We start from the raw sequence: 72,089 nt of genomic DNA on the forward strand, positions 1-72,089 counted from the left end.
AACACAGAGTATGATCCACCGTGTGATCAGGAAACGTGTTCAAATGTGTCTCAGTTTTCGTCCCCTGGTCCTCGGGTGCAACACTCCAGACGCTTTACTAACACTCTCTCCACTTGGAGAGTCAGTGCCTTTAACCTCCTGTATGGCCCAGTTTGCAATTTCTGCGGAAAATGTACAGGAATAGGGAGAACCAATGATAAACTAGCTGGAGGTGTCTGGACGGGCAAATTTAACTCTCATTTCCCACCAGGAAGAGGAATTAACCAAAGGCTCAGCGTGCTGTGCCGGATCCACACTAGGGCCTGAAGCAATCCTGCGGTGTTGCGGCCAGCTCACAAAAAAGCGAGTTGAAGAAAGGAGCTCAGGGGCACTGTAATTCACAAACCTGCAGAGTTATAAATGACAGCTATCGTCCAAAAATATATTGAAGTAAGGCTGCCAAGAGGACTTGAAAGTGGTGCAGAATTGCACGAAACCGATTTCAGGAGGTAGAATGGAATTGCATGTAAAGCATAGGAAAAGAGGCAGAACGTCCAAAACGATGCACTTGGCCAAAAAGGGCGTATGCGTTTTTTCCTGAATATATTCAGGAAAAAACGCATACGCCCTTTTTGGCCAACCAAGCAAGCTTGCAAAGGAAATCTGCACTACAATGAAGTCTCACTGCCGCCCAGTCAAAAGGGCCATCTGAAAAATGTGTAAAATCCAGAAAGGCAGGACAGGCCATGGAGAACTGGGAGCCTTGTTATGCTGATGGGCGGGATGTAAATTGCCAACAGCCACTCTGGAGAAATGTATGGTGTTTCCTGAAACATCTAAAAAACAAAGCAACAGAGCCTAGGGCACTTCCACTTATGGTCCTATAGCTTAGGGAAATTAAAATCAAAAAGACACAGCCACCCCAAAGTTTGGGAAGGCTCTGTTTACAAGAACCTCGTTTATGGTACAAGTTCAATATCACAGAAAGCGAAAAATGGATAAAGAAGTTGTGGTACTTACGTACAATGCAATATCACTCAGCAATGAAATCTATGTCATCAGGCCCGTACCAGCATAATGAGTGGATTCAGGTATGAAGATTCTAAGTGAAATAAGTCACACAGAAAAAGAAACATCATAAGATATCACCAATACACGGAATGTAAACTTGGCTACACAGGAACTGAATTACAAAACAGAACAGGGTCTCAAATGTAGAAAACCATCTTATGCTTGCTTAAGGGGAAAGGTGAGTTGGGGTGCTGCATGAAACCAGAGATTGAAATTAGCACAGATACCGTTCCATAAGCCAAATATGCAATAGACAAGAGCTACTCCTTGCTGAACGAAGTGGACTCAACACCCCATATTAAACGCCTAAGAATATACCTGACTAGAAATAATCTTAAAACCTACGGATTTATATGTCTCCGAAAGAGAATCAAGCGTGTGTACAGCGGCATAAACGCAGCAGTGATAGGATTTGTGAGGTTCGGTGAGCAAATGCAGACCCTTTGAAGTCATACTGCATGGTACCCATTCCATGGGTCTCAACTCTCCAGGTTTAAGGGATTCTTCCTTCAGCTGAAACATGCATGTGGAACACAGAGTATGATCCACCGTGTGATCAGGAAACGTGTTCAAATGTGTCTCAGTTTTCGTCCCCTGGTACTCGGGTGCAACATTCAAGACGCTTTACTAACACTCTCCCCACTTGGAGAGTCAGTGTCTTTAAACTCCTGTTTGGCCCAGTTTGCAATTTCTGCGGAAAATGTACAGGAATAGGGAGAACCAATGATAAACTAGCTGGAGGTGTCTGGACGGGCAAATTTAACTCTCATTTCCCACCAGGAAGAGGAATTAACCAAAGGCTCAGCGTGCCGTGCCGGATCCACACTAGGGCCTGAAGCAATCCTGCGGTGTTGCGGCCAGCTCACAAAAAAGCGAGTTGAAGAAAGGAGCTCAGGGGCACTGTAATTCACAAACCTGCAGAGTTATAAATGACAGCTATCGTCCAAAAATATATTGAAGTAAGGCTGCCAAGAGGACTTGAAAGCGGGGCAGAATTGCAGGAAACCGATTTCAGGAGGTAGACGGGAATTGCATGTAAAGCATAGGAAAAGAGGCAGAACGTCCACAATGATGCACTTGGCCAAAAAGGGCGTATGCGTTTTTTCCTGAATATATTCAGGAAAAAATGCATACGCCCTTTTTGGCCAACCAAGCAAGCTTGGAAAGGAAATCTGCACTACAATGAAGTCTCACTGCCCCCCGGTCAAAAGGGCCATCTGAAAAAAGTGTAAAATCCAGAAAGGCAGGACAGGCCATGGAGAACTGGGAGCCTTGTTATGCTGGTGGGCGTGATGTAAATTGCCAACAGCCACTCTGGAGAAGTGTATGGTGTTTCCTGAAACATCTAAAAAACAAAGCAACAGAGCCTAGGGCACTTCCACTTATGGTCCTATAGCTTAGGGAAATGAAAATCAAAAAGACACAGCCACCCCAAAGTTTGGGACGGCTCTGTTTACAAGAACCTCGTTTACGGTACAAGTTCAATATCACAGAAAGCAAAAAATGGATAAAGAAGTTGTGGTACTTATGTACAATGCAATATCACTCAGCAATGAAATCTATGTCATCAGGCCCGTAGCAGCATAATGAGTGGATGCAGGTATGATGAGTCTAAGTGAAATAAGTCACACAGAAAAAGAAACATCATAAGATATCACTACTACACGGAATGTAAACTTGGCTACACAGGAACTGAATTACAAAACAGAACAGGGTCTCAAATGTAGAAAACCAACTTATGCTTGCTTAAGGGGAAAGGTGAGTTGGGGTGCTGCATGAAACCAGAGATTGAAATTAGCACAGATACCATTCCATAAGCCAAATATGCAATAGACAAGAGCTACTCCTTGCTCAACGAAGTGGACTCAACACCCCATATTAAACGCCTAAGAATATACCTGACTAGAAATAATCTTAAAACCTACGGATTTATATGTCTCCGAAAGAGAATCAAGCGTGTGTACAGCGGCATAAACGCAGCAGTGATAGGATTGGTGAGGTTCGGTGAGCAAATGCAGACCCTTTGAAGTCATATTGCATGGTACCCATTCCATGGGTCTCAACTCTCCAGGTTTAAGGGATTCTTCCTTCAGCTGAAACATGCATGTGGAACCCAGAGTATGATCCACCGTGTGATCGGGAAACGTGTTCAAATGTGTTTCGTTTTCATCCCTGGTACTCGGGTGCAACATTCCAGATGCTTTACTAACACTCTCCCCACTTGGAGAGTCAGTGCCTTTAACCTCCTGTTTGGCCCAGTTTGTAATTTCTGTGGAAAATGAACAGGAATAGGGAGAACGAAAGAGAGACTAGCTAGAGGTGTCTGGACGGGCAAATTTAACTCTCGTTTCCCACCAGGAAGAGGAATTAACCAAAGGCTCAGCGTGCCGTGCCGGAACTACACTAGGGCCTGAAGCAATCCTGCGGTGTTGCGGCCAGCTCACAAGAAAGCGAGTTGAAGAAACGAGCTCTGGGGCACTGTAATTCACAAACCTGCAGAGTTATAAATGACAGCTATCGTCCAAAAATATATTGAAGTAAGGCTGCCAAGAGGACTTGAAAGCGGGGCAGAATTGCAGGAAATCGATTTCAGGAGGTACACTGGAATTGCATGTAAAGCATAGGAAAAGAGGCAGAACGTCCACAATGATGCACTTGGCCTAAAAGGGCATATGCTTTTTTTCCTGAATATATTCAGGAAAAAACGCATACGCCCTTTTTGGCCAACCAAGCAAGCTTGCAAAGGAAATCTGCACTACAATGAAGTCTCACTGCCCCCCGGTCAAAAGGGCCATCTGAAAAAAGTGTAAAATCCAGAAAGGCAGGACAGGCCATGGAGAACTGGGAGTTTTTTTATGCCGGTGGGCGGGATGTAAATTGCCAACAGCCACTCTGGAGAAGTGTATGGTGTTTCCTGAAACATCTAAAAAACAAAGCAACAGAGCCTAGGGCACTTCCACTTATGGTCCTATAACTTAGGGAAATTAAAATCAAAAAGACACGGTCACCCCAAAGTTTGGGACGGCTCTGTTTACAAGAACCTCGTTTACGGTACAAGTTCAATATCACAGAAAGGGAAAAATGGATAAAGAAGTTGTGGTACTTACGTACAATGCAATATCACTCAGCAATGAAATCTATGTCATCAGGCCCGTAGCAGCATAATGAGTGGATTCAGGTATGATGATTCTAAGTGAAATAAGTCACACAGAAAAAGAAACACCATAAGATATCACTACTACACAGAAGGTAAACTTGGCTACACAAGAACTGAATTACAAAACAGAACAGGGTCTCAAATGTAGAAAACCAACTTATGCTTGCTTAAGGGGAAAGGTGAGTTGGGGTGCTGCATGAAACCAGAGATTGAAATTAGCACAGATACCGTTCCATAAGCCAAATATGTAATAGACAAGAGCTACTCCTTGCTCAACGAAGTGGACTCAACACCCCATATTAAACGCCTAAGAATATACCTGACTAGTAAGAATATTAAAACCTACTGATTTATATGTCTCCGAAAGAGAATCAAGCGTGTGTACAGCGGCATAAACGCAGCAGTGATAGGATTGGTGAGGTTCGGTGAGCAAATGCAGACCCTTTGAAGTCATATTGCATGGTACCCATTCCATGGGTCTCAACTCTCCAAGTTTAAGGGATTCTTCCTTCAGCTAAAACATGCATGTGGAACACAGAGTATGATCCACCGTGTGATCAGGAAACGTGTTCAAATGTGTCTCAGTTTTCGTCCCCTGGTACTCGGGTGCAACACTCCAGACGCTTTACTAACACTTTCCCCACTTGGAGAGTCAGTGCCTTTAACCTCCTGTATGGCCCAGTTTGCAATTTCTGCGGAAAATGTACAGGAATAGGGAGAACCAATGAGAAACTAGCTGGAGGTGTCTGGACGGGCAAATTTAACTCTCATTTCCCACCAGGAAGAGGAATTAACCAAAGGCTCAGCATGCCGTGCCGGAACCACACTAGGGCCTGAAGCAATCCTACGGTGTTGCGGCCAGCTCACAAGAAAGCGAGTTGAAGAAAGGAGCTCAGGGGCACTGTAATTCACAAACCTGCAGAGTTATAAATGACAGCTATCGTCCAAAAATATATTGAAGTAAGGCTGCCAAGAGGACTTGAAAGTGGGGCAGAATTGCAGGAAACCGATTTCAGGAGGTAGACAGGAATTGCATGTAAAGCATAGGAAAAGAGGCAGAACGTCCACAATGATGCACTTGGCCAAAAAGGGCGTATGCGTTTTTTCCTGAATATATTCAGGAAAAAACGCATACGCCCTTTTTGGCCAACCAAGCAAGCTTGCAAAGGAAATCTGCACTACAATGAAGTCTCACTGCCCCCCGGTCAAAAGGGCCATCTGAAAAAAGTGTAAAATCCAGAAAGGCAGGACAGGCCATGGAGAACTGGGAGCCTTGTTATGCTGGTGGGCGGGATGTAAATTGCCAACAGCCACTCTGGAGAAGTGTATGGTGTTTCCTGAAACATCTAAAAAACAAAGCAACAGAGCCTAGGGCATTTCCACTTATGGTCCTATAGCTTAGGGAAATGAAAATCAAAAAGACACAGCCACCCCAAAGTTTGGGACGGCTCTGTTTAAAAGAACCTCGTTTACGGTACAAGTTCAATATCACAGAAAGTGAAAAATGGATAAAGAAGTTGTGGTACTTACGTACAATGCAATATCACTCAGCAATGAAATCTATGTCATCAGGCCCGTAGAAGCATAATGAGGGGATGCAGGTATGATGATTCTACGTGAAATAAGTCACACAGAAAAAGAAACATCATAAGATATCACTACTACACGGAATGTAAACTTGGCTACACAGGAACTGAATTACAAAACAGAACAGGGTGTCAAATGTAGAAAACCAACTTATGCTTGCTTAAGGGGAAAGGTGAGTTGGGGTGCTGCATAAAACCAGAGATTGAAATTAGCACAGATACCGTTCCATAAGCCAAATATGTAATAGACAAGAGCTACTCCTTGCTCAACGCAGTGGACTCAACACCCCATATTAAACGCCTAAGAATATACCTGACTAGAAATAATCTTAAAACCTACGCATTGATATGTCTCCGAAAGAGAATCAAGCGTGTGTACAGCGGCATAAACGCAGCAGTGATAGGATTGGTGAGGTTCGGTGAGCAAATGCAGACCCTTTGAAGTCATACTGCATGGTACCCATTCCATGGGTCTCAACTCTCCAGGTTTAAGGGATTCTTCCTTCAGCTGAAACATGCATGTGGAACACAGAGTATGATCCACCGTGTGATCAGGAAACGTGTTCAAATGTGTCTCAGTTTTCGTCCCCTGGTACTCGGGTGCAACATTCAAGACGCTTTACTAACACTCTCCCCACTTGGAGAGTCAGTGCCTTTAACCTCCTGTTTGACCCAGTTTGTAATTTCTGTGGAAAATGAACAGGAATAGGGAGAACGAAAGAGAGACTAGCTAGAGGTGTCTGGACGGGCAAATTTAACTCTCGTTTCCCACCAGGAAGAGGAATTAACCAAAGGCTCAGCGTGCCGTGCCGGAACTACACTAGGGCCTGAAGCAATCCTGCGGTGTTGCGGCCAGCTCACAAGAAAGCGAGTTGAAGAAACGAGCTCTGGGGCACTGTAATTCACAAACCTGCAGAGTTATAAATGACAGCTATCGTCCAAAAATATATTGAAGTAAGGCTGCCAAGAGGACTTGAAAGCGGGGCAGAATTGCAGGAAATCGATTTCAGGAGGTACACTGGAATTGCATGTAAAGCATAGGAAAAGAGGCAGAACGTCCACAATGATGCACTTGGCCTAAAAGGGCATATGCTTTTTTTCCTGAATATATTCAGGAAAAAACGCATACGCCCTTTTTGGCCAACCAAGCAAGCTTGCAAAGGAAATCTGCACTACAATGAAGTCTCACTGCCCCCCGGTCAAAAGGGCCATCTGAAAAAAGTGTAAAATCCAGAAAGGCAGGACAGGCCATGGAGAACTGGGAGTTTTTTTATGCCGGTGGGCGGGATGTAAATTGCCAACAGCCACTCTGGAGAAGTGTATGGTGTTTCCTGAAACATCTAAAAAACAAAGCAACAGAGCCTAGGGCACTTCCACTTATGGTCCTATAACTTAGGGAAATTAAAATCAAAAAGACACGGTCACCCCAAAGTTTGGGACGGCTCTGTTTACAAGAACCTCGTTTACGGTACAAGTTCAATATCACAGAAAGGGAAAAATGGATAAAGAAGTTGTGGTACTTACGTACAATGCAATATCACTCAGCAATGAAATCTATGTCATCAGGCCCGTAGCAGCATAATGAGTGGATTCAGGTATGATGATTCTAAGTGAAATAAGTCACACAGAAAAAGAAACACCATAAGATATCACTACTACACAGAAGGTAAACTTGGCTACACAAGAACTGAATTACAAAACAGAACAGGGTCTGAAATGTAGAAAACCAACTTATGCTTGCTTAAGGGGAAAGGTGAGTTGGGGTGCTGCATGAAACCAGAGATTGAAATTAGCACAGATACCGTTCCATAAGCCAAATATGTAATAGACAAGAGCTACTCCTTGCTCAACGAAGTGGACTCAACACCCCATATTAAACGCCTAAGAATATACCTGACTAGTAAGAATATTAAAACCTACTGATTTATATGTCTCCGAAAGAGAATCAAGCGTGTGTACAGCGGCATAAACGCAGCAGTGATAGGATTGGTGAGGTTCGGTGAGCAAATGCAGACCCTTTGAAGTCATATTGCATGGTACCCATTCCATGGGTCTCAACTCTCCAAGTTTAAGGGATTCTTCCTTCAGCTAAAACATGCATGTGGAACACAGAGTATGATCCACCGTGTGATCAGGAAACGTGTTCAAATGTGTCTCAGTTTTCATCCCCTGGTACTCGGGTGCAACACTCCAGACGCTTTACTAACACTTTCCCCACTTGGAGAGTCAGTGCCTTTAACCTCCTGTATGGCCCAGTTTGCAATTTCTGCGGAAAATGTACAGGAATAGGGAGAACCAATGAGAAACTAGCTGGAGGTGTCTGGACGGGCAAATTTAACTCTCATTTCCCACCAGAAAGAGGAATTAACCAAAGGCTCAGCATGCCGTGCCGGAACCACACTAGGGCCTGAAGCAATCCTACGGTGTTGCGGCCAGCTCACAAGAAAGCGAGTTGAAGAAAGGAGCTCAGGGGCACTGTAATTCACAAACCTGCAGAGTTATAAATGACAGCTATCGTCCAAAAATATATTGAAGTAAGGCTGCCAAGAGGACTTGAAAGTGGGGCAGAATTGCAGGAAACCGATTTCAGGAGGTAGACAGGAATTGCATGTAAAGCATAGGAAAAGAGGCAGAACGTCCACAATGATGCACTTGGCCAAAAAGGGCGTATGCGTTTTTTCCTGAATATATTCAGGAAAAAACGCATACGCCCTTTTTGGCCAACCAAGCAAGCTTGCAAAGGAAATCTGCACTACAATGAAGTCTCACTGCCCCCCGGTCAAAAGGGCCATCTGAAAAAAGTGTAAAATCCAGAAAGGCAGGACAGGCCATGGAGAACTGGGAGCCTTGTTATGCTGGTGGGCGGGATGTAAATTGCCAACAGCCACTCTGGAGAAGTGTATGGTGTTTCCTGAAACATCTAAAAAACAAAGCAACAGAGCCTAGGGCACTTCCACTTATGGTCCTATAGCTTAGGGAAATGAAAATCAAAAAGACACAGCCACCCCAAAGTTTGGGATGGCTCTGTTTAAAAGAACCTCGTTTACGGTACAAGTTCAATATCACAGAAAGCGAAAAATGGATAAAGAAGTTGTGGTACTTACGTACAATGCAATATCACTCAGCAATGAAATCTATGTCATCAGGCCCGTAGCAGCATAATGAGGGGATGCAGGTATGATGATTCTAAGTGAAATAAGTCACACAGAAAAAGAAACATCATAAGATATCACTACTACACGGAATGTAAACTTGGCTACACAGGAACTGAATTACAAAACAGAACAGGGTGTCAAATGTAGAAAACCAACTTATGCTTGCTTAAGGGGAAAGGTGAGTTGGGGTGCTGCATAAAACCAGAGATTGAAATTAGCACAGATACCGTTCCATAAGCCAAATATGTAATAGACAAGAGCTACTCCTTGCTCAACGCAGTGGACTCAACACCCCATATTAAACGCCTAAGAATATACCTGACTAGAAATAATCTTAAAACCTACGCATTGATATGTCTCCGAAAGAGAATCAAGCGTGTGTACAGCGGCATAAACGCAGCAGTGATAGGATTGGTGAGGTTCGGTGAGCAAATGCAGACCCTTTGAAGTCATACTGCATGGTACCCATTCCATGGGTCTCAACTCTCCAGGTTTAAGGGATTCTTCCTTCAGCTGAAACATGCATGTGGAACACAGAGTATGATCCACCGTGTGATCAGGAAACGTGTTCAAATGTGTCTCAGTTTTCGTCCCCTGGTACTCGGGTGCAACATTCAAGACGCTTTACTAACACTCTCCCCACTTGGAGAGTCAGTGTCTTTAAACTCCTGTTTGGCCCAGTTTGCAATTTCTGCTGAAAATGTACAGGAATAGGGAGAACCAATGAGAAACTAGCTGGAGGTGTCTGGACGGGCAAATTTAACTCTCATTTCCCACCAGAAAGAGGAATTAACCAAAGGCTCAGCATGCCGTGCCGGAACCACACTAGGGCCTGAAGCAATCCTGCGGTGTTGCGGCCAGCTCACAAGAAAGCGAGTTGAAGAAAGGAGCTCAGGGGCACTGTAATTCACAAACCTGCAGAGTTATAAATGACAGCTATCGTCCAAAAATATATTGAAGTAAGGCTGCCAAGAGGACTTGAAAGCGGGGCAGGATTGCAGGAAACCGATTTCAGGAGGTAGACAGTAATTGCATGTAAAGCATAGGAAAAGAGGCAGAACGTCCACAATGATGCACTTGGCCAAAAAGGGCGTATGCGTTTTTTCCTGAATATATTCAGGAAAAAACGCATACGCCCTTTTTCGCCAACCAAGCAAGCTTGCAAAGGAAATCTGCACTACAATGAAGTCTCACTGCCCCCCGGTCAAAAGGGCCATCTGAAAAAAGTGTAAAATCCAGAAAGGCAGGACAGGCCATGGAGAACTGGGAGCCTTGTTATGCTGATGGGCGGGATGTAAATTGCCAACAGCCACTCTGGAGAAGTGTATGGTGTTTCCTGAAACATCTAAAAAACAAAGCAACAGAGCCTAGGGTACTTCCACTTATGGTCCTATAGCTTAGGGAAATTAAAATCAAAAAGACACAGCCTCCCCAAACTTTGGGACGGCTCTGTTTACAAGAACCTCGTTTACAGTACAAGTTCAATATCACAGAAAGCGAAAAATGGATACAGAAGTTGTGGTACTTACGTACAATGCAATATCACTCAGCAATGAAATCTATGTCATCAGGCCCGTAGCAGCATAATGAGTGGATTCAGGTATGATGATTCTAAGTGAAATAAGTCACACAGAAAAAGAAACACCATAAGATATCACTACTACACGGAAGGTAAACTTGGCTACACAAGAACTGAATTACAAAACAGAACAGGGTCTCAAATGTAGAAAACCAACTTATGCTTGCTTGAGGGGAAAGGTGAGTTGGGGTGCTGCATGAAACCAGAGATTGAAATTAGCACAGATACCGTTCCATAAGACAAATATGCAATAGACAAGAGCTACTCCTTGCTGAACGAAGTAGACTCAACACCCCATATTAAACGCCTAAGAATATACCTGACTAGAAATAATCTTAAAACCTACGGATTTATATGTCTCCGAAAGAGAATCAAGCGTGTGTACAGCAGCATAAACGCAGCAGTGATAGGATTGGTGAGGTTCGGTGAGCAAACGCAGACCCTTTGAAGTCATATTGCATGGTACCCATTCCATGGGTCTCAACTCTCCAAGTTTAAGGGATTCTTCCTTCAGCTAAAACATGCATGTGGAACACAGAGTATGATCCACCGTGTGATCAGGAAACGTGTTCAAATGTGTCTCAGTTTTCGTCCCCTGGTCCTCGGGTGCAACACTCCAGACGCTTTACTAACACTCTCTCCACTTGGAGAGTCAGTGCCTTTAACCTCCTGTATGGCCCAGTTTGCAATTTCTGCGGAAAATGTACAGGAATAGGGAGAACCAATGATAAACTAGCTGGAGGTGTCTGGACGGGCAAATTTAACTCTCATTTCCCACCAGGAAGAGGAATTAACCAAAGGCTCAGCGTGCTGTGCCGGATCCACACTAGGGCCTGAAGCAATCCTGCGGTGTTGCGGCCAGCTCACAAAAAAGCGAGTTGAAGAAAGGAGCTCAGGGGCACTGTAATTCACAAACCTGCAGAGTTATAAATGACAGCTATCGTCCAAAAATATATTGAAGTAAGGCTGCCAAGAGGACTTGAAAGTGGTGCAGAATTGCACGAAACCGATTTCAGGAGGTAGAATGGAATTGCATGTAAAGCATAGGAAAAGAGGCAGAACGTCCACAACGATGCACTTGGCCAAAAAGGGCGTATGCGTTTTTTCCTGAATATATTCAGGAAAAAACGCATACGCCCTTTTTGGCCAACCAAGCAAGCTTGCAAAGGAAATCTGCACTACAATGAAGTCTCACTGCCGCCCAGTCAAAAGGGCCATCTGAAAAATGTGTAAAATCCAGAAAGGCAGGACAGGCCATGGAGAACTGGGAGCCTTGTTATGCTGATGGGCGGGATGTAAATTGCCAACAGCCACTCTGGAGAAATGTATGGTGTTTCCTGAAACATCTAAAAAACAAAGCAACAGAGCCTAGGGCACTTCCACTTATGGTCCTATAGCTTAGGGAAATTAAAATCAAAAAGACACAGCCACCCCAAAGTTTGGGAAGGCTCTGTTTACAAGAACCTCGTTTATGGTACAAGTTCAATATCACAGAAAGCGAAAAATGGATAAAGAAGTTGTGGTACTTACGTACAATGCAATATCACTCAGCAATGAAATCTATGTCATCAGGCCCGTACCAGCATAATGAGTGGATTCAGGTATGAAGATTCTAAGTGAAATAAGTCACACAGAAAAAGAAACATCATAAGATATCACCAATACACGGAATGTAAACTTGGCTACACAGGAACTGAATTACAAAACAGAACAGGGTCTCAAATGTAGAAAACCATCTTATGCTTGCTTAAGGGGAAAGGTGAGTTGGGGTGCTGCATGAAACCAGAGATTGAAATTAGCACAGATACCGTTCCATAAGCCAAATATGCAATAGACAAGAGCTACTCCTTGCTGAACGAAGTGGACTCAACACCCCATATTAAACGCCTAAGAATATACCTGACTAGAAATAATCTTAAAACCTACGGATTTATATGTCTCCGAAAGAGAATCAAGCGTGTGTACAGCGGCATAAACGCAGCAGTGATAGGATTTGTGAGGTTCGGTGAGCAAATGCAGACCCTTTGAAGTCATACTGCATGGTACCCATTCCATGGGTCTCAACTCTCCAGGTTTAAGGGATTCTTCCTTCAGCTGAAACATGCATGTGGAACACAGAGTATGATCCACCGTGTGATCAGGAAACGTGTTCAAATGTGTCTCAGTTTTCGTCCCCTGGTACTCGGGTGCAACATTCAAGACGCTTTACTAACACTCTCCCCACTTGGAGAGTCAGTGTCTTTAAACTCCTGTTTGGCCCAGTTTGCAATTTCTGCGGAAAATGTACAGGAATAGGGAGAACCAATGATAAACTAGCTGGAGGTGTCTGGACGGGCAAATTTAACTCTCATTTCCCACCAGGAAGAGGAATTAACCAAAGGCTCAGCGTGCCGTGCCGGATCCACACTAGGGCCTGAAGCAATCCTGCGGTGTTGCGGCCAGCTCACAAAAAAGCGAGTTGAAGAAAGGAGCTCAGGGGCACTGTAATTCACAAACCTGCAGAGTTATAAATGACAGCTATCGTCCAAAAATATATTGAAGTAAGGCTGCCAAGAGGACTTGAAAGCGGTGCAGAATTGCACGAAACCGATTTCAGGAGGTAGAATGGAATTGCATGTAAAGCATAGGAAAAGAGGCAGAACATCCACAACGATGCACTTGGCCAAAAAGGGCGTATGCGTTTTTTCCTGAATATATTCAGGAAAAAACGCATACGCCCTTTTTGGCCAACCAAGCAAGCTTGCAAAGGAAATCTGCACTACAATGAAGTCTCACTGCCGCCCAGTCAAAAGGGCCATCTGAAAAATGTGTAAAATCCAGAAAGGCAGGACAGGCCATGGAGAACTGGGAGCCTTGTTATGCTGATGGGCGGGATGTAAATTGCCAACAGCCACTCTGGAGAAATGTATGGTGTTTCCTGAAACATCTAAAAAACAAAGCAACAGAGCCTAGGGCACTTCCACTTATGGTCCTATAGCTTAGGGAAATTAAAATCAAAAAGACACAGCCACCCCAAAGTTTGGGAAGGCTCTGTTTACAAGAACCTCGTTTATGGTACAAGTTCAATATCACAGAAAGCGAAAACTGGATAAAGAAGTTGTGGTACTTACGTACAATGCAATATCACTCAGCAATGAAATCTATGTCATCAGGCCCGTACCAGCATAATGAGTGGATTCAGGTATGAAGATTCTAAGTGAAATAAGTCACACAGAAAAAGAAACATCATAAGATATCACCAATACACGGAATGTAAACTTGGCTACACAGGAACTGAATTACAAAACAGAACAGGGTCTCAAATGTAGAAAACCAACTTATGCTTGCTTAAGGGGAAAGGTGAGTTGGGGTGCTGCATGAAACCAGAGATTGAAATTAGCACAGATACCGTTCCATAAGCCAAATATGCAATAGACAAGAGCTACTCCTTGCTGAACGAAGTGGACTCAACACCCCATATTAAACGCCTAAGAATATACCTGACTAGAAATAATCTTAAAACCTACGGATTTATATGTCTCCGAAAGAGAATCAAGCGTGTGTACAGTGGCATAAACGCAGCAGTGATAGGATTGGTGAGGTTCGGTGAGCAAATGCAGACCCTTTAAAGTCATATTGCATGGTACCCATTCCATGGGTCTCAACTCTCCAGGTTTAAGGGATTCTTCCTTCAGCTAAAACATGCATGTGGAACCCAGAGTATGATCCACCGTGTGATCGGGAAACGTGTTCAAATGTGTCTCAGTTTTCGTCCCGTGGAACTCGGGTGCAACATTCCAGATGCTTTACTAACACTCTCCCCACTTGGAGAGTCAGTGCCTTTAACCTCCTGTTTGGCCCAGTTTGCAATTTCTGTGGAAAATGAACAGGAATAGGGAGAACGAAAGAGAGACTAGCTGGAGGTGTCTGGACGGGCAAATTTAACTCTCATTTCCCACCAGGAAGAGGAATTAACCAAAGGCTCAGCATGCCGTGCCGGAACTACACTAGGTCCTGAAGCAATCCTGTGGTGTTTCGGCCAGCTCACAAGAAAGCGAGTTGAAGAAAGGAGCTCAGGGGCACTGTAATTCACAAACCTGCAGAGTTATAAATGACAGCTATCGTCCAAAAATATATTGAAGTAAGGCTGCCAAGAGGACTTGAAAGCGGGGCAGAATTGCAGGAAATCGATTTCAGGAGGTACACTGGAATTGCATGTAAAGCATAGGAAAAGAGGCAGAACGTCCACAATGATGCACTTGGCCAAAAAGGGCGTATGCGTTTTTTCCTGAATATATTCAGGAAAAAACGCATACGCCCTTTTTGGCCAACCAAGCAAGCTTGCAAATGATATCTGCACTACAATGAAGTCTCACTGCCCCCCGGTCAAAAGGGCCATCTGAAAAAAGTGTAAAATCCAGAAAGGCAGGACAGGCCATGGAGAACTGGGAGCTTTGTTATGCTGGTGGGCGGGATGTAAATTGCCAACAGCCACTCTGGAGAAGTGTATGGTGTTTCCTGAAACATCTAAAAAACAAAGCAACAGAGCCTAGGGCACTTCCACTTATGGTCCTATAGCTTAGGGAAATTAAAATCAGAAAGACACAGCCACCCCAAAGTTTGGGCCGGCTCTGTTTACAAGAACCTCGTTTACGGTACAAGTTCAATATCACAGAAAGCGAAAAATGGATAAAGAAGTTGTGGTACTTACGTACAATGCAATATCACTCAGCAATGAAATCTATGTCATCAGGCCCGTCGCTGCATAATGAGTGGATTTAGGTACGATGATTCTAAGTGAAATAAGTCACACAGAAAAAGAAGATCATAAGATATCACTACTACACGGAATGTAAACTTGGCTACACAGGAACTGAATTACAAAACAGAACAGGGTCTCAAATGTAGAAAACCAACTTATGCTTGCTTAAGGGGAAAGGTGAGTTGGGGTGCTGCATGAAACCAGAGATTGAAATTAGCACAGATACCGTGCCATAAGCCAAATATGTAATAGACAAGAGCTACTCCTTGCTAAACGAAGTGTACTCAACACCCCATATTAAACGCCTAAGAATACACCTGACTAGTAAGAATCTTAAAACCTGTGGATTTATATGTCTCCGAAAGAGAATCAAACGTGTGTACGGCGGCATAAACGCAGCAGTGATAGGATTGGTGAGGTTCGGTGAGCAAATGCAGACCCTTTGAAGTCATATTGCATGGTACCCATTCCATGGGTCTCAACTCTCCAGGTTTAAGGGATTCTTCCTTCAGCTAAAACATGCATGTGGGACCCAGAGTATGATCCACCGTGTGATCGGGAAACGTGTTCAAATGTGTCTCAGTTTTCGTCCCCTGGTACTCGGGTGCAACATTCAAGACGCTTTACTAACACTCTCCCCACTTGGAGAGTCAGTGCCTTTAAACTCCTGTTTGGCCCAGTTTGCAATTTCTGCGGAAAATGTACAGGAATAGGGAGAACCAATGATAAACTAGCTGGAGGTGTCTGGACGGGCAAATTTAACTCTCATTTCCCACCAGGAAGAGGAATTAACCAAAGGCTCAGCGTGCCGTGCCGGATCCACACTAGGGCCTGAAGCAATCCTGCGGTGTTGCGGCCAGCTCACAAAAAAGCGAGTTGAAGAAAGGAGCTCAGGGGCACTGTAATTCACAAACCTGCAGAGTTATAAATGACAGCTATCGTCCAAAAATATATTGAAGTAAGGCTGCCAAGAGGACTTGAAAGCGGTGCAGAATTGCACGAAACCGATTTCAGGAGGTAGAATGGAATTGCATGTAAAGCATAGGAAAAGAGGCAGAACATCCACAACGATGCACTTGGCCAAAAAGGGCGTATGCGTTTTTTCCTGAATATATTCAGGAAAAAACGCATACGCCCTTTTTGGCCAACCAAGCAAGCTTGCAAAGGAAATCTGCACTACAATGAAGTCTCACTGCCGCCCAGTCAAAAGGGCCATCTGAAAAATGTGTAAAATCCAGAAAGGCAGGACAGGCCATGGAGAACTGGGAGCCTTGTTATGCTGATGGGCGGGATGTAAATTGCCAACAGCCACTCTGGAGAAATGTATGGTGTTTCCTGAAACATCTAAAAAACAAAGCAACAGAGCCTAGGGCACTTCCACTTATGGTCCTATAGCTTAGGGAAATTAAAATCAAAAAGACACAGCCACCCCAAAGTTTGGGAAGGCTCTGTTTACAAGAACCTCGTTTATGGTACAAGTTCAATATCACAGAAAGCGAAAACTGGATAAAGAAGTTGTGGTACTTACGTACAATGCAATATCACTCAGCAATGAAATCTATGTCATCAGGCCCGTACCAGCATAATGAGTGGATTCAGGTATGAAGATTCTAAGTGAAATAAGTCACACAGAAAAAGAAACATCATAAGATATCACCAATACACGGAATGTAAACTTGGCTACACAGGAACTGAATTACAAAACAGAACAGGGTCTCAAATGTAGAAAACCAACTTATGCTTGCTTAAGGGGAAAGGTGAGTTGGGGTGCTGCATGAAACCAGAGATTGAAATTAGCACAGATACCGTTCCATAAGCCAAATATGCAATAGACAAGAGCTACTCCTTGCTGAACGAAGTGGACTCAACACCCCATATTAAACGCCTAAGAATATACCTGACTAGAAATAATCTTAAAACCTACGGATTTATATGTCTCCGAAAGAGAATCAAGCGTGTGTACAGCGGCATAAACGCAGCAGTGATAGGATTGGTGAGGTTCGGTGAGCAAATGCAGACCCTTTGAAGTCATATTGCATGGTACCCATTCCATGGGTCTCAACTCTCCAGGTTTAAGGGATTCTTCCTTCAGCTGAAACATGCATGTGGAACCCAGAGTATGATCCACCGTGTGATCGGGAAACGTGTTCAAATGTGTCTCGTTTTCATCCCTGGTACTCGGGTGCAACATTCCAGATGCTTTACTAACACTCTCCCCACTTGGAGAGTCAGTGCCTTTAACCTCCTGTTTGGCCCAGTTTGTAATTTCTGTGGAAAATGAACAGGAATAGGGAGAACGAAAGAGAGACTAGCTGGAGGTGTCTGGACGAGCAAATTTAACTCTCGTTTCCCACCAGGAAGAGGAATTAACCAAAGGCTCAGCGTGCCGTGCCGGAATTACACTAGGGCCTGAAGCAATCCTGCGGTGTTGCGGCCAGCTCACAAGAAAGCGAGTTGAAGAAACGAGCTCAGGGGCACTGTAGTTCACAAACCTGCAGAGTTATAAATGACAGCTATCGTCCAAAAATATATTGAAGTAAGGCTGCCAAGAGGACTTGAAAGCGGGGCAGAATTGCAGGAAATCGATTTCAGGAGGTACACTGGAATTGCATGTAAAGCATAGGAAAAGAGGCAGAACGTCCACAATGATGCACTTGGCCAAAAAGGGCATATGCTTTTTTTCCTGAATATATTCAGGAAAAAACGCATACGCCCTTTTTGGCCAACCAAGCAAGCTTGCAAATGATATCTGCACTACAATGAAGTCTCACTGCCCCCCGGTCAAAAGGGCCATCTGAAAAAAGTGTAAAATCCAGAAAGGCAGGACAGGCCATGGAGAACTAGGAGCTTTGTTATGCTGGTGGGCGGGATGTAAATTGCCAACAGCCACTCTGGAGAAGTGTATGGTGTTTCCTGAAACATCTAAAAAACAAAGCAACAGAGCCTAGGGCACTTCCACTTATGGTCCTATAGCTTAGGGAAATTAAAATCAGAAAGACACAGCCACCCCAAAGTTTGGGCCGGCTCTGTTTACAAGAACCTCGTTTACGGTACAAGTTCAATATCACAGAAAGCGAAAAATGGATAAAGAAGTTGTGGTACTTACGTACAATGCAATATCACTCAGCAATGAAATCTATGTCATCAGGCCCGTCGCTGCATAATGAGTGGATTTAGGTACGATGATTCTAAGTGAAATAAGTCACACAGAAAAAGAAGATCATAAGATATCACTACTACACGGAATGTAAACTTGGCTACACAGGAACTGAATTACAAAACAGAACAGGGTCTCAAATGTAGAAAACCAACTTATGCTTGCTTAAGGGGAAAGGTGAGTTGGGGTGCTGCATGAAACCAGAGATTGAAATTAGCACAGATACCGTGCCATAAGCCAAATATGTAATAGACAAGAGCTACTCCTTGCTAAACGAAGTGTACTCAACACCCCATATTAAACGCCTAAGAATACACCTGACTAGTAAGAATCTTAAAACCTGTGGATTTATATGTCTCCAAAAGAGAATCAAACGTGTGTACGGCGGCATAAACGCAGCAGTGATAGGATTGGTGAGGTTCGGTGAGCAAATGCAGACCCTTTGAAGTCATATTGCATGGTACCCATTCCATGGGTCTCAACTCTCCAGGTTTAAGGGATTCTTCCTTCAGCTAAAACATGCATGTGGGACCCAGAGTATGATCCACCGTGTGATCGGGAAACGTGTTCAAATGTGTCTCAGTTTTCGTCCCCTGGTACTCGGGTGCAACATTCAAGACGCTTTACTAACACTCTCCCCACTTGGAGAGTCAGTGCCTTTAAACTCCTGTTTGGCCCAGTTTGCAATTTCTGCGGAAAATGTACAGGAATAGGGAGAACCAATGAGAGACTAGCTGGAGGTGTCTGGACGGGCAAATTTAACTCTCATTTCCCACCAGGAAGAGGAATTAACCAAAGGTTCAGCGTGCCGTGCCGGAACCACACTAGGGCCTGAAGCAATCCTGCGGTGTTGCGGCCAGCTCACAAGAAAGCGAGTTGAAGAAAGGAGCTCAGGGGCACTGTAATTCACAAACCTGCAGAGTTATAAATGACAGCTATCGTCCAAAAATATATTGAAGTAAGGCTGCCAAGAGAACTTGAAAGCGGGGCAGAATTGCAGGAAACCGATTTCAGGAGGTAGACGGGAATTGCATGTAAAGCATAGGAAAAGAGGCAGAACGTCCACAATGATGCACTTGGCCAAAAAGGGCGTATGCGTTTTTTCCTGAATATATTCAGGAAAAAACGCATACGCCCTTTTTGGCCAACCAAGCAAGCTTGCAAAGGAAATCTGCACTACAATGAAGTCTCACTGCCCCCCGGTCAAAAGGGCCATCTGAAAAAAGTGTAAAATCCAGAAAGGCAGGACAGGCCATGGAGAACTGGGAGTCTTGTTATGCTGGTGGGCGGGATGTAAATTGCCAACAGCCACTCTGGAGAAGTGTATGGTGTTTCCTGAAACATCTAAAAAACTAAGCAACAGAGCCTAGGGCACTTCCACTTATGGTCCTATAGATTAGGGCAATTAAAATCAAAAACACAAAGCCACCCCAAAGTTTGGGACGGCTCTGTTTACAAGAACCTCGTTTACGGTACAAGTTCAATATCACAGAAAGCAAAAAATGGATAAAGAAGTTGTGGTACTTACGTACAATGCAATATCACTCAGCAATGAAATCTATGTCATCAGGCCCGTAGCAGATAATGAGTGGATTCAGGTATGATGATTCTAAGTGAAATAAGTCACACAGAAAAAGAAACACCAGAAGATATCACTACTACACGGAAGGTAAACTTGGCTACACAAGAACTGAATTACAAAACAGAACAGGGTCTCAAATGTAGAAAACCAACTTATGCTTGATTGAGGGGAAAGGTGAGTTGGGGTGCTGCATGAAACCAGAGATTGAAATTAGCACAGATACCGTTCCATAAGCCAAATATGTAATAGACAAGAGCTACTCCTTGCTCAACGCAGTGGACTCAACACCCCATATTAAACGCCTAAGAATATACCTGACTAGAAATAATCTTAAAACCTACGGATTTATGTCTCCGAAAGAGAATCAAGCCTGTGTACGGCTGCTTAAACGCAGCAGTGATAGGATTGGTGAGGTTCGGTGAGCAAATGCAGACCCTTTGAAGTCATACTGCATGGTACCCATTCCATGGGTCTCAACTCTCCAGGTTTAAGGGATTCTTCCTTCAGCTGAAACATGCATGTGGAACACAGAGTATGATCCACCCTGTGATCAGGAAACGTGTTCAAATGTGTCTCAGTTTTCGTCCCCTGGTACTCGGGTGCAACATTCAAGACGCTTTACTAACACTCTCCCCACTTGGAGAGTCAGTGCCTTTAAACTCCTGTTTGGCCCAGTTTGCAATTTCTGCGGAAAATGTGCAGGAATAGGGAGAACCAATGAGAGACTAGCTGGAGGTGTGTGGACGGGCAAATTTAACTCTCATTTCCCACCAGGAAGAGGAATTAACCAAAGGCTCAGCGTGCCGTGCCGGAACCACACTAGGGCCTGAAGCAATCCTGCGGTGTTGCGGCCAGCTCACAAGAAAGCGAGTTGAAGAAAGGAGCTCAGGGGCACTGTAATTCACAAACCTGCAGAGTTATAAATGACAGCTATCGTCCAAAAATATATTGAAGTAAGGCTGCCAAGAGGACTTGAAAGCGGGGCAGAATTGCAGGAAACCGATTTCAGGAGGTAGACGGGAATTGCATGTAAAGCATAGGAAAAGAGGCAGAACGTCCACAATGATGCACTTGGCCAAAAAGGGCGTATGCGTTTTTTCCTGAATATATTCAGGAAAAAACGCATACGCCCTTTTTGGCCAACCAAGCAAGCTTGCAAAGGAAATCTGCACTACAATGAAGTCTCACTGCCCCCCGGTCAAAAGGGCCATCTGAAAAAAGTGTAAAATCCAGAAAGGCAGGACAGGCCATGCAGAACTGGGAGCCTTGTTATGCTGGTGGGCGGGATGTAAATTGCCAACAGCCACTCTGGAGAAGTGTATGGTGTTTCCTGAAACATCTAAAAAACAAAGCAACAGAGCCTAGGGCACTTCCACTTATGGTCCTATAGCTTAGGGAAATTAAAATCAAAAAGACACAGCCACCCCAAAGTTTGGGCTGGCTCTGTTTACAAGAACCTCGTTTACGGTACAAGTTCAATATCACAGAAAGCGAAAAATGGATAAAGAAGTTGTGGTACTTACGTACAATGCAATATCACTCAGCAATGAAATCTATGTCATCAGGCCCGTAGCAGCATAATGAGTGGATGCAGGTACGATGATTCTAAGTGAAATAAGTCACACAGAAAAAGAAACATCATAAGGTATCACTACTACACGGAATGTAAACTTAGCTACACAGGAACTGAATTACAAAACAGAACAGGGTCTCAAATGTAGAAAACCAACTTATGCTTGCTTAAGGGGAAAGGTGAGTTGGGGTGCTGCATAAAACCAGAGATTGAAATTAGCACAGATACCGTTCCATAAGCCAAATATGTAATAGACAAGAGCTACTCCTTGCTCAACGCAGTGGACTCAACACCCCATATTAAACGCCTAAGTATATACCTGACTAGAAATAATCTTAAAACCTATGGATTTATATGTCTCCGAAAGAGAATCAAGCGTGTGTACGGCGGCATAAACGCAGCAGTGATAGGATTGGTGAGGTTCGGTGAGCAAATGCAGACCCTTTGAAGTCATACTGCATGGTACCCATTCCATGGGTCGCAACTCTCCAGGTTTAAGGGATTCTTTCTTCAGCTGAAACATGCATGTGGAACACAGTGTATGATCCACCGTGTGATCAGGAAACGTGTTCAAATGTGTCTCAGTTTTCGTCCCCTGGTACTCGGGTGCAACATTCAAGACGCTTTACTAACACTCTCCCCACTTGGAGAGTCAGTGCCTTTAAACTCCTGTTTGGCCCAGTTTGCAATTTCTGCGGAAAATGTACAGGAATAGGGAGAACCAATGAGAGACTAGCTGGAGGTGTGTGGACGGGCAAATTTAACTCTCATTTCCCACCAGGAAGAGGAATTAACCAAAGGCTCAGCGTGCCGTGCCAGAACCACACTAGGGCCTGAAGCAATCCTGCGGTGTTGCGGCCAGCTCACAAGAAAGCGAGTTGAAGAAAGGAGCTCAGGGGCACTGTAATTCACAAACCTGCAGAGTTATAAATGACAGCTATCGTCCAAAAATATATTGAAGTAAGGCTGCCAAGAGGACTTGAAAGCGGGGCAGAATTGCAGGAAACCGATTTCAGGAGGTAGACAGGAATTGCATGTAAAGCATAGGAAAAGAGGCAGAACGTCCACAATGATGCACTTGGCCAAAAAGGGCGTATGCGTTTTTTCCTGAATATATTCAGGAAAAAACGCATACGCCCTTTTTGGCCAACCAAGCAAGCTTGCAAAGGAAATCTGCACTACAATGAAGTCTCACTGCCCCCCGGTCAAAAGGGCCATCTGAAAAAAGTGTAAAATCCAGAAAGGCAGGACAGGCCATGGATAACTGGGAGCCTTGTTATGCTGATGGGCGGGATGTAAATTGCCAACAGCCACTCTGGAGAAGTGTATGGTGTTTCCTGAAACATCTAAAAAACAAGCAACAGAGCCTAGGGCACATCCACTTATGGTCCTATAGCTTAGGGAAATTAAAATCAAAAAGACACAGCCACCCCAAAGTTTGGGACGGCTGTGTTTACAAGAATCTTGTTTACGGTACAAGTTCAATATCACAAAACCGAAAAATGGATAAAGAAGTTGTGGTACTTACGTACAATGCAATATCACTCAGCAATGAAATCTTGTCATCAGGCCCGTCGCAGCATAATGAGTGGATTCAGGTACGATGATTCTAAGTGAAATAAGTCACACAGAAAAAGAAACATCATAAGATTTCACTACTACACGGAATATAAACTTGGCTACACAGGAACTGAATTACAAAACAGAACAGGTTCTCAAATGTAGAAAACCAACTTATGCTTGCTTAAGGGGAAAGGTGAGTTGGGGTGCTGCATGAAACCAGAGATTGAAAATAGCACAGATACCGTTCCATAAGCCAAATATGCAATAGACAAGAGCTACTCCTTGCTGAACGAAGTGGACTCAACACCCCATATTAAACGCCTAAGAATATACCTGACTAGAAATAATCTTAAAACCTACGGATTTATATGTCTCCGAAAGAGAATCAAGCGTGTGTACGGTGGCAAAAACACAGCAGTGATAGGATTGGTGAGGTTCGGTGAGCAAATGCAGACCCTTTGAAGTCATATTGCATGGTACCCTTTCCATGGGTCTCAACTCTCCAGGTTTAAGGGATTCTTCCTTCAGCTGAAACATGCATGTGGAACACAGAGTATGATCCACCGTGTGATCAGGAAACGTGTTCAAATGTGTCTCAGTTTTCGTCCCCTGGTACTCGGGTGCAACATTCAAGACGCTTTACTAACACTCTCCCCACTTGTAGAGTCAGTGCCTTTAAACTCCTGTTTGGCCCAGTTTGCAATTTCTGCGGAAAATGTACAGGAATAGGGAGAACCAATGAGAGACTAGCTGGAGGTGTGTGGACGGGCAAATTTAACTCTCATTTCCCACCAGGAAGAGGAATTAACCAAAGGCTCAGCGTGCCGTGCCGGAACCACACTAGGGCCTGAAGCAATCCTGCGGTGTTGCGGCCAGCTCACAAGAAAGCGAGTTGAAGAAAGGAGCTCAGGGGCACTGTAATTCACAAACCTGCAGAGTTATAAATGACAGCTATCGTCCAAAAATATATTGAAGTAAGGCTGCCAAGAGGACTTGAAAGCGGGGCAGAATTGCAGGAAACCGATTTCAGGAGGTAGACGGGAATTGCATGTAAAGCATAGGAAAAGAGGCAGAACGTCCACAATGATGCACTTGGCCAAAAAGGGCGTATGCGTTTTTTCCTGCATATATTCAGGAAAAAACGCATACGCCCTTTTTGGCCAACCAAGCAAGCTTGCAAAGGATATCTGCACTACAATGAAGTCTCACTGCCCCCCGGTCAAAAGGGCCATCTGAAAAAAGTGTAAAATCCAGAAAGGCAGGACAGGCCATGGAGAACTGGGAGCCTTGTTATGCTGATGGGCGGGATGTAAATTGCCAACAGCCACTCTGGGGAAGTGTATGGTGTTTCCTGAAACATCTAAAAAACTAAGCAACAGAGCCTAGGGCACTTCCACTTATGGTCCTATAGCTTAGGGAAATTAAAATCAAAAAGACACAGCCACCCCAAAGTTTGGGACGGCTCTGTTTACAAGAACCTCGTTTACGGTACAAGTTCAATATCACAGAAAGCGAAAAATGGATAAAGAAGTTGTGGTACTTACGTACAATGCAATATCACTCAGCAATGAAATCTATGTCATCAGGCCCGTAGCAGCATAATGAGTGGATTCAGGTATGATGATTCTAAGTGAAATAAGTCACACAGAAAAAGAAACACCATAAGATATCACTACTACAAGGAAGGTAAACTTGGCTACACAAGAACTGAATTACAAAACAGAACAGGGTCTCAAATGTAGAAAACCAACTTATGCTTGCTTGAGGGGAAAGGTGAGTTGGGGTGCTGCATGAAACCAGAGATTGAAATTAGCACAGATACCGTTCCATAAGCCAAATATGTAATAGACAAGAGCTACTCCTTGCTCAACGAAGTGGACTCAACACCCCATATTAAATGCCTAAGAATATACCTGACTAGTAAGAATATTAAAACCTACCGATTTATATGTCTCCGAAAGAGAATCAAGCGTGTGTACGGCGGCATAAACGCAGCAGTGATAGGATTGGTGAGGTTCGGTGAGCAAATGCAGACCCTTTGAAGTCATATTGCATGGTACCCATTCCATGGGTCTCAACTCTCCAGGTTTAAGGGATTCTTCCTTCAGCTAAAACATGCATGTGGAACCCAGAGTATGATCCACCGTGTGCTCGGGGAACGTTTTTAAATGTGTCTCAGTTTTCGTTCCCTGGTACTCGGGTGCAACATTCCAGACGCTTTACTAACACTCTACCCACTTGGAGAGTCAGTGCCTTTAACCTCCTGTTTGGCCCAGTTTGCAATTTCTGCGTAAGATGAACAGGAATAGGGAGAACCAATGAGAGACTAGCTGGAGCTGTGAGGACGGGCAAATTTAACTCTCATTTCCCACCAGGAGAGGAATTAACGAAAGGCTCAGCATGCGATGCCGGAACCAAACTAGGGCCTGAAGCAATCCTGCGGTGTTGCGGCCAGCTCACAAGAAAGCGAGTTGAAGAAAGGAGCTCAGGGGCACTGTAATTCACAAACCTGCAGAGTTATAAATGACAGCTATCGTCCAAAAATATATTGAAGGAAGGCTGACAAGAGGACTTGAAAGCGGGGCAGAATTGCAGGAAACCGATTTCAGGAGGTAGACTGGAATTGCATGTAAAGCATAGGAAAAGAGGCAGAACGTCCACAATGATGCACTTGGCCAAAAAGGGCGTATGCGTTTTTTCCTGAATATATTCAGGAAAAAACGCATACGCACTTTTTGGCCAACCAAGCAAGTTTGCAAAGGAAATCTGCACTACAATGAAGTTTCACTGCCCCCCAGTCAAAAGGGCCATCTGAAAAAAGTGTAAAATCCAGAAAGGCAGGATAGGTCATGGAGAACTGGGAGCCTTGTTATGCTGATGGGCGGGATGTAAATTGCCAGCAGCCACTCTGGAGAAGTGTATGATGTTTCCTGAAACATCTAAAAAACAAAGCAACAGAGCCTAGGGCACGTCCACTTATGGTCCTATAGCTTAGGGAAATTAAAATCAAAAAGACACAGCCACCCCAAAGTTTGGGCCGGCTCTGTTTACAAGAACCTCGTTTATGGTACAAGTTCAATATCACAGAAAGCGAAAAATGGATAAAGAAGTTGTGGTAATTACGTACAATGCAATATCAATCAGCAATGAAATCTATGTCATCAGGCCCGTAGCAGCATAATGAGTGGATTCAGGTACGATGATTCTAAGTGAAATAAGTCACACAGAAAAAGAAACATCATAAGATATCACTACTACATGGAATGTAAACTTGGCTACACAGGAACTGAATTACAAAACAGAACAGGGTGTCAAATGTAGAAAACCAACTTATACTTGCTTAAGGGGAAAGGTGAGTTGGGGTGCTGCATAAAACCAGAGATTGAAATTAGCACAGATACCGTTCCATAAGCCAAATATGTAATAGACAAGAGCTACTCCTTGCTCAACGAAGTGGACTCAACACCCCATATTAAACGCCTAACAATATACCTGACTAGTAAGAATCTTAAAACCTATGGATTTATATGTCTCCGGAAGAGAATGAAGCGTGTGTACAGTGGCATAAACGCAGCAGTGATAGGATTGGTGAGGTTTGGTGAGCAAATGCAGACCCTTTGAAGTCATATTGCATGGTACCCATTCCATGGGTCTCAACTCTCCATGTTTAAGGGATTCTTCCTTCAGCTAAAACATGCATGTGGAACCAAGAGTATGATCCACCGTGTGATCGGGAAACGTGTTCAAATGTGTCTCAGTTTTCGTCCCCTGGTACTCGGGTGCAACATTCCAGACACTTTACTAACACTCTCCCCACTTGGAGAGTCAGTGCCTTTAACCTCCTGTTTGGCCCAGTTTGCAATTTCTTCGGAAGATGAACAGCAATAAGGAGAAGCAATGGGAGACTATCTGTAGGTGTCTGGACGGGCAAATTTAACTCTCATTTCCCACCAGGAAGATAAATGAACCAAAGGCTCTGCGTGCCATGCTGGAACTAGATTAGGGCCTGAGGAGATCCTGCGGTGTTGCGGCCAGCTCACAAGAAAGCGAGTTGAAGAAAGCAGCTCAGGGGCACTGTAATTCAGAAACCTGCGGAGTTATAAATGACAGCTATCATCCAAAATTATACTGAAGTAAGGCTGCGATGAGGACTTGAATGCCGGGCAGAATTGCTGGAAACTGATTTCAGAACGTACACGGGAGTAGTTCTTAAAGCATAGGAAAAGAGACAGAACTTGGAAAATAATGCACTTGGCAAAAAAGGGCATATGTGTTTTATCCAGAGCTCTCATAACTGAGGGGAGGAGATTCCCAGCAGGCTCCAACTGCCACCTGAGGGCTCACATTGCCAAGGCAACGTGAGCATGCCAGGCAGGAGTTACCTCACAGCAGAGGTCCCACCTCACAGAAGGGTGAGAAACCCAGCCAACATCAGACTCTCACCAGAGGGCCCACATCACCAAGGGGATGGGAACCAGGCAGGAGTGTCTTCACATCAGTGGGGCCACATCATCGAAAGCTGAGGTACTCAGCACATGTGTCCTCAAACCAGAGGACCCACATCACCAAGGACCTCGGAGTGAGGCAGGCAGGAGTAACCTCACAACACTGGGCACATAGAATAAAAAAGTGAGGAATCCAGCAGTTGGAACCTCCCAGCAGGCGGCCCAGAGCACCGAGGCTATGGGATCCAGGCCACAGTGAACTCACAGAAGAGGGCCCATGTCATGAAACTGAGCAAACCAGCCATTGGGACCTCAGAGCAGGAGGCCCACATCCCCATGGGGATGGAATTCTGGTAGGAGTGTCCTCGCACCACTGAGAACGTATCAGAAAATTTGGGGCGACCAGCAGTTAGGGCCTGACGCCAGAGGACCCTCATCACCAAGGGAAGGAGGCTCCCAGCAGGCTCCAACTGCCACCAGAGGGCTGACGTCGCCAAGGCGATGTGTGCCAACCAGGCACGAATGACCTCACAGCAGAGGGCCCACCTCAAAGAAGTGTGACGAACCCAGTCAGGATCAGACTCGCACCAGAGGGCCCACATCACCAAATGGATTGGAACCAGGCAGGAGTGTCCTCACATGAGTAGGGCCACATCATCTAAAGGTGAGGAACCCAGAACATGTGGCTTCAAACCATAGGACACCCATCACCAAGGGGCTGGGAGTGAGGCAGGCAGGAGGAGCCTCATAACAGAGGGCCCAAAAATAAGAAAGGTGAGGAATCCAGCAGTTGGAACCTCCCAGCAGGCGGCCCAGAGCACAGAGGCTAGAGGAACCAGGCCAGAGTGAACTAACACCAGACAGCCCACATCATGAAACTGTGAGCAACCCAGACATTGGGACCTCAGAGCAGAAGGCCCACATCCCCATGGTGATGGGAACATGACAGGAGTGTCCTGGCATCACTGGGCTCACATCAGAAAACGTGGGGTGCTCAGAAGTTAGGGCCTGACGCTAGAGGGCACTCATCACCGAGAGGAGGAGGCTCCCAGCAGGCTCCAGCTGCCACCAGAGGGCCAACGTCGCCAAGGCGATGTGTGCCAGTCTGGCAGGAGTGACCTCACAGCAGAGGGCCCACCTCACAGAAGGGTGAGGAACACAGCCAGGATCAGACTCTCACCAGAGGGCCCACATCACCAAGGGGATGGGAACCAGGCAGGAGTGTCCCCACACCAGTGGGACAACATCATCGAAAGGTGAGGATCCCAGCACATGTGTCCTCAAACCAGAGGAACCACATCACCAAGGGGTTCGGAATGAGGCTGGCAGGACTGGCCTCACAACACAGGGTCCATAGAATATAAAAGTTGAGGAATCCAGCAGTTGGAACCTCCCAGCAAGTGGCCCAGAGCACCGAGGCTATGGGATCCAGGCCGCAGTGAACTCACAGCAGAGGGCCCACATCATGAACCTGTGAGCAGCCCAGCTGTTGGGACCTCAGAACAGAAGGCCCACATCCCCATTGGGATGGGAACCTGGCAGGAGTGGCTTTGCACCACTTAGCACATATCAGAAAATGTTAGGAGCCCAGCAGTTAGGGCCTGACGCCAGGGGGCCCTCATAACTGAGGGGAGGAGACTCCCAGCAGGTTCCAACTGCCAACAGAGGGCCCACGTCTACAAGGTGGCATGCGCCAGCCAGGCAGTAGTGACCTCACAGCAGAGGGCCTATCTCACAGAAGGGTGAGGAACCGAGGCAGGATGAGACTCTCACCAGAGGGCCCACAACACCAAGGGGATGGGAACCAGTCAGGACTGTCCTCCCACCAGTGGGGCCACATCATCGAAAGGTGAGGAACCCAGCACATGTGGCCTCATATCAGAGGACATACATCACAAAGGGGATGGGAGTGAGGCAGGTAGGAGTAGCCTAAAAACAGAGGGCCCAAAGAATAAAAAAAGTGAGGAATCCAGCATTTGGAACCTCCCAGCAGGCGGCCGAGAGCACAGAAGCTATGGGATGCAGGCAGGAGTTAACTAACACCAGAGAGCCCACATCATGAAACTGTGAGCAACCCAGGCATTGGGACCTCAGAGCAGAAAGCCCACATCCCCATGGGGATGGGAACCTGACAGGAGTGTCCTGGCATCACTGGGCTCACATCAGAAAACGTGGGGAGCCCAGCAGTTAGAGCCTGATGCTAGAGGGCCATCATCACCGAGGGGAGGAGGCTCCCAGCAGGTTCCATGTGCCAACAGAGGGCCCACGTCGCCAAGGTGATGTGTGCAAGTCAGGCAGGATTGACCTCACAGCAGAGGGCCTACCTCACAGAAGAGTGAGGAACCCAGCCAGGATAAGACTGTCACCAGAAGGCCCACATCACCAAGGGGATGGGAACCAGGCAGGAGTGTCCTCACACCAGTGGGGCCACATCATTGAAAGTTGCCTAACCCAGCACATGTGGCCTCAAACCAGAAGACCCACATCACGAAGGGGTTGCAAGTGAGGCAGGCAGGAGGAGCATCACAACACAGGACCCATAGAATACAAAAGTTGAGGAATCGAGCAGTTGGAACCTCCCAGCAGGCAGCCAAGACCACAGAGGCTATGGGATCCAGGCCACAGTGAACTAACACCAGAGAGCCCACATCATGAAATTGTGATCAACCCAGCCGTTGGAACCTCAGAGCAGAAGGCCCACATCCCCATGGGGATGGGAACCTAAGAGGAGTGCTTGAGCAACACTGGGCTCACCAAGAAAAGTTGGGGAGCCCAGCAGTTAGGGCCTGACGTCAGAGGGCCCTCATCACAGAGCTGAGGAGGCTCCCAGCAGGGTCCAATTGCCACCAGAGGGCTCATGTCAACAAGGCGAGGTGAGCAACCCAGGCAAGAGTTACCTGATAGTAGAGGGCCCACCTCACAGATGGGTGAGGAACCCAGCCAGGATCAGACTCTCACCTGAGGGCCCACATCAGCAAGGGGATGGGAACCAGTCAGGACTGTCTTCCCTCCAGTGGGGTCACATCATCGAAAGGTGCGGAACCCAGCACATGTGGCCTCAAATCAGAGGACACATATCACAAAGGGAATGGGAGTGAGGCAGGCAGGAGTAGCCTAAAATCAGAGGGCCCAAAGAATAAGAAAGGTGAGGAATCCAGCAGTTGGAACCTCCCAGCAGGCGGTCCACAGCACAGAAGCTATGGGATGCAGGCAGGAGTGAACTAATACCAGAGAGCCCACATCATAAAACTGTGAACAACCCAGGCTTTGGGACCTCAGAGCAGAAGGCCCACACCCCAATGGGGATGTGAACCTGGCTGGAGTGTCCTCGCACCACTGGGCGCACATCACAAAATGTGGGGAGCCCAGCAGTTAAGGCCTGATGCCAGAGGGCCCTCATCACCGAGGAGAGGAGGCTCCCAGCAGGCTCCAAGTGCCACCAGAGGGCTCATGTCCACAAGGCGAGGTGAGCAAGCCAGGCAGGAGTGACCTCACATCAGACGGCCCACCTCACAGATGGGTGAGGAACCCAGCCAGGATCAGACTCTCAACAGAGGGCCCACATCACCAAGGGGATGTGAACCAGGCAGGAGTCTCCTAAGACCATTGGTCCCACATCATCGAAAGGTGAGGAACCCAGCACATGTGGCCTCAAACCAGACGACACACATCACGAAGGGGATGGGAGTGAGGCAGGCAGGAGGATCCTCACAACAGAGGGCCCAAAAAATTAAAAAAGTGAGGAATCCAGCAGTTGGAACCTCCCAGCAGGCGGCCAAGAGCACAGAGGCTATGGGATCCAGGCTTCTGTGAACACCAGAGAGCCCACATCATGAAAATGTGAACAACCCAGCCGTTGGGACCTCAGAGCAGAAGGCCCACAACCCCATGGAGATGGGATCCTAAGAGGAGTGCCAAAGCATCACCAGGCTCCCTAAGAAAAGTTGGTGAGTCCAGCAGTTAGGGCCTGACGCAAGAGGGTCCTCATCACCGGGGGGAGGAGATTCCCAGCACGCTCCAACTGCCACCACACGGCTGACTTCACCAAGGCAATGTGTGCCAGCCATGCAGGAGTGACCTATCAGAAGAGGGTCTCCCTCACAGGTGGGTGAGGAACAAAGCCAGGAACAGACTCTCACCAGGGGGTCCACATAACCACGTGGATGAGAACCAAGCAGGAGTGTCCTCACACTAGTGGGGCCACATCATCGAAAGGTGAGGAACCCAGCAAAGGTGGCCACAAACCAGAGGACCCACATCACCAAGGGGTTGAGAGTGAGGTAGGTGTCTGGACGGGTATATTTAACACTCATTTCCCACCAGGAAGAGAAATTAACCAAAGGCTCAGCGTGCCCTGCCAGAAGCAGATTAGGGCCTGAAGCAGTCTTGCGGGTTTGCGGCCAGCTCACAAGAAAGCGAGTTGAAGAAAGGAGCTCAGGGGCCCTGTAATTCACAAACCTGGAGAGTTATAAATAACAGATAACGTCCAAAAATATATTGAAGTAAGGCTGCGAAAAGGACTTGAAAGCGGGGCAGAATTTCAGGAAACCGATTTCAGGAGGTAGACTGGAATTGCATTTAAAGCATAGGAAAAGAGGCAGAACATCGACAATGATGCACTTGGCAACAAAGGGCGTATGAGTTTGTTCCTGAATATATTCAGGAAAAAACACATATGCCCTTTTTGGCAAACCAAGCAAGCTTGCAATGGAAATCCGAACTACTATGAAGTGTCACTTCCCCCCGGTCTAAAGGGCCATCTGAGAAAAGTGTAAAATCCAGAAAGGCAAGACAGGCCATGGGGAAAAAGGAGCCTTGTTATGCTGATGGGCGGGATGTAAATTGCCAACAGCCACTCTGGAGAAGTGTATGGTGTTTCCTGATACATCTGAAAAACAAAGCAACAGAGTCTAGGGCATTTCCACTTATGGTCCTATAGCTTAGGGAAATTAAAATCAAAAAGACACAGCCACCCCAAAATTTGGGACGGCTCTGTTTACAGGAACCTCTTCTACAGTACGAGTTAAATATCCCAGAGAACAAATAATTGATAAAGAAGTTGCAGTACTTATGTACAACAGAATACCACTCAGCAATGAAATCTGTGTCACCAGGCCTGTACCAGCATAATGAGTGGATTGAGGCATGATGATTCTAAGTGAAATAAGTCACACAGAAAAAGAAACATCATAAGGTATCACTAATGCACGGAATGTAAACTTGGCTACACATGAACTGAATTACAAAACAGAACAGGGTCTCAAGATTAGAAAACCAACTTATGCTTGCTTAAAGGGAAAGGTGAGTTAAGGGGGTGCTGCATAAAACCAGAGATTGAAATTAGCACAGATACCGTTCCATAAGCCAAATATGTAATAGACAAGACCTACCCCCTGCTCAACGAAATGGACTCAACAATGAGGTATCACCTCACACCTGTTAGAATGGGCATCATCTGAAAATCTACAAACAACAAATGCTGGAAAGGGTGTGGAGAAAAGGAACCCTCTTCCACTATTGTTGGGAATATAAGTTGATACAGTCACTATGGAGAACAATATGGAGTTTCTTAAGAAACTAATAATAGAATTACCATATGATACAGCGATCCCAGGACTGGACATATACCCAGACAAAACCATAAATCAAAAAGAGACATTCACCGCAATGTTCATTGCATCACTATTTACAATATCGAGGTAATGGAAGCAACCTAAATGCCCACAGACAGACGAATGCATAAAGATGTGGTACATATATAAAATGGAATATTACTAAGCCATGAAAGGAATGAAATTGGGTCATTTGTAGAGACGTCGATGGATCTAGAGACTGTCATACAGAGTGAAGTAAGTCAGAAAGAGAAAAACAAATCTTGTATATTCATGCATATATGTGGAACCTAGAAAAACTGTACAGATTAACCGTTTTGCAAGGCATAAATAGAGCAACAGATGTAGACAACAATCGTATGGACAACAAGGGGGGAAAGCTCTTGGAGGGGTGGTGGTGGGAGGAGTTGAGAGATTGGGATTGGCATGTAAACATTTATATGTATAAAATAGATAACCAATGAGAACCTGCTGTATAAAAATATAAAATAAAATTCAAAATTAAAAAGAAATAAAATTTAAAAAATAAAACAGAAAAAACAATTATTCCCTTCACATACATTTATATGAATAAATTATTTCCATGCTTATATCTGTAAATACAAAAAAGAGGAATAAAATCTACCTTGAACCAAAAACAAAAAAGAGAAATAAAAAAACAGAACCCACCAGTTACTCAGAGGAAAACCGTATCAGGGCACTTGCTCCAGTTGTAAACAATTCTGAAGTTGGTCAGTGGTGGGGAATCGTCTCCCATTCAGCCAGCAGCCCCCACACAACAAGCGTCCTCATTGCAAAGCTGGGGCACCGTGCCGAGGCATCTGTGAGTAAACGTGAGCTGAGCCCCAGGCCAGTTGCTGCTGAACTGTTCCCGCCCTTCCCAGGTAAAACACCTGAATATATACAAGGACTTGAAAGCCTAGAGGAAGGGCCATGGAGCCACACGAGTGACAGCATGCCAGCTGACTTGGTGCCTGCAGGCCAGCCAGGATGGTCCTGGCCCTGGGTGCTCTTCTGGAAGATTTCCATTTCCCTGCCTGAGATACCCGTCCTGTCCCTGCCCCCACTGCTTTTTTCCTTCCTCACCTCTGCCCAGGGAGAAATTCCAGCAGCAGGTATGGGTGACACATCCTCTTCTTTAGCAGGTGGCAGCCTGGCAACTGCTGCAGAAAGTCCAGCAGAGCCCCACTCACACTGGGCCACCCACAAAGCCGTGGCCTCTCACTCCCTCCCACCAGCCCAGCCCCGAGACTGCTGACAGGGCAGAGAAAATGGCGTCAGGCACAGCTGCAGGGGCTTTTGCTGCCTGGAGTGGTATTTATATTGATCTCAACCCAGGCACACCTGGGGAGGGCTGGCCGGCATGGTAAGGTTGCCCAGGTCAGCCAATCATCACCCCTCAGGGGCTCACAGTTGCAGAAAATGGAACTTGCTGAACCGGCCAGGTCCAAGGAACAGGTGTGGGCTCCTGAGAGTCAGGATAGACAAGGGGCTGCAGCTTTGGCTTGTTTTCTAATCATTTTATCTGGCCCATGAGTGGGAGACAACTTCAAGAAAACCCTCTCCTAATGAGAGGAACCCAGGAGTCAGGGAGAGGAGGGGTGGGTGGTGGTTGGAGACAGAGGCCTGGTGCCCTGGGTGCAGTGGAAGTCTCTGGAAGACCAGGTGGAGGGAGGCCACACAGAGTGATGCCCAAGGTCACAGACCTGTCGGAGCTGCTGTTTGTTAGTTCAAGTCCTGCTCTGAGGTGCTCTGTGTCAGCTCTGAGCGACAGGTGAGCTGGGGGTGCTCTTCAATGAGGGCTATGTGCACGGTTCCTGTGTGCCCAGCCCTGCCACGGTACCTGCAAGGGTAGCTCTGTATCCTGGGAGGGGCCTGACCATGAGAGCCCCGTGGGCTGGGTTGGGGGTGGGGTACCTGCCCAGGAGAGCTCCATATCCTGGGATTGGCCTGACCACGAGAGCCCCATGGGCTGCTGGGGACCTGGTAAAGGATGTCAGGACAGTCAGTGAAGCCACCGAGGATATACCTCCAGTTGCTCCTGATTCCTACACCCTGCTGGTCATTCTACCAACCACCAGGACATGGTATTCTGTATTAGTCTTCAATGATGCCTTCTTTTGTATTCCATTAGTCCCAGAGTCACAAGAAATTTTGGCTTGTGAGTGGCAGGACTCAACATACAACTAAAACAATACTTCCGGGCCGTCTTGCCCCAAGGGTTCAAAAATTCCCACACCATCTTTGGGGAAAGCTTAGCTAAAGACCGAAAAGTTCTACCTCTGGAAAAGGAAACCCTCCTTCAATATGCAGACGACATTCTGATCGCCAGCCCTACTAAGGAGGCCTCTGAACTACCAAGCCAATAAAGGATAGAAGTTGTCCAAGAAAAAGCTCAAATATCACAGACTGCAGTGACCTGCCTGGGCTTCATTCTCACACAAGGTCAGAGAAGCCCATCCCAGGAAAGGGAAGAAACCATTTGCAGCCTTACCCCTTTCTAAAACTAGAAGACAGCTTAGGGGTTCCTGGGGAGGCCAGGGTTTGCTGCTTCTGGATCCCTAACTACAGTCTACTAGCTGGGCCTCTATATGAAACACTGAAAGGAAAAGATGATGATCCTTTTGAACAGAATCCAGAAGTGGCCTTTCAAGAATGGAAAGAGCAGTCAATTCAGACCCTTGCCCTGGAACTCCCTAATTGAGCTAAACCCTTTGACCTTTCCATTCCCGGTGAAAGGTGAATCGCCATTGGAGAATTAGTGCAAAAACTGGGACCACTTGAAATGGAACAACGCAAGAATGCCATCCAGGTAGGATAAACTACAGTCACCAAGGGGCTTGGCCCACTGCCACATCTGGCCAAGATACTGGCGGTATCTAAAAACCTGGAAATCAGCAGCCCAAAAGGCCACCTCCCTCCTAAGGGAAAAGGACCCCACGTGGTGATCCTAATCACCAACCATGCCCTGAAGTTGCAGGGTTCGCTCCGTGGGCACACCGACCTCGAGTGAGGAGGCCCTCCAACTCCAACATCCAGAGAGATAACCGGGGGCAACAGGGCACCATGACGACTCGTGTGAACATCACTTGACCTGGAGTTTCTCTCATAAAACAACAATAGTGTGTCCCGAAGGAGTAGACTACTGCTTGCAGGACTTCCTGCACCCGGAGGGGAGCTAATAATCTTGGCGGGGGAACCGTATATCACACCGTCACCATAGAAAAGCCTACAGACACCGTGATGATGGTGGCCAATAAGACCGGCTGGACTCCTGTTTACTTCAAAAGGCTGTTGACTCAGTGGCCATCATGGTCCTTGATCACCACTGACCCTGGACTGTCTGGGAGTTGAGCGGGCAGGGCTCTGACACCTGGTGCTGTTTTTACGTTAATTCAGGGGCCTAATTGAAGAAAGAGCAGACTACTGGTCAGAGCATCTAGGCTGGCAGAAACGGTCAGCCTAAGGTGGCCGAACAAATGTGGGGTGGGGTGAAACCGGCCCCCACAGCGTCTCTGCACATCTCTTTCCTGGACCCTTAAAGGTCATTAGAATCTATAACACTTCCAATGCTGGTGCTCAGGCGGACGAGCAGGGAGGCAGGGGTCCTGGGGCCAATCAACGTCACCTGGAGGCTGCTGGGGAGAAGTTCTGACCCTCGTCCCCTGGTATGAGGGCTCCCAACTCATCACTCAGCAGTTACAGAAGAAGGGTCTGCACCCTCAGCACTCCAAGAATGAGGAACGGGACAAAAGGCAGAGGAGGGGTTTGTCCCCAGCAAAGCCCATTAAAAATCCCTGGGAGATAAAAATAGAATGTGGGCAATAAAGTCAAGTCTGACCTTTTTTATCCTTTGTGCTTTGTCTAATTTCACGTGCTCCTAGGGTCCCGCATGCAGAGGTTCCACACCCGGCACTTCAGACCAGATTTCCTGGTGCAGAATGGCTGGGTCGACACCTCAGCTCCTGGGGCCCAGTGCAGACTCCGAGATATAGAGCCTGAGCTGCAGCCAACCCGGCCCTTGAGAGCTCCGCCCCCTCCCTCCCACTGACTCTGACAGGATCTCTACACAGCAGCCCAGCCCACAGCCCACGGGGTAGTGCATGCTCTCACCTCTCCATTCTCTGATGAAAATATAAAATTTCCTTTGCTTGGGAACCAAACTCAGTCTCGATCTGTTGGCCCCAATGACACTGGGCAGGGGGACCCTTGTTGGGGTCCACTCTGGAGGATCAGTAACAGAAATTGAGACTATTGTAACTTCAATGAACAGATGTGTGAGCCAAACTGTAGTTAACATAGAACAGTTTATAAGGCTCGGGTAAAATAAGATGTTTCTAACACTTCCATTTGATATTTCCATCACTTTATTATAAGCAAGTTCAGTGAAAAGGTTTGTCTTATTTGTCAGGTCAATATTAGAGAAATGAAGTGATTTCTTTCCAAGGATGTACATCTAATAATCTTGGTTAAAGCTTCAATCTTGTTTTAAATGCTTTTCCATTGAAAATGATACCTCTCTTTCAGCTCCCCCATTTCTGAGAAGTATAAAATCTTATAATTTATTATTACCAAAGGGGAAAGGTGGGAGGAGGGATAAATTAACAGTTTGGAATTAACACATACACACTGCTATGTATAAAATAGATCATCAACAAGGAACTACTGTATAGCACAGGGAACTACACTCAATATTGTGCAATAACCTATAAGGGGAAATAATCGGAAAAAGAATAGATATTTTTATTGACATCATCTATCAATGACAGTTAAAGTGTAACCTAAGGGAAGCCGGTGGTGAGTGCTTCTGACCCTGAAGACTTCAGTCATCTAAAGTTTGGACTCTGCCTACTTCCCAAGGCCCTTAATGAACATATGTGTAGCCGTAGCTTAAAAAACTCCCCAGTTTGGGTTTCGGGGAGACACTGATTTTGAAAAAGCCCTGGTGTTCTCCTTACATGAATGGGACTCTTCCTACTGCTAAAACATGTCTGTCACACCCAGAGGATGGTATACCGTCTGATCGGGAAGAGTTTGGAAAAGGCATCTCATCTCCTCATCTCCTGGTGCTCGGGTTCACCCCTCCAGCGTCTTTACTAACAGTCTCCCCACTTGGAGATGTCAACACTGTCAACATCCTGTTGCGTACAGTTTGGAATTTGTCCAGAGGATGAAGCGGAAGGATGAGGAACAATGAGAGACAAGTCCTAGGTGTTCAGACAGGCACATGTCACTCTAATTTCCAATCAGGAAGATGAATTGACCAAAGGCTAGGGTTGCCCATGGAAACAGTATAGGGCTTGAGGAAATCCCACTGCTTTGTGGCCAGTTCCCATAAACACAAGTTGAACAATGGAACTCAGGGGCAGTAAAATTCACGAAACTGCAGAGTTGAAAATATCTATCACTGAAAAATGTCTTGAGGAAAGTCAAAGAAAAGGATTGGCAAGCAAGGGAGAATGGCAAGAAAGGGATTTGAGGAGGTAGAAAGGATTCGCCATTAAGCACAAGAAAAGGGGCTGAACATTTCCGACATTGCAGTTGGCCAAAAAGGCTGTATGCGTTTTTTTCTGTATATATTCAAGAAAAGGGCATACACTTTTTTAGCCAACCAAACAGGTGGGCACTGGAAATCAATACTACAAAAGATATCACTTCGCATCAGTCAGAAGAGCCATCCTCATAAAGTGTAAACGCCAGAAATGCAGGACAGGGCAAGGAGAAGAGGGAGCCCTGTGAGGCTTATAGTGGAAATGTATATTGCCAACGGCCATTCTGGAGAAGTGTATTGTGTTTACTAAAGCATCTAAAAAATGAGCTACAGAGCATAGGGCACTTGCACTCATGGGCGTATATCTTGGGAAAAACAAAAATCGAGAGGACACAGGCACCCCAATGTTTACTGCCTCTCTGTTTAAAAGATCCTCGACTAGGATATAACTTAAATGTCTCTGGAGGGAAAAAATGGATAGAGATGTGGTACTTATGTAGAGTGGAATATTACTCAGCCTGGAAATCAATGAAATATGGCCAGTTGTAACAACTCCGGAGGAGTTACGTATGATCATTCTAAGTGACATAATTCAAAAAGAAAAAGACACATATCATAAGATATCACTTAAAGGTGGAATCCAAAATGGCTACACATGAAATAAATTACAAAACAAAAACATAGTCAAATATGTAGAAAACACGCGTAAGGCTGCTAAACGGGAAAGGTGGGGAGGGGTGAGGCATCATCCAGGAGGTTGAAATTAGCAAAGATACCATTCCAAATACCAAACTGATAATCAACAAGGCCTACACGGTAGCTAAAAGAACTGCACTCAGCACACTCAAGTCACCGGAAAAGAATATCTATGACTGGTAAGAATCTGAAAAAGAATTTATTGATGTCTCTCTGTACGTGAATCAAGTGGATGTACAGCAGCAAGAAACAGAGCTTTGAAAATCAGCTGTAACCAATATAGTAATAAATTGAAAAAAATAAACGACAGAGAGACAGAGAAAACCTCTTACAACTTTTCCTCAGGGACGGTGATGCAACATGGATTGAACACATCTAGACCCACAGCAGGATGAGACATAAGGCTGGAAACTGTTCGCGCTAAGAGAAATGTGAGGTTGGGTGAGGAAATGCACACCCTTTAAAGTAATACTACCTGGTACCCATTCAATGGGTCCCAAATCTGCAGGTTCAAGGAATCTTCCTACAGCTAAAACATGCATGGAAAACCCAGAGGACTGTACACCATGTGATCGGGAGATGTGTCTAAAATGCACCTCATTTATCCTCTCCTGGTGCTCCTGTTCATCATTCCAGCCACGTTACTTAGAATCTCCCCACTTAGAGAATCAGCACATTTAAACTTCTGTTTCACACATTTTGCAAATTGTGAGGAGGATGAACGGGAAGAGGGGGAAACAATGAGAGAATAGTTGTAGGGGTTTGGACGGGCACATGTCACTCTAATTTCCCATTAAGAATAAGAATTAAAAAAAGGCTCAGCCCGCCTCGCCGGAGCCAAAATAGGGCCTGAAGCAATCCTGCGGTTTTGAGGCCAGCTCACAAAAGAGCAACTTAAAAAATGGAGCTCAGGGTCACTGCAATTCACAAACCTGCAGAGTTATAAATGAAAACTAACGTCCAAAAATATGTTGAGGTAAGGCAAAGAAGAGGATCTGAATGCAAGACAGAATTGCAAGAAACAGATTTCAAGAGATAGATTGGACTCGCCTTTAAAGCACATGAAAAGCGGCAGAATTTCGACAATGATGCAGTTGGCCCAAAAGGGAGTATGCGTTATTTCCTGAATATATCCAGGAAAAAACACATACGCACTTTATGGGCAACCAAGCAAGCAAGCAATGCAAATGTGCACAACAAAGAAGTCTCATTTCCCACCGGTCAAAAGGGCCATCCGAAAAAATTGTAAACACCAGAAATGCAGGACAGGCCATGGAGAACAGGGAGCCTTTATACGCTGATGGACAGTGTGTGAACTGCCGAGAGCCACTCTGGAGAAGTGTATGGTGGTTCCTAAATCATCTAAAAAACAGAGCGACAGAGCATAGGGCACTTCCAATCACGGGAGTATATCTAGGGAAGTCTAAAAATCAACAAGACACAAGCACACCACAGTTTAGGGCTACTCTGTTTACAAGAACCTCAACTTCAGTACACCTTAAATATCCCAGGAAAGAGAACAATGGATAAAGAAAATGTGGTACTTATGTACAATGGAATATCTCTTCACCATGAAATCAATGTAATAAGGCTAGTAGAAGGATAAAGAGTGGATTGAGGTCCGATAATACTACTTGAAATAAGTCAAACAGAAAAAGAAACATATCATAAGATATCACTTATAGAGGGAGGATAAATATGGCTGCACAAAAAATGAATTACAAAACAGAACAGTGTCTCACATTTAGAAAACACACTTATGTCAGCTTAAGGGGAAAGGAGAGGTGGGGTGATGCATAAAACCAGAGTTTGAAATTAGCACAGATACCGTTCAATAAACCAAATAGGTATCAGACAAGATCTACACCTCGCTCAATGAACTGGCCTCAACACACCCTATACACCGCAGAGAAATATATCTGAGTAATAAGAATCTTAAAACCCATGTATTGATATATCTCCATAAGGGAATCAAGTGTGCGCAGAGCGGCACAAACACAGCAGTGAAAATGAGCTAAACCCCATTATAGAAATAAATTTTAAAACCAAAACGCAGAAACAATGAAAGAGAGAAAAATTCTTACAAAATTCGCTCAGGGGCTGTGATGCAACCTGGAATGACCACATATAAACCCACAGCTGGATAAGACATAAGGCTGGACACTTGGGGCTGAAAGGATTGGAGAGCTTTGGTGAGCAACTGCCGAAAGTTTAATGCAATACTTCATGCTACTTATTCCAAGGGTCCCAACACTCCAAGTTGAAGGGAATCTTCCTACAGCTAAACCATGCATGGGAAATCCAGCGGATGGTATACCATATGATCGGGAAAGGTTTCTAAAATGCACCTCATTTTCCTCTCCTGGGGCTCCGGATCAACATTCCAGCCACTTTACTAACAACATCTCCACATGGAGAGTCAATGCCTTTAAGTTCCGGTATCGCACAGTCTGCAGTTAGTGCGGAGGATGAATGGGAATAGGGGGAACCAGTGAGAAAATAGCTGTAGCGGTTTCAATGGGCACATGTCACTCTAACTTCACATCAGGAAGAAGAATTAACCAAAGGCAGAGCAAGGCACCCCAGAAGAAGAATAGGGCCTGAAGAAATCCTGTGGATATGAGGCAAGATCACAAAAATAAGAGCTGAAAAATGGAGCTAAGGGCCACTGCAATTCAAAAACCTGCAGAGTTATAAAGGCCAACTATTCTCCAAAAGTATATTGAGGTAAGGCTATGAAGAGGCACTGAGAGCAAGGCAGAACTGCAGGAAACCGATTTCAGGAGGTAGACAGGAATTGCACTGAAAACATATGAAAACACTCAGAACGTCGACAATGATGCACTTGGCCAAAAAGGGCGTATGCGTTTTTTCCTGAATATATTCAGGAAGAAACGCATACGCCCTTTCTGGCCAACCAAGCAAGCTCTCAAAGGAAATCTGCACTACAATGAAGTCTCACTTCACCCCGGTCAAAGGGCCATCTGAAAAAAGTGTAAAATCCAGAAAGGCAGGAAAGGCCATGGAGAACTGGGAGCCTTGTTATGCTGATGGGCGGGATGTAAATTGCCAGCAGCCACTCTGGAGAAGTGTATGGTGTTTCCTGAAACATCTAAAATACAAAGCAACAGAGCCTAGGGCACTTGCACTTATGGTCCTATAGCTTAGGGAAATTAAAATCAAAAAGACACAGCCACCCCAAAGTTTGGGACGGCTCTGTTTACAAGAACCTCGTTTATGGTACAAGTTCAATATCACAGAAAGCGAAAAATGGATAAAGAAGTTGTGGTACTTACGTACAATGCAATATCACTCAGCAATGAAATTTATGTCATCAGGCCCGTAGCAGCATAATGAGTGGATTCAGGTACGATGATTCTAAGTGAAATAAGTCACACAGAAAAAGAAACATCATAAGATATCACCAATACACGGAATGTAAACTTGGCTACAAAGGAACTGAATTACAAAACAGAACAGGGTCTCAAATGTAGAAAACCAACTTATGCTTGCTTAAGGGGAAAGGTGAGTTGGGGTGCTGCATGAAACCAGAGATTGAAATTAGCACAGATACCGTTCCATAAGCCAAATATGCAATAGACAAGAGCTACTCCTTGCTGAACGAAGTGGACTCAACACCCCATATTAAACGCCTAAGAATATACCTGACTAGAAATAATCTTAAAACCTACGGATTCATTTGTCTCCGAAAGAGAATCAAGCGTGTGTACAGCGGCATAAACGCAGCAGTGATAGAATTGGTGAGGTTCGGTGAGCAAATGCAGACCCTTTGAAGTCATATTGCATGGTACCCATTCCATGGGTCTCAACTCTCCAGGTTTAAGGGATTCTTCCTTCAGCTAAAACATGCATGTGGAACCCAGAGTATGATCCACCGTGTGATCGGGAAACGTGTTCAAATGTGTCTCGTTTTCGTCCCCTGGTACTCGGGTGCAACATTCCAGATGCTTTACTAACACTCTCCCCACTTGGAGAGTCAGTGCCTTTAACCTCCTGTTTGGCCCAGTTTGTAATTTCTGTGGAAAATGAACAGGAATAGGGAGAACGAAACAGAGACTAGCTGGAGGTGTCTGGACGGGCAAATTTAACTCTCATTTCCCACCAGGAAGAGGAATTAACCAAAGGCTCATCGTGCCGTGCCGGAACCACACTAGGGCCTGAAGCAATCCTGCGGTGTTGCGGCCAGCTCACAAGAAAGCGAGTTGAAGAAAGGAGCTCAGGGTCACTGTAATTCACAAACCTGCAGAGTTATAAATGACAGCTATCGTCCAAAAATATATTGAAGTAAGGCTGCCAAGAGGACTTGAAAGCGGGGCAGAATTGCAGGAAATCGATTTCAGGAGGTAGACTGGAATTGCATGTAAAGCATAGGAAAAGAGGCAGAACGTCCACAATGATGCACTTGGCCAAAAAGGGCGTATGCGTTTTTTCCTGAATATATTCAGGAAAAAACGCATACGCCCTTTTTGGCCAACCAAGCAAGCTTGCAAAGGATATCTGCACTACAATGAAGTCTCACTGCCCCCCGGTCAAAAGGGCCATCTGAAAAAAGTGTAAAATACAGAAAGGCAGGACAGGCCATGGAGAACTGGGAGCATTGTTATGCTGATGGGCGGGATGTAAATTGCCAACAGCCACTCTGGAGAAGTGTATGGTGTTTCCTGAAACATCTAAAAAACAAAGCAACAGAGCCTAGGGCACTTCCACTTATGGTCCTATAGCTTAGGGAAATTAAATTCAAAAAGACACAGTCACCCCAAATTTGGGACGGCTCTGTTTACAAGAACCTCGTTTACGGTACAAGTTCAATATCACAGAAAGCGAAAAATGGATAAAGAAGTTGTGGTACTTACGTACAATGCAATATCACTCAGTAATGAAATCTATGTCATCAGGCCCGTAGCAGCATAATGAGTGGATTCAGGTATGATGATTCTAAGTGAAATAAGTCACACACAAAAAGAAACACCATAAGATATCACTACTACACGGAATGTAAACTTACCTACACAAGAACTGAATTACAAAACAGAACAGGGTCTCAAATGTAGAAAACCAACTTATGCTTGCTTAAGGGGAAAGGTGAGTTGGGGTGCTGCATAAAACCAGAGATTGAAATTAGCACAGATACCGTTCCATAAGCCAAATATGTAATAGACAAGAGCTACTCCTTGCTCAACGCAGTGGACTCAACACCCCATATTAAACGCCTAAGAATATACCTGACTAGAAATAATCTTAAAACCTACGGATTTATATGTCTCCGAAAGAGAATCAAGCGTGTGTACAGCGGCATAAACGCAGCAGTGATAGGATTGGTGAGGTTCGGTGAGCAAATGCAGACCCTTTGAAGTCATACTGCATGGTACCCATTCCATGGGTCTCAACTCTCCAGGTTTAAGGGATTCTTCCTTCAGCTGAAACATGCATGTGGAACACAGAGTATGATCCACCGTGTGATCAGGAAACGTGTTCAAATGTGTCTCAGTTTTCATCCCCTCGTACTCGGGTGCAACATTCAAGACGCTTTACTAACACTCTCCCCACTTGGAGAGTCAGTGTCTTTAAACTACTGTTTGGCCAAGTTTGCAATTTCTGCGGAAAATGTACAGGAATAGGGAGAACCAATGAGAAACTAGCTGGAGGTGTCTGGACGGGCAAATTTAACTCTCATTTCCCACCAGAAAGAGGAATTAACCAAAGGCTCAGCATGCCGTGCCGGAACCACACTAGGGCCTGAAGCAATCCTGCGGTGTTGCGGCCAGCTCACAAGAAAGCGAGTTGAAGAAAGGAGCTCAGGGGCACTGTAATTCACAAACCTGCAGAGTTATAAATGACAGCTATCGTCCAAAAATATATTGAAGTAAGGCTGCCAAGAGGACTTGAAAGCGGGGCAGAATTGCAGGAAACCGATTTCAGGAGGTAGACGGGAATTGCATGTAAAGCATAGGAAAAGAGGCAGAACGTCCACAATGATGCACTTGGCCAAAAAGGGCGTATGCGATTTTTCCTGAATATATTCAGGAAAAAACGCATACGCCCTTTTTGGCCAACCAAGCAAGCTTGCAAAGGATATCTGCACTACAATGAAGTCTCACTGCCCCCCGGTCAAAAGGGCCATCTGAAAAAAGTGTAAAATCCAGAAAGGCAGGACAGGCCATGGAGAACTGGGAGCCTTGTTATGCTGATGGGCGGGATGTAAATTGCCAACAGCCACTCTGGAGAAGTGTATGGTGTTTCCTGAAACATCTAAAAAACAAAGCAACAGAGCCTAGGTCACTTCCACTTATGGTCCTATAGCTTAGGGAAATTAAATTCAAAAAGACACAGTCACCCCAAATTTGGGACGGCTCTGTTTACAAGAACCTCGTTTACGGTACAAGTTCAATATCACAGAAAGCGAAAAATGGATAAAGAAGTTGTGGTACTTACGTACAATGCAATATCACTCAGCAATGAAATCTATGTCATCAGGCCCGTAGCAGCATAATGAGTGGATTCAGGTATGATGATTCTAAGTGAAATAAGTCACACAGAAAAAGAAACACCATAAGATATCACTACTACACGGAAGGTAAACTTGGCTACACAAGAACTGAATTACAAAACAGAACAGGGTCTCAAATGTAGAAAACCAACTTATGCTTGCTTAAGGGGAAAGGTGAGTTGGGGTGCTGCATAAAACCAGAGATTGAAATTAGCACAGATACCGTTCCATAAGCCAAATATGTAATAGACAAGAGCTACTCCTTGCTCAACGCAGTGGACTCAACACCCCATATTAAACGCCTAAGAATATACCTGACTAGAAATAATCTTAAAACCTACGGATTTATATGTCTCCGAAAGAGAATCAAGCGTGTGTACAGCGGCATAAACGCAGCAGTGATAGGATTGGTGAGGTTCGGTGAGCAAATGCAGACCCTTTGAAGTCATACTGCATGGTACCCATTCCATGGGTCTCAACTCTCCAGGTTTAAGGGATTCTTCCTTCAGCTGAAACATGCATGTGGAACACAGAGTATGATCCACCGTGTGATCAGGAAACGTGTTCAAATGTGTCTCAGTTTTCATCCCCTCGTACTCGGGTGCAACATTCAAGACGCTTTACTAACACTCTCCCCACTTGGAGAGTCAGTGTCTTTAAACTCCTGTTTGGCCAAGTTTGCAATTTCTGCGGAAAATGTACAGGAATAGGGAGAACCAATGAGAAACTAGCTGGAGGTGTCTGGACGGGCAAATTTAACTCTCATTTCCCACCAGAAAGAGGAATTAACCAAAGGCTCAGCATGCCGTGCCGGAACCACACTAGGGCCTGAAGCAATCCTGCGGTGTTGCGGCCAGCTCACAAGAAAGCGAGTTGAAGAAAGGAGCTCAGGGGCACTGTAATTCACAAACCTGCAGAGTTATAAATGACAGCTATCGTCCAAAAATATATTGAAGTAAGGCTGCCAAGAGGACTTGAAAGCGGGGCAGAATTGCAGGAAACCGATTTCAGGAGGTAGACAGGAATTGCATGTAAAGCATAGGAAAAGAGGCAGAACGTCCACAATGATGCTCTTGGCCAAAAAGGGCGTATGTGTTCTTTCCTGAATATATTCAGGAAAAAACGCATACGCCCTTTTTCGCCAACCAAGCAGGCTTGCAAAGGAAATCTACACTACAATGAAGTCTCACTGCCCCCCGGTCAAAAGGGCCATCTGAAGAAAGTGTAATATCCAGAAAGGCAGGACTTGGCATGGAGAACTGGGAGCCTTGTTATGCTGATGGGCGGGATGTAAATTGCCAACAGCCACTCTGGAGAAGTGTATGGTGTTTCCTGAAACATCTAAAAAACAAAGCAACAGAGCCTAGGGCACTTCCACTTATGGTCCTATAGCTTAGGGAAATTAAAATAAAAAAGACACAGCCTCCCCAAACTTTGGGACGGCTCTGTTTACAAGAACCTCGTTTACTGTACAAGTTCAATATCACAGAAAGCGAAAAATGGATACAGAAGTTGTGGTACTTACGTACAATGCAATATCACTCAGCAATGAAATCTATGTCATCAGGCCCGTAGCAGCATAATGAGTGGATTCAGGTATGATGATTCTAAGTGAAATAAGTCACACAGAAAAAGAAACATCATAAGATATCACTACTACACGGAATGTAAACTTGGCTACAAAGGAACTGAATTACAAAACAGAACAGGGTGTCAAATGTAGAAAACCAACTTATGCTTGCTTAAGGGGAAAGGTGAGTTGGGGTGCTGCATGAAACCAGAGATTGAAATTAGCACAGATACCGCTCCATAAGCCACATATGTAATAGACAACAGCTACACCTTGCTCAACGAAGTGGACTCAACACCCCATATTAAACGCCTAAGAATACACCTGACTAGAAATAATCTTAAAAACTACGTATTTATATGTCTCCGAAAGAGAATCAAGCGTGTGTACAGCGGCATAAACGCAGCAGTGATAGGATTGGTGAGGTTCGGTGAGCAAATGCAGACCCTTTGAAGTCATATTGCATGGTACCCATTCCATGGGTCTCAACTCTCCAAGTTTAAGGGATTCTTCCTTCAGCTAAAACATGCATGTGGAACACAGAGTATGATCCACCGTGTGATCAGGAAACGTGTTCAAATGTGTCTCAGTTTTTGTCCCCTGGTACTCGGGTGCAACACTCCAGACGCTTTACTAACACTCTCCCCACTTGGAGAGTCAGTGCCTTTAACCTCCTGTATGGCCCAGTTTGCAATTTCTGCGGAAAATGTACAGGAATAGGGAGAACCAATGAGAAACTAGCTGGAGGTGTCTGGACGGGCAAATTTAACTCTCATTTCCCACCAGAAAGAGGAATTAACCAAAGGCTCAGCGTGCCGTGCCGGAACCACTCTAGGGCCTGAAGCAATCCTGCGGTGTTGCGGCCAGCTCACAAGAAAGCGAGTTGAAGAAAGGAGCTCAGGGGCACTGTAATTCACAAACCTGCAGAGTTATAAATGACAGCTATCGTCCAAAAATATATTGAAGTAAGGCTGCCAAGAGGACTTGAAAGCGGGGCAGAATTGCAGGAAACCGATTTCAGGAGGTAGACGGGAATTGCATGTAAAGCATAGGAAAAGAGGCAGAACGTCCACAATGATGCACTTGGCCAAAAAGGGCGTATGCGTTTTTTCCTGAATATATTCAGGAAAAAACGCATACGCCCTTTTTGGCCAACCAAGAAAGCTTGCAAAGGAAATCTGCACTACAATGAAGTCTCACTGCCCCCCGGTCAAAAGGGCCATCTGAAAAAAGTGTAAAATCCAGAAAGGCAGGACAGGCCATGGAGAACTGGGAGCCTTGTTATGCTGGTGGGCGGGATGTAAATTGCCAACAGCCACTCTGGAGAAGTGTATGGTGTTTCCTGAAACATCTAAAAAACAAAGCAACAGAGCCTAGGGCACTTCCACTTATGGTCCTATAGCTTAGGGAAATTAAAATCAAAAAGACACAGCCACCCCAAAGTTTGGGACGGCTCTGTTTACAAGAACCTCGTTTACGGTACAAGTTCAATATCACAGAAAGCGAAAAATGGATAAAGAAGTTGTGGTACTTACGTACAATGCAATATCACTCAGCAATGAAATCTATGTCATCAGGCCCGTCGCAGCATAATGAGTGGATTCAGGTATGATGATTCTAAGTGAAATAAGTCACACAGAAAAAGAAACACCATAAGATATCACTACTACACGGAAGGTAAACTTGGCTACACAAGAACTGAATTACAAAACAGAACAGGGTCTCAAATGTAGAAAACCAACTTATGCTTTCTTGAGGGGAAAGGTGAGTTGGGGTGCTGCATGAAACCAGAGATTGAAATTAGCACAGATACCGTTCCATAAGCCAAATATGTAATAGACAAGAGCTACTCCTTGCTCAACGCAGTGGACTCAACACCCCATATTAAACGCCTAAGAATATACCTGACTAGAAATAATCTTAAAACCTACGGATTTATATGTCTCCGAAAGAGAATCAAGCGTGTGTACGGCTGCATAAATGCAGCAGTGATAGGATTGGTGAGGTTCGGTGAGCAAATGCAGACCCTTTGAAGTCATACTGCATGGTCCCCATTCCATGGGTCTCAACTCTCCAGGTTTAAGGGATTCTTCCTTCAGCTGAAACATGCATGTGGAACCCAGAGTATGATCCACCGTGTGATCGGGAAACGTGTTCAAATGTGTCTCAGTTTTCGTCCCCTGGTACTCGGGTGCAACATTCAAGACGCTTTACTAACACTCTCCCCACTTGGAGAGTCAGTGTCTTTAAACTCCTGTTTGGCCCAGTTTGCAATTTCTGCGGAAAATGTACAGGAATAGGGAGAACCAAAGAGAGACTAGCTGGAGGTGTCTGGACGGGCAAATTTAACTCTCATTTCCCACCAGGAAGAGGAATTAACCAAAGGCTCAGGGTGCCGTGCCGGAACCACACTAGGGCCTGAAGCAATCCTGCGGTGTTGCGGACAGCTCACAAGAAAGCAAGTTGAAGAAAGGAGCTCAGGGGCACTGTAATTCACAAACCTGCAGAGTTATAAAGGACAGCTATCGTCCAAAAATATATTGAAGTAAGGCTGCCAAGAGGACTTGAAAGCGGGGCAGAATTGCAGGAAACCGATTTCAGGAGGTAGACGGGAATTGCATGTACAGCATAGGAAAAGAGGCAGAACGTCCACAATGATGCACTTGGCCAAAAAGGGCGTATGCGTTTTTTCCTGAATATATTCAGGAAAAAACGCATACGCCCTTTTTAGCCAACCAAGCAAGCTTGCAAAGGAAATCTGCACTACAATGAAGTCTCACTGCCCCACGGTCAAAAGGGCCATCTGAAAAAAGTGTAAAATCAAGAAAGGCAGGACAGGCCATGGAGAACTGGGAGCCTTGTTATGCCGGTGGGCGGGATGTAAATTGCCAACAGCCACTCTGGAGAAGTGTATGGTGTTTCCTGAAACATCTAAAAAACAAAGCAACAGAGCCTAGGGCACTTCCACTTATGGTCCTATAGCTTAGGGAAATTAAAATCAGAAAGACACAGCCACCCCAAAGTTTGGGCCGGCTCTGTTTACAAGAACCTCGTTTACGGTACAAGTTCAATATCACAGAAAGCGAAAAATGGATAAAGAAGTTGTGGTACTTACGTACAATGCAATATCACTCAGCAATGAAATCTATGTCATCAGGCCCGTAGCAGCATAATGAGTGGATTCAGGTACGATGATTCTAAGTGAAATAAGTCACACAGGAAAAGAAAGATCATAAGATATCACTACTACACGGAATGTAAACTTGGCTACACAGGAACTGAATTACAAAACAGAACAGGGTCTCAAATGTAGAAAACCAACTTATGCTTGCTTAAGGGGAAAGGTGAGTTGGGGTGCTGCATGAAACCAGAGATTGAAATTAGCACAGATACCGTGCCATAAGCCAAATATGTAATAGACAAGAGCTACTCCTTGCTAAACGAAGTGTACTCAACACCCCATATTAAACGCCTAAGAATACACCTGACTAGTAAGAATCTTAAAACCTGTGGATTTATATGTCTCCGAAAGAGAATCAAACGTGTGTACGGCGACATAAACGCAGCAGTGATAGGATTGGTGAGGTTCGGTGAGCAAATGCAGACCCTTTGAAGTCATACTGCATGGTCCCCATTCCATGGGTCTCAACTCTCAAGGTTTAAGGGATTCTTCCTTCAGCTGAAACATGCATGTGGAACCCAGAGTATGATCCACCGTGTGATCGGGAAACGTGTTCAAATGTGTCTCGTTTTCGTCCCCTGGTACTCGGGTGCAACATTCCAGATGCTTTACTAACACTCTCCCCACTTGGAGAGTCAGTGCCTTTAACCTCCTGTTTGGCCCAGTTTGTAATTTCTGTGGAAAATGAACAGGAATAGGGAGAACGAAAGAGAGACTAGCTGGAGGTGTCTGGACGGGCAAATTTAACTCTCATTTCCCACCAGGAAGAGGAATTAACCAAAGGCTCATCGTGCCGTGCCGGAACCACACTAGGGCCTGAAGCAATCCTGCGGTGTTGCGGCCAGCTCACAAGAAAGCGAGTTGAAGAAAGGAGCTCAGGGGCACTGTAATTCACAAACCTGCAGAGTTATAAATGACAGCTATCGTCCAAAAATATATTGAAGTAAGGCTGCCAAGAGGACTTGAAAGCGGGGCAGAATTGCAGGAAATCGATTTCAGGAGGTAGACTGGAATTGCATGTAAAGCATAGGAAAAGAGGCAGAACGTCCACAATGATGCACTTGGCCAAAAAGGGCGTATGCGTTTTTTCCTGAATATATTCAGGAAAAAACGCATACGCCCTTTTTGGCCAACCAAGCAAGCTTGCAAAGGATATCTGCACTACAATGAAGTCTCACTGCCCCCCGGTCAAAAGGGCCATCTGAAAAAAGTGTAAAATCCAGAAAGGCAGGACAGGCCATGGAGAACTGGGAGCATTGTTATGCTGATGGGCGGGATGTAAATTGCCAACAGCCACTCTGGAGAAGTGTATGGTGTTTCCTGAAACATCTAAAAAACAAAGCAACAGAGCCTAGGGCACTTCCACTTATGGTCCTATAGCTTAGGGAAATTAAATTCAAAAAGACACAGTCACCCCAAATTTGGGACGGCTCTGTTTACAAGAACCTCGTTTACGGTACAAGTTCAATATCACAGAAAGCGAAAAATGGATAAAGAAGTTGTGGTACTTACGTACAATGCAATATCACTCAGTAATGAAATCTATGTCATCAGGCCCGTAGCAGCATAATGAGTGGATTCAGGTATGATGATTCTAAGTGAAATAAGTCACACAGAAAAAGAAACACCATAAGATATCACTACTACACGGAAGGTAAACTTGGCTACACAAGAACTGAATTACAAAACAGAACAGGGTCTCAAATGTAGAAAACCAACTTATGCTTGCTTGAGGGGAAAGGTGAGTTGGGGTGCTGCATGAAACCAGAGATTGAAATTAGCACAGATACCGTTCCATAAGCCAAATATGTAATAGACAAGAGCTACTCCTTGCTCAACGCAGTGGACTCAACACCCCATATTAAACGCCTAAGAATATACCTGACTAGAAATAATCTTAAAACCTACGGATTTATATGTCTCCGAAAGAGAATCAAGCGTGTGTACGGCTGCATAAATGCAGCAGTGATAGGATTGGTGAGGTTCGGTGAGCAAATGCAGACCCTTTGAAGTCATACTGCATGGTCCCCATTCCATGGGTCTCAACTCTCCAGGTTTAAGGGATTCTTCCTTCAGCTGAAACATGCATGTGGAACCCAGAGTATGATCCACCGTGTGATCGGGAAACGTGTTCAAATGTGTCTCAGTTTTCGTCCCCTGGTACTCGGGTGCAACATTCAAGACGCTTTACTAACACTCTCCCCACTTGGAGAGTCAGTGTCTTTAAACTCCTGTTTGGCCCAGTTTGCAATTTCTGCGGAAAATGTACAGGAATAGGGAGAACCAAAGAGAGACTAGCTGGAGGTGTCTGGACGGGCAAATTTAACTCTCATTTCCCACCAGGAAGAGGAATTAACCAAAGGCTCAGCGTGCCGTGCCGGAACCACACTAGGGCCTGAAGCAATCCTGCGGTGTTGCGGCCAGCTCACAAGAAAGCGAGTTGAAGAAAGGAGCTCAGGGGCACTGTAATTCACAAACCTGCAGAGTTATAAAGGACAGCTATCGTCCAAAAATATATTGAAGTAAGGCTGCCAAGAGGACTTGAAAGCGGGGCAGAATTGCAGGAAACCGATTTCAGGAGGTAGACGGGAATTGCATGTACAGCATAGGAAAAGAGGCAGAACGTCCACAATGATGCACTTGGCCAAAAAGGGCGTATGCGTTTTTTCCTGAATATATTCAGGAAAAAACGCATACGCCCTTTTTAGCCAACCAAGCAAGCTTGCAAAGGAAATCTGCACTACAATGAAGTCTCACTGCCCCACGGTCAAAAGGGCCATCTGAAAAAAGTGTAAAATCAAGAAAGGCAGGACAGGCCATGGAGAACTGGGAGCCTTGTTATGCCGGTGGGCGGGATGTAAATTGCCAACAGCCACTCTGGAGAAGTGTATGGTGTTTCCTGAAACATCTAAAAAACAAAGCAACAGAGCCTAGGGCACTTCCACTTATGGTCCTATAGCTTAGGGAAATTAAAATCAGAAAGACACAGCCACCCCAAAGTTTGGGCCGGCTCTGTTTACAAGAACCTCGTTTACGGTACAAGTTCAATATCACAGAAAGCGAAAAATGGATAAAGAAGTTGTGGTACTTACGTACAATGCAATATCACTCAGCAATGAAATCTATGTCATCAGGCCCGTCGCAGCATAATGAGTGGATTTAGGTACGATGATTCTAAGTGAAATAAGTCACACAGGAAAAGAAAGATCATAAGATATCACTACTACACGGAATGTAAACTTGGCTACACAGGAACTGAATTACAAAACAGAACAGGGTCTCAAATGTAGAAAACCAACTTATGCTTGCTTAAGGGGAAAGGTGAGTTGGGGTGCTGCATGAAACCAGAGATTGAAATTAGCAGAGATACCGTGCCATAAGCCAAATATGTAATAGACAAGAGCTACTCCTTGCTAAACGAAGTGTACTCAACACCCCATATTAAACGCCTAAGAATACACCTGACTAGTAAGAATCTTAAAACCTGTGGATTTATATGTCTCCGAAAGAGAATCAAACGTGTGTACGGCGGCATAAACGCAGCAGTGATAGGATTGGTGAGGTTCGGTGAGCAAATGCAGACCCTTTGAAGTCATATTGCATGGTACCCATTCCATGGGTCTCAACTCTCCAGGTTTAAGGGATTCTTCCTTCAGCTAAAACATGCATGTGGAACCCAGAGTATGATCCACCGTGTGATCGGGAAATGTGTTCAAATGTGTCTCAGTTTTCGTCCCCTGGTACTCGGGTGCAACATTCAAGACGCTTTACTAACACTCTCCCCACTTGGAGAGTCAGTGCCTTTAAACTCCTGTTTGGCCCAGTTTGCAATTTCTGCGGAAAATGTACAGGAATAGGGAGAACCAATGAGAGACTAGCTGGAGGTGTCTGGACGGGCAAATTTAACTCTCATTTCCCACCAGGAAGAGGAATTAACCAAAGGTTCAGCGTGCCGTGCCGGAACCACACTAGGGCCTGAAGCAATCCTGCGGTGTTGAGGCCAGCTCACAAGAAAGCGAGTTGAAGAAAGGAGCTCAGGGGCACTGTAATTCACAAACCTGCAGAGTTATAAATGACAGCTATCGTCCAAAAATATATTGAAGTAAGGCTGCCAAGAGAACTTGAAAGCGGGGCAGAATTGCAGGAAACCGATTTCAGGAGGTAGACGGGAATTGCATGTAAAGCATAGGAAAAGAGGCAGAACGTCCACAATGATGCACTTGGCCAAAAAGGGCGTATGCGTTTTTTCCTGAATATATTCAGGAAAAAACGCATACGCCCTTTTTGGCCAACCAAGCAAGCTTGCAAAGGAAATCTGCACTAAAATGAAGTCTCACTGCCCCCCGGTCAAAAGGGCCATCTGAAAAAAGTGTAAAATCCAGAAAGGCATGACAGGCCATGGAGAACTGGGAGTCTTGTTATGCTGGTGGGCGGGATGTAAATTGCCAACAGCCACTCTGGAGAAGTGTATGGTGTTTCCTGAAACATCTAAAAAACAAAGCAACAGAGCCTAGGGCACTTCCACTTATGGTCGTATAGCTTAGGGAAATTAAAATCAAAAAGACAAAGCCACCCCAAAGTTTGGGACGGCTCTGTTTACAAGAACCTCGTTTACGGTACAAGTTCAATATCACAGAAAGCAAAAAATGGATAAAGAAGTTGTGGTACTTACGTACAATGCAATATCACTCAGCAATGAAATCTATGTCATCAGGCCCGTAGCAGATAATGAGTGGATTCAGGTATGATGATTCTAAGTGAAATAAGTCACACAGAAAAAGAAACACCAGAAGATATTACTACTACACGGAAGGTAAACTTGGCTACACAAGAACAGAATTACAAAACAGAACAGGGTCTCAAATGTAGAAAACCAACTTATGCTTGATTGAGGGGAAAGGTGAGTTGGGGTGCTGCATGAAACCAGAGATTGAAATTAGCACAGATACCGTTCCATAAGCCAAATATGTAATAGACAAGAGCTACTCCTTGCTCAACGCAGTGGACTCAACACCCCATATTAAACGCCTAAGAATATACCTGACTAGAAATAATCTTAAAACCTACGTATTTATTTCTCCGAAAGAGAATCAAGCCTGTGTACGGCTGCTTAAACGCAGCAGTGATAGGATTGGTGAGGTTCGGTGAGCAAATGCAGACCCTTTGAAGTCATACTGCATGGTACCCATTCCATGGGTCTCAACTCTGCAGGTTTAAGGGATTCTTCCTTCAGCTGAAACATGCATGTGGAACACAGAGTATGATCCACCGTGTGATCAGGAAACGTGTTCAAATGTGTCTCAGTTTTCGTCCCCTGGTACTCGGGTGCAACATTCAAGACGCTTTACTAACACTCTCCCCACTTGGAGAGTCAGTGCCTTTAAACTCCTGTTTGGCCCAGTTTGCAATTTCTGCGGAAAATGTACAGGAATAGGGAGAACCAATGAGAGACTAGCTGGAGGTGTGTGGACGGGCAAATTTAACTCTCATTTCCCACCAGGAAGAGGAATTAACCAAAGGCTCAGCATGCCGTGCCAGAACCACACTAGGGCCTGAAGCAATCCTGCGGTGTTGCGGCCAGCTCACAAGAAAGCGAGTTGAAGAAAGGAGCTCAGGGGCACTGTAATTCACAAACCTGCAGAGTTATAAATGACAGCTATCGTCCAAAAATATATTGAAGTAAGGCTGCCAAGAGGACTTGAAAGCGGGGCAGAATTGCAGGAAACCGATTTCAGGAGGTAGACAGGAATTGCATGTAAAGCATAGGAAAAGAGGCAGAACGTCCACAATGATGCACTTGGACAAAAAGGGCGTATGCGTTTTTTCCTGAATATATTCAGGAAAAAACGCATACGCCCTTTTTGGCCAACCAAGCAAGCTTGCAAAGGAAATCTGCACTACAATGAAGTCTCACTGCCCCCCGCTCAAAAGGGCCATCTGAAAAATGTGTAAAATCCAGAAAGGCAGGACAGGCCATGGAGAACTGGGAGCCTTGTTATGCTGGTGGGCGGGATGTAAACTGCCAACAGCCACTCTGGAGAAGTGTATGGTGTTTCGTGAAACATCTAAAAAACAAAGCAACAGAGCCTAGGGCACTTCCACTTATGGTCCTATAGCTTAGGGAAATTAAAATCAAAAAGACACAGCCACCCCAAAGTTTGGGCTGGCTCTGTTTACAAGAACCTCGTTTACGGTACAAGTTCAATATCACAGAAAGCGAAAAATGGATAAAGAAGTTGTGGTACTTACGTACAATGCAATATCACTCAGCAATGAAATCTATGTCATCAGGCCCGTAGCAGCATAATGAGTGGATGCAGGTACGATGATTCTAAGTGAAATAAGTCACACAGAAAAAGAAACATCATAAGGTATCACTACTACACGGAATGTAAACTTGGCTACACAGGAACTGAATTACAAAACAGAACAGGGTCTCAAATGTAGAAAACCAACTTATGCTTGCTTAAGGGGAAAGGTGAGTTGGGGTGCTGCATAAAACCAGAGATTGAAATTAGCACAGATACCGTTCCATAAGCCAAATATGTAATAGACAAGAGCTACTCCTTGCTCAACGCAGTGGACTCAACACCCCATATTAAACGCCTAAGAATATACCTGACTAGAAATAATCTTAAAACCTATGGATTTATATGTCTCCGAAAGAGAATCAAGCGTGTGTACGGCGGCATAAACGCAGCAGTGATAGGATTGGTGAGGTTCAGTGAGCAAATGCAGACCCTTTGAAGTCATACTGCATGGTACCCATTCCATGGGTCTCAACTCTCCAGGTTTAAGGGATTCTTCCTTCAGCTGAAACATGCCTGTGGAACACAGTGTATGATCCACCGTGTGATCAGGAAACGTGTTCAAATGTTTCTCAGTTTTCGTCCCCTGGTACTCGGGTGCAACATTCAAGACGCTTTACTAACACTCTCCCCACTTGGAGAGTCAGTGCCTTTAAACTCCTGTTTGGCCCAGTTTGCAATTTCTGCGGAAAATGTACAGGAATAGGGAGAACCAATGAGAGACTAGCTGGAGGTGTCTGGACGGGCAAATTTAACTCTCATTTCCCACCAGGAAGAGGAATTAACCAAAGGCTCAGCGTGCCGTGCCAGAACCACACTAGGGCCTGAAGCAATCCTGCGGTGTTGCGGCCAGCTCACAAGAAAGCGAGTTGAAGAAAGGAGCTCAGGGGCACTGTAATTCACAAACCTGCAGAGTTATAAATGACAGCTATCGTCCAAAAATATATTGAAGTAAGGCTGCCAAGAGGACTTGAAAGCGGGGCAGAATTGCAGGAAACCGATTTCAGGAGGTAGACGGGAATTGCATGTAAAGCATAGGAAAAGAGGCAGAACGTCCACAATGATGCACTTGGCCAAAAAGGGCGTATGCGTTTTTTCCTGAATATATTCAGGAAAAAACGCATACGCCCTTTTTGGCCAACCAAGCAAGCTTGCAAAGGAAATCTGCACTACAATGAAGTCTCACTGCCCCCCGGTCAAAAGGGCCATCTGAAAAAAGTGTAAAATCCAGAAAGGCAGGACAGGCCATGGAGAACTGGGAGCCTTGTTATGCTGGTGGGCGTGATGTAAATTGCCAACAGCCACTCTGGAGAAGTGTATGGTGTTTCCTGAAACATCTAAAAAACAAAGCAACAGAGCCTAGGGCACTTCCACTTATGGTCCTATAGCTTAGGGAAATGAAAATCAAAAAGACACAGCCACCCCAAAGTTTGGGACGGCTCTGTTTACAAGAACCTCGTTTACGGTACAAGTTCAATATCACAGAAAGCAAAAAATGGATAAAGAAGTTGTGGTACTTATGTACAATGCAATATCACTCAGCAATGAAATCTATGTCATCAGGCCCGTAGCAGCATAATGAGTGGATGCAGGTATGATGAGTCTAAGTGAAATAAGTCACACAGAAAAAGAAACATCATAAGATATCACTACTACACGGAATGTAAACTTGGCTACACAGGAACTGAATTACAAAACAGAACAGGGTCTCAAATGTAGAAAACCAACTTATGCTTGCTTAAGGGGAAAGGTGAGTTGGGGTGCTGCATGAAACCAGAGATTGAAATTAGCACAGATACCGTTCCATAAGCCAAATATGCAATAGACAAGAGCTACTCCTTGCTCAACGAAGTGGACTCAACACCCCATATTAAACGCCTAAGAATATACCTGACTAGAAATAATCTTAAAACCTACGGATTTATATGTCTCCGAAAGAGAATCAAGCGTGCGTACAGCGGCATAAACGCAGCAGTGATAGGATTGGTGAGGTTCGGTGAGCAAATGCAGACCCTTTGAAGTCATATTGCATGGTACCCATTCCATGGGTCTCAACTCTCCAGGTTTAAGGGATTCTTCCTTCAGCTGAAACATGCATGTGGAACCCAGAGTATGATCCACCGTGTGATCGGGAAACGTGTTCAAATGTGTTTCGTTTTCATCCCTGGTACTCGGGTGCAACATTCCAGATGCTTTACTAACACTCTCCCCACTTGGAGAGTCAGTGCCTTTAACCTCCTGTTTGGCCCAGTTTGTAATTTCTGTGGAAAATGAACAGGAATAGGGAGAACGAAAGAGAGACTAGCTAGAGGTGTCTGGACGGGCAAATTTAACTCTCGTTTCCCACCAGGAAGAGGAATTAACCAAAGGCTCAGCGTGCCGTGCCGGAACTACACTAGGGCCTGAAGCAATCCTGCGGTGTTGCGGCCAGCTCACAAGAAAGCGAGTTGAAGAAACGAGCTCTGGGGCACTGTAATTCACAAACCTGCAGAGTTATAAATGACAGCTATCGTCCAAAAATATATTGAAGTAAGGCTGCCAAGAGGACTTGAAAGCGGGGCAGAATTGCAGGAAATCGATTTCAGGAGGTACACTGGAATTGCATGTAAAGCATAGGAAAAGAGGCAGAACGTCCACAATGATGCACTTGGCCTAAAAGGGCATATGCTTTTTTTCCTGAATATATTCAGGAAAAAACGCATACGCCCTTTTTGGCCAACCAAGCAAGCTTGCAAAGGAAATCTGCACTACAATGAAGTCTCACTGCCCCCCGGTCAAAAGGGCCATCTGAAAAAAGTGTAAAATCCAGAAAGGCAGGACAGGCCATGGAGAACTGGGAGTTTTTTTATGCCGCTGGGCGGGATGTAAATTGCCAACAGCCACTCTGGAGAAGTGTATGGTGTTTCCTGAAACATCTAAAAAACAAAGCAACAGAGCCTAGGGCACTTCCACTTATGGTCCTATAACTTAGGGAAATTAAAATCAAAAAGACACGGTCACCCCAAAGTTTGGGACGGCTCTGTTTACAAGAACCTCGTTTACGGTACAAGTTCAATATCACAGAAAGGGAAAAATGGATAAAGAAGTTGTGGTACTTACGTACAATGCAATATCACTCAGCAATGAAATCTATGTCATCAGGCCCGTAGCAGCATAATGAGTGGATTCAGGTATGATGATTCTAAGTGAAATAAGTCACACAGAAAAAGAAACACCATAAGATATCACTACTACACAGAAGGTAAACTTGGCTACACAAGAACTGAATTACAAAACAGAACAGGGTCTCAAATGTAGAAAACCAACTTATGCTTGCTTAAGGGGAAAGGTGAGTTGGGGTGCTGCATGAAACCAGAGATTGAAATTAGCACAGATACCGTTCCATAAGCCAAATATGTAATAGACAAGAGCTACTCCTTGCTCAACGAAGTGGACTCAACACCCCATATTAAACGCCTAAGAATATACCTGAATAGTAAGAATATTAAAACCTACTGATTTATATGTCTCCGAAAGAGAATCAAGCGTGTGTACAGCGGCATAAACGCAGCAGTGATAGGATTGGTGAGGTTCGGTGAGCAAATGCAGACCCTTTGAAGTCATATTGCATGGTACCCATTCCATGGGTCTCAACTCTCCAAGTTTAAGGGATTCTTCCTTCAGCTAAAACATGCATGTGGAACACAGAGTATGATCCACCGTGTGATCAGGAAACGTGTTCAAATGTGTCTCAGTTTTCGTCCCCTGGTACTCGGGTGCAACACTCCAGACGCTTTACTAACACTTTCCCCACTTGGAGAGTCAGTGCCTTTAACCTCCTGTATGGCCCAGTTTGCAATTTCTGCGGAAAATGTACAGGAATAGGGAGAACCAATGAGAAACTAGCTGGAGGTGTCTGGACGGGCAAATTTAACTCTCATTTCCCACCAGAAAGAGGAATTAACCAAAGGCTCAGCATGCCGTGCCGGAACCACACTAGGGCCTGAAGCAATCCTACGGTGTTGCGGCCAGCTCACAAGAAAGCGAGTTGAAGAAAGGAGCTCAGGGGCACTGTAATTCACAAACCTGCAGAGTTATAAATGACAGCTATCGTCCAAAAATATATTGAAGTAAGGCTGCCAAGAGGACTTGAAAGTGGGGCAGAATTGCAGGAAACCGATTTCAGGAGGTAGACAGGAATTGCATGTAAAGCATAGGAAAAGAGGCAGAACGTCCACAATGATGCACTTGGCCAAAAAGGGCGTATGCGTTTTTTCCTGAATATATTCAGGAAAAAACGCATACGCCCTTTTTGGCCAACCAAGCAAGCTTGCAAAGGAAATCTGCACTACAATGAAGTCTCACTGCCCCCCGGTCAAAAGGGCCATCTGAAAAAAGTGTAAAATCCAGAAAGGCAGGACAGGCCATGGAGAACTGGGAGCCTTGTTATGCTGGTGGGCGGGATGTAAATTGCCAACAGCCACTCTGGAGAAGTGTATGGTGTTTCCTGAAACATCTAAAAAACAAAGCAACAGAGCCTAGGGCACTTCCACTTATGGTCCTATAGCTTAGGGAAATGAAAATCAAAAAGACACAGCCACCCCAAAGTTTGGGACGGCTCTGTTTAAAAGAACCTCGTTTACGGTACAAGTTCAATATCACAGAAAGCGAAAAATGGATAAAGAAGTTGTGGTACTTACGTACAATGCAATATCACTCAGCAATGAAATCTATGTCATCAGGCCCGTAGCAGCATAATGAGGGGATGCAGGTATGATGATTCTAAGTGAAATAAGTCACACAGAAAAAGAAACATCATAAGATATCACTACTACACGGAATGTAAACTTGGCTACACAGGAACTGAATTACAAAACAGAACAGGGTGTCAAATGTAGAAAACCAACTTATGCTTGCTTAAGGGGAAAGGTGAGTTGGGGTGCTGCATAAAACCAGAGATTGAAATTAGCACAGATACCGTTCCATAAGCCAAATATGTAATAGACAAGAGCTACTCCTTGCTCAACGCAGTGGACTAAACACCCCATATTAAACGCCTAAGAATATACCTGACTAGAAATAATCTTAAAACCTACGCATTGATATGTCTCCGAAAGAGAATCAAGCGTGTGTACAGCGGCATAAACGCAGCAGTGATAGGATTGGTGAGGTTCGGTGAGCAAATGCAGACCCTTTGAAGTCATACTGCATGGTACCCATTCCATGGGTCTCAACTCTCCAGGTTTAAGGGATTCTTCCTTCAGCTGAAACATGCATGTGGAACACAGAGTATGATCCACCGTGTGATCAGGAAACGTGTTCAAATGTGTCTCAGTTTTCGTCCCCTGGTACTCGGGTGCAACATTCAAGACGCTTTACTAACACTCTCCCCACTTGGAGAGTCAGTGTCTTTAAACTCCTGTTTGGCCCAGTTTGCAATTTCTGCTGAAAATGTACAGGAATAGGGAGAACCAATGAGAAACTAGCTGGAGGTGTCTGGACGGGCAAATTTAACTCTCATTTCCCACCAGAAAGAGGAATTAACCAAAGGCTCAGCATGCCGTGCCGGAACCACACTAGGGCCTGAAGCAATCCTGCGGTGTTGCGGCCAGCTCACAAGAAAGCGAGTTGAAGAAAGGAGCTCAGGGGCACTGTAATTCACAAACCTGCAGAGTTATAAATGACAGCTATCGTTCAAAAATATATTGAAGTAAGGCTGCCAAGAGGACTTGAAAGCGGGGCAGGATTGCAGGAAACCGATTTCAGGAGGTAGACAGTAATTGCATGTAAAGCATAGGAAAAGAGGCAGAACGTCCACAATGATGCACTTGGCCAAAAAGGGCGTATGCGTTTTTTCCTGAATATATTCAGGAAAAAACGCATACGCCCTTTTTCGCCAACCAAGCAAGCTTGCAAAGGAAATCTGCACTACAATGAAGTCTCACTGCCGCCCAGTCAAAAGGGCCATCTGAAAAATGTGTAAAATCCAGAAAGGCAGGACAGGCCATGGAGAACTGGGAGCCTTGTTATGCTGGTGGGCGGGATGTAAATTGCCAACAGCCACTCTGGAGAAGTGTATGGTGTTTCCTGAAACATCTAAAAAACAAAGCAACAGAGCCTAGGGTACTTCCACTTATGGTCCTATAGCTTAGGGAAATTAAAATCAAAAAGACACAGCCTCCCCAAACTTTGGGACGGCTCTGTTTACAAGAACCTCGTTTACAGTACAAGTTCAATATCACAGAAAGCGAAAAATGGATACAGAAGTTGTGGTACTTACGTACAATGCAATATCACTCAGCAATGAAATCTATGTCATCAGGCCCGTAGCAGCATAATGAGTGGATTCAGGTATGATGATTCTAAGTGAAATAAGTCACACAGAAAAAGAAACACCATAAGATATCACTACTACACGGAAGGTAAACTTGGCTACACAAGAACTGAATTACAAAACAGAACAGGGTCTCAAATGTAGAAAACCAACTTATGCTTGCTTGAGGGGAAAGGTGAGTTGGGGTGCTGCATGAAACCAGAGATTGAAATTAGCACAGATACCGTTCCATAAGACAAATATGCAATAGACAAGAGCTACTCCTTGCTGAACGAAGTTGACTCAACACCCCATATTAAACGCCTAAGAATATACCTGACTAGAAATAATCTTAAAACCTACGGATTTATATGTCTCCGAAAGAGAATCAAGCGTGTGTACAGCAGCATAAACGCAGCAGTGATAGGATTGGTGAGGTTCGGTGAGCAAACGCAGACCCTTTGAAGTCATATTGCATGGTACCCATTCCATGGGTCTCAACTCTCCAAGTTTAAGGGATTCTTCCTTCAGCTAAAACATGCATGTGGAACACAGAGTATGATCCACCGTGTGATCAGGAAACGTGTTCAAATGTGTCTCAGTTTTCGTCCCCTGGTACTCGGGTGCAACACTCCAGACGCTTTACTAACACTCTCTCCACTTGGAGAGTCAGTGCCTTTAACCTCCTGTATGGCCCAGTTTGCAATTTCTGCGGAAAATGTACAGGAATAGGGAGAACCAATGATAAACTAGCTGGAGGTGTCTGGACGGGCAAATTTAACTCTCATTTCCCACCAGGAAGAGGAATTAACCAAAGGCTCAGCGTGCTGTGCCGGATCCACACTAGGGCCTGAAGCAATCCTGCGGTGTTGCGGCCAGCTCACAAAAAAGCGAGTTGAAGAAAGGAGCTCAGGGGCACTGTAATTCACAAACCTGCAGAGTTATAAATGACAGCTATCGTCCAAAAATATATTGAAGTAAGGCTGCCAAGAGGACTTGAAAGTGGTGCAGAATTGCACGAAACCGATTTCAGGAGGTAGAATGGAATTGCATGTAAAGCATAGGAAAAGAGGCAGAACGTCCACAATGATGCACTTGGCCAAAAAGGGCGTATGCGTTTTTTCCTGAATATATTCAGGAAAAAACGCATACGCCCTTTTTGGCCAACCAAGCAAGCTTGCAAAGGAAATCTGCACTACAATGAAGTCTCACTGCCGCCCAGTCAAAAGGGCCATCTGAAAAATGTGTAAAATCCAGAAAGGCAGGACAGGCCATGGAGAACTGGGAGCCTTGTTATGCTGGTGGGCGGGATGTAAATTGCCAACAGCCACTCTGGAGAAATGTATGGTGTTTCCTGAAACATCTAAAAAACAAAGCAACAGAGCCTAGGGCACTTCCACTTATGGTCCTATAGCTTAGGGAAATTAAAATCAAAAAGACACAGCCACCCCAAAGTTTGGGAAGGCTCTGTTTACAAGAACCTCGTTTATGGTACAAGTTCAATATCACAGAAAGCGAAAAATGGATAAAGAAGTTGTGGTACTTACGTACAATGCAATATCACTCAGCAATGAAATCTATGTCATCAGGCCCGTACCAGCATAATGAGTGGATTCAGGTATGAAGATTCTAAGTGAAATAAGTCACACAGAAAAAGAAACATCATAAGATATCACCAATACACGGAATGTAAACTTGGCTACACAGGAACTGAATTACAAAACAGAACAGGGTCTCAAATGTAGAAAACCATCTTATGCTTGCTTAAGGGGAAAGGTGAGTTGGGGTGCTGCATGAAACCAGAGATTGAAATTAGCACAGATACCGTTCCATAAGCCAAATATGCCATAGACAAGAGCTACTCCTTGCTGAACGAAGTGGACTCAACACCCCATATTAAACGCCTAAGAATATACCTGACTAGAAATAATCTTAAAACCTACGGATTTATATGTCTCCGAAAGAGAATCAAGCGTGTGTACAGCGGCATAAACGCAGCAGTGATAGGATTTGTGAGGTTCGGTGAGCAAATGCAGACCCTTTGAAGTCATACTGCATGGTACCCATTCCATGGGTCTCAACTCTCCAGGTTTAAGGGATTCTTCCTTCAGCTGAAACATGCATGTGGAACACAGAGTATGATCCACCGTGTGATCAGGAAACGTGTTCAAATGTGTCTCAGTTTTCGTCCCCTGGTACTCGGGTGCAACATTCAAGACGCTTTACTAACACTCTCCCCACTTGGAGAGTCAGTGTCTTTAAACTCCTGTTTGGCCCAGTTTGCAATTTCTGCGGAAAATGTACAGGAATAGGGAGAACCAATGATAAACTAGCTGGAGGTGTCTGGACGGGCAAATTTAACTCTCATTTCCCACCAGGAAGAGGAATTAACCAAAGGCTCAGCGTGCCGTGCCGGATCCACACTAGGGCCTGAAGCAATCCTGCGGTGTTGCGGCCAGCTCACAAAAAAGCGAGTTGAAGAAAGGAGCTCAGGGGCACTGTAATTCACAAACCTGCAGAGTTATAAATGACAGCTATCGTCCAAAAATATATTGAAGTAAGGCTGCCAAGAGGACTTGAAAGCGGTGCAGAATTGCACGAAACCGATTTCAGGAGGTAGAATGGAATTGCATGTAAAGCATAGGAAAAGAGGCAGAACATCCACAACGATGCACTTGGCCAAAAAGGGCGTATGCGTTTTTTCCTGAATATATTCAGGAAAAAACGCATACGCCCTTTTTGGCCAACCAAGCAAGCTTGCAAAGGAAATCTGCACTACAATGAAGTCTCACTGCCGCCCAGTCAAAAGGGCCATCTGAAAAATGTGTAAAATCCAGAAAGGCAGGACAGGCCATGGAGAACTGGGAGCCTTGTTATGCTGATGGGCGGGATGTAAATTGCCAACAGCCACTCTGGAGAAATGTATGGTGTTTCCTGAAACATCTAAAAAACAAAGCAACAGAGCCTAGGGCACTTCCACTTATGGTCCTATAGCTTAGGGAAATTAAAATCAAAAAGACACAGCCACCCCAAAGTTTGGGAAGGCTCTGTTTACAAGAACCTCCTTTATGGTACAAGTTCAATATCACAGAAAGCGAAAAATGGATAAAGAAGTTGTGGTACTTACGTACAATGCAATATCACTCAGCAATGAAATCTATGTCATCAGGCCCGTACCAGCATAATGAGTGGATTCAGGTATGAAGATTCTAAGTGAAATAAGTCACACAGAAAAAGAAACATCATAAGATATCACCAATACACGGAATGTAAACTTGGCTACACAGGAACTGAATTACAAAACAGAACAGGGTCTCAAATGTAGAAAACCAACTTATGCTTGCTTAAGGGGAAAGGTGAGTTGGGGTGCTGCATGAAACCAGAGATTGAAATTAGCACAGATACCGTTCCATAAGCCAAATATGCAATAGACAAGAGCTACTCCTTGCTGAACGAAGTGGACTCAACACCCCATATTAAACGCCTAAGAATATACCTGACTAGAAATAATCTTAAAACCTACGGATTTATATGTCTCCGAAAGAGAATCAAGCGTGTGTACAGCGGCATAAACGCAGCAGTGATAGGATTGGTGAGGTTCGGTGAGCAAATGCAGACCCTTTAAAGTCATATTGCATGGTACCCATTCCATGGGTCTCAACTCTCCAGGTTTAAGGGATTCTTCCTTCAGCTAAAACATGCATGTGGAACCCAGAGTATGATCCACCGTGTGATCGGGAAACGTGTTCAAATGTGTCTCAGTTTTCGTCCCGTGGAACTCGGGTGCAACATTCCAGATGCTTTACTAACACTCTCCCCACTTGGAGAGTCAGTGCCTTTAACCTCCTGTTTGGCCCAGTTTGCAATTTCTGTGGAAAATGAACAGGAATAGGGAGAACGAAAGAGAGACTAGCTGGAGGTGTCTGGACGGGCAAATTTAACTCTCATTTCCCACCAGGAAGAGGAATTAACCAAAGGCTCAGCATGCCGTGCCGGAACTACACTAGGTCCTGAAGCAATCCTGTGGTGTTTCGGCCAGCTCACAAGAAAGCGAGTTGAAGAAAGGAGCTCAGGGGCACTGTAATTCACAAACCTGCAGAGTTATAAATGACAGCTATCGTCCAAAAATATATTGAAGTAAGGCTGCCAAGAGGACTTGAAAGCGGGGCAGAATTGCAGGAAACCGATTTAAGGAGGTAGACTGGAATTGCATGTAAAGCATAGGAAAAGAGGCAGAACGTCCACAATGATGCACTTGGCCAAAAAGGGCGTATGTGTTTTTTCCTGAATATATTCAGGAAAAAACGCATACGCCCTTTTTGGCCAACCAAGCAAGCTTGCAAAGGAAATCTGCACTACAATGAAGTCTCACTGCCCCCCGGTCAAAAGGGCCATCTGAAAAATGTGTAAAATCCAGAAAGGCAGGACAGGCCATGGAGAACTGGGAGCCTTGTTATGCTGGTGGGCGTGATGTAAATTGCCAACAGCCACTCTGGAGAAGTGTATGGTGTTTCCTGAAACATCTAAAAAACAAAGCAACAGAGCCTAGGGCACTTCCACTTATGGTCCTATAGCTTAGGGAAATTAAAATAAAAAAGACACAGCCACCCCAAAGTTTGGGACGGCTCTGTTTACAAGAACCTCGTTTACGGTACAAGTTCAATATCACAGAAAGCAAAAAATGGATAAAGAAGTTGTGGTACTTATGTACAATGCAATATCACTCAGCAATGAAATCTATGTCATCAGGCCCATAGCAGCATAATGAGTGGATGCAGGTATGATGAGTCTAAGTGAAATAAGTCACACAGAAAAAGAAACATCATAAGATATCACTACTACACGGAATGTAAACTTGGCTACACAGGAACTGAATTACAAAACAGAACAGGGTGTCAAATGTAGAAAACCAACTTATGCTTGCTTAAGGGGAAAGGTGAGTTGGGGTGCTGCATGAAACCAGAGATTGAAATTAGCACAGATACCGTTCCATAAGCCAAATATGCAATAGACAAGAGCTACTCCTTGCTCAACGAAGTGGACTCAACACCCCATATTAAACGCCTAAGAATACACCTGACTAGTAAGAATCTTAAAACCTGTGGATTTATATGTCTCCGAAAGAGAATCAAGCGTGTGTACAGCGGCATAAACGCAGCAGTGATAGGATTGGTGAGGTTCGGTGAGCAAATGCAGACCCTTTGAAGTCATATTGCATGGTACCCATTCCATGGGTCTCAACTCTCCAGGTTTAAGGGATTCTTCCTTCAGCTGAAACATGCATGTGGAACCCAGAGTATGATCCACCGTGTGATCGGGAAACGTGTTCAAATGTGTCTCGTTTTCATCCCTGGTACTCGGGTGCAACATTCCAGATGCTTTACTAACACTCTCCCCACTTGGAGAGTCAGTGCCTTTAACCTCCTGTTTGGCCCAGTTTGTAATTTCTGTGGAAAATGAACAGGAATAGGGAGAACGAAAGAGAGACTAGCTGGAGGTGTCTGGACGGGCAAATTTAACTCTCGTTTCCCACCAGGAAGAGGAATTAACCAAAGGCTCAGCGTGCCGTGCCGGAATTACACTAGGGCCTGAAGCAATCCTGCGGTGTTGCGGCCAGCTCACAAGAAAGCGAGTTGAAGAAACGAGCTCAGGGGCACTGTAGTTCACAAACCTGCAGAGTTATAAATGACAGCTATCGTCCAAAAATATATTGAAGTAAGGCTGCCAAGAGGACTTGAAAGCGGGGCAGAATTGCAGGAAATCGATTTCAGGAGGTACACTGGAATTGCATGTAAAGCATAGGAAAAGAGGCAGAACGTCCACAATGATGCACTTGGCCAAAAAGGGCATATGCTTTTTTTCCTGAATATATTCAGGAAAAAACGCATACGCCCTTTTTGGCCAACCAAGCAAGCTTGCAAATGATATCTGCACTACAATGAAGTCTCACTGCCCCCCGGTCAAAAGGGCCATCTGAAAAAAGTGTAAAATCCAGAAAGGCAGGACAGGCCATGGAGAACTGGGAGCTTTGTTATGCTGGTGGGCGGGATGTAAATTGCCAACAGCCACTCTGGAGAAGTGTATGGTGTTTCCTGAAACATCTAAAAAACAAAGCAACAGAGCCTAGGGCACTTCCACTTATGGTGCTATAGCTTAGGGAAATTAAAATCAGAAAGACACAGCCACCCCAAAGTTTGGGACGGCTCTGTTTACAAGAACCTCGTTTACGGTACAAGTTCAATATCACAGAAAGCGAAAAATGGATAAAGAAGTTGTGGTACTTACGTACAATGCAATATCACTCAGCAATGAAATCTATGTCATCAGGCCCGTCGCTGCATAATGAGTGGATTTAGGTACGATGATTCTAAGTGAAATAAGTCACACAGAAAAAGAAAGATCATAAGATATCACTACTACACGGAATGTAAACTTGGCTACACAGGAACTGAATTACAAAACAGAACAGGGTCTCAAATGTAGAAAACCAACTTATGCTTGCTTAAGGGGAAAGGTGAGTTGGGGTGCTGCATGAAACCAGAGATTGAAATTAGCACAGATACCGTGCCATAAGCCAAATATGTAATAGACAAGAGCTACTCCTTGCTAAACGAAGTGTACTCAACACCCCATATTAAACGCCTAAGAATACACCTGACTAGTAAGAATCTTAAAACCTGTGGATTTATATGTCTCCGAAAGAGAATCAAACGTGTGTACGGCGGCATAAACGCAGCAGTGATAGGATTGGTGAGGTTCGGTGAGCAAATGCAGACCCTTTGAAGTCATATTGCATGGTACCCATTCCATGGGTCTCAACTCTCCAGGTTTAAGGGATTCTTCCTTCAGCTAAAACATGCATGTGGGACCCAGAGTATGATCCACCGTGTGATCGGGAAACGTGTTCAAATGTGTCTCAGTTTTCGTCCCCTGGTACTCGGGTGCAACATTCAAGACGCTTTACTAACACTCTCCCCACTTGGAGAGTCAGTGCCTTTAAACTCCTGTTTGGCCCAGTTTGCAATTTCTGCGGAAAATGTACAGGAATAGGGAGAACCAATGAGAGACTAGCTGGAGGTGTCTGGACGGGCAAATTTAACTCTCATTTCCCACCAGGAAGAGGAATTAACCAAAGGTTCAGCGTGCCGTGCCGGAACCACACTAGGGCCTGAAGCAATCCTGCGGTGTTGCGGCCAGCTCACAAGAAAGCGAGTTGAAGAAAGGAGCTCAGGGGCACTGTAATTCACAAACCTGCAGAGTTATAAATGACAGCTATCGTCCAAAAATATATTGAAGTAAGGCTGCCAAGAGAACTTGAAAGCGGGGCAGAATTGCAGGAAACCGATTTCAGGAGGTAGACGGGAATTGCATGTAAAGCATAGGAAAAGAGGCAGAACGTCCACAATGATGCACTTGGCCAAAAAGGGCGTATGCGTTTTTTCCTGAATATATTCAGGAAAAAACGCATACGCCCTTTTTGGCCAACCAAGCAAGCTTGCAAAGGAAATCTGCACTACAATGAAGTCTCACTGCCCCCCGGTCAAAAGGGCCATCTGAAAAAAGTGTAAAATCCAGAAAGGCAGGACAGGCCATGGAGAACTGGGAGTCTTGTTATGCTGGTGGGCGGGATGTAAATTGCCAACAGCCACTCTGGAGAAGTGTATGGTGTTTCCTGAAACATCTAAAAAACTAAGCAACAGAGCCTAGGGCACTTCCACTTATGGTCCTATAGATTAGGGCAATTAAAATCAAAAACACAAAGCCACCCCAAAGTTTGGGACGGCTCTGTTTACAAGAACCTCGTTTACGGTACAAGTTCAATATCACAGAAAGCAAAAAATGGATAAAGAAGTTGTGGTACTTACGTACAATGCAATATCACTCAGCAATGAAATCTATGTCATCAGGCCCGTAGCAGATAATGAGTGGATTCAGGTATGATGATTCTAAGTGAAATAAGTCACACAGAAAAAGAAACACCAGAAGATATCACTACTACACGGAAGGTAAACTTGGCTACACAAGAACTGAATTACAAAACAGAACAGGGTCTCAAATGTAGAAAACCAACTTATGCTTGATTGAGGGGAAAGGTGAGTTGGGGTGCTGCATGAAACCAGAGATTGAAATTAGCACAGATACCGTTCCATAAGCCAAATATGTAATAGACAAGAGCTACTCCTTGCTCAACGCAGTGGACTCAACACCCCATATTAAACGCCTAAGAATATACCTGACTAGAAATAATCTTAAAACCTACGGATTTATGTCTCCGAAAGAGAATCAAGCCTGTGTACGGCTGCTTAAACGCAGCAGTGATAGGATTGGTGAGGTTCGGTGAGCAAATGCAGACCCTTTGAAGTCATACTGCATGGTACCCATTCCATGGGTCTCAACTCTCCAGGTTTAAGGGATTCTTCCTTCAGCTGAAACATGCATGTGGAACACAGAGTATGATCCACCCTGTGATCAGGAAACGTGTTCAAATGTGTCTCAGTTTTCGTCCCCTGGTACTCGGGTGCAACATTCAAGACGCTTTACTAACACTCTCCCCACTTGGAGAGTCAGTGCCTTTAAACTCCTGTTTGGCCCAGTTTGCAATTTCTGCGGAAAATGTGCAGGAATAGGGAGAACCAATGAGAGACTAGCTGGAGGTGTGTGGACGGGCAAATTTAACTCTCATTTCCCACCAGGAAGAGGAATTAACCAAAGGCTCAGCGTGCCGTGCCGGAACCACACTAGGGCCTGAAGCAATCCTGCGGTGTTGCGGCCAGCTCACAAGAAAGCGAGTTGAAGAAAGGAGCTCAGGGGCACTGTAATTCACAAACCTGCAGAGTTATAAA

The sequence above is a fragment of the Leucopleurus acutus genome, assembly GCF_964270905.1.
Source record: "Leucopleurus acutus genome assembly, chromosome: 1".
Classification (NCBI taxonomy): domain Eukaryota; kingdom Metazoa; phylum Chordata; class Mammalia; order Artiodactyla; family Delphinidae; genus Leucopleurus; species Leucopleurus acutus.